Source organism: Phyllobates terribilis, unplaced genomic scaffold (assembly GCF_046119375.1).
Source record: "Phyllobates terribilis strain yellow unplaced genomic scaffold, ASM4611937v1 Scaffold_721__1_contigs__length_756350, whole genome shotgun sequence".
Lineage (NCBI taxonomy): Eukaryota > Metazoa > Chordata > Amphibia > Anura > Dendrobatidae > Phyllobates > Phyllobates terribilis.
Genome location: NW_027363481.1, coordinates 218,246 through 290,334, shown reverse-complemented (window position 1 = coordinate 290,334; position 72,089 = coordinate 218,246).

Sequence of the window (72,089 nt, the reverse complement as noted above, 5' to 3'; positions counted from 1 at the left end):
GAGGCCGGTGATAAGGCAGCTTAATGGTCTAGCTCCTCACAGGTGGAGCTAGGCCTCAGGGCAGCGTACGGAGAAGGGGATGCAGGACAGGCGAGACCCAGCCGGGTCAGAGCAAGAACAGGGACAGACACGATAGTCGCTTCAGTATCTATTACTGATGGAAATTCAGGCATGTCCCGGAGCACTGTAGGGTGAGGGGTGCACGTCCGGATTCTCCCCAGTGAGCGGGTGTAGGGCCTCCTGTCTCTTGCCTCTCTGTAGTAAGTTTCTGGCCTGCCTGGAGCTAGGCCTAACTTGGTTTCTGTTTCTGTTCTGCTCCCCCCCCCGGCCTTATCTAAATTAATCCCCTGTCCATACTTGATCGATCTCCCCCCTATCCATATTTAATACAACTCCCCCGGCCATCTTTAGTGATCCCCCAGTCCATATTTAATTGATCACCCCCCGTCCATATTTAAATTGATCCCCTGATCACCCCCCGTCCATATTTAACTGATCCCCCTGACCACATTTAAATTGGCCCCCCCGTCCTCATTTAATTGATCCCCCAACTACCCCCGTCCATATGAAATTGATCCCCCGACCACATTTAACTGATCGACCCCCCCATCCCATAATCAATTGATCCCCCTTGTCCATATTTAATAGATTCCCCCTGTCCACTTTTACTGATCCCCAGTCCCTATTTATTTGCCTTATCCCCATCCATATTTAATTAACCCCCTGTCCATAATTAATTGATTGATTCCCCTGTCCACAATTAATTATTTCCCCAGTCCATATTTATTGATCCCCAGTCCATAGTTAATTGACACACCGTCCATACTTAATTAATCCACCTGACCTACTTAGCTGATTCCCCCGTCCATACTTGATACTTAATTGATCCCCCGTCCATACTTAACTGATCCCGCGCCGATATCTAATCGATACACTTACACATACCTAATTGATCCCCGTCCATACACCTATATATAAATAATTGTGTTTTGGACTTGTATATATATACTGACTGTATCCCCATATTTAGAATGACGTCCATGTTGGCCAGAGCCGTGCAGTGTACATCTTGCGCAATGTATGCATTCCGTGAGCAACCGCTCGAGGATCCATACTGCTGCGAGAGATGTGAGCATATCGTGCACTTGGAAGCCCAAATTCTGGATCTAAGTGCTCAGATAGCGATACTGAGGAGCATCGACAACATGGAACGGAGTTTGCTGCTCACCGAGCAGACACTCAATGGGTCAATACTGGGGGTGGAGCATAGAGGGGAAGTGCAGGCTGAACAGGCAGGGAGCTGGATTACAGTTAGGAGGGATAGAGGGAAGAAGTATAGGAAGGCTGGTTCAGAACCGGCATTATTGGAGCACGACAGATCCTCTGACCGCCGGGGGAGTGTATGCTCCAGTAATGAGGGGGAGGGGTGAAGTGTAGGGCAGGCAAGACAGGTCCTGGTAGTGGGTGACTCTATTATTAGGGGGACAGACAGGGCAATCTGTCACAAAGACCGGGATCGCCGAACGGTGTGCTGCCTCCCTGGCGCTCGAGTCCGGCACATCGCGGATCGGGTTGACAGGTTACTGGGTGGGGCAAGCGAAGACCCAGTGGTCATGGTCCACATCGGCACCAATGACAAAGTGAGTGGTAGATGGAGGGTCCTTAAAAATGATTTCAGGGACCTAGGTAGGAAGCTTAGGGCAAGGACCTCCAAGGTAGTTTTCTCAGAAATACTACCAATCCCGCGAGCCACACAGGAGCGCCAACGGGAAGTTAGGGAGGTGAATAAGTGGCTAAAGAGTTTGTGCAAGGCAGAAGGGTTTGGGTTCATGGAGAACTGGGCCGACTTCGCTGTCGGCTACAGGCTCTACCGTAGGGACGGGCTGCACCTCAATGGGGAGGGTGCAGCGGTGCTGGGGAAGAAGATGGCTAATAGGTTGGAGGAGTTTTTAAACTAGAGACGGGGGGGAAACCAAGGAAATAGGTGGGATGTGAGGCAAGCAAGGGGGAAGGGGAGAAGTGAATATAATGAGGGTGGAGAGGGGGGTGGGGATAGTACAGTTAGATCGTTAGAGAAGAATAGGATGCTAAATAACCCCAAAGTTTTATCTTGCACGCTGACCAACGCAAGAAGCCTGACCAATAAGGCGGATGAGCTGCGGGCTCTTATATCGGAGGAGAGGTATGACATCGTAGGTATAACAGAGACTTGGCTAGACGATAGCTACGACTGGGCGGTAAATTTATTAGATTATAGTTTATTTAGAAGGGACCGGAAACAGGGGAAAGGCGGAGGAGTCTGCTTATATGTAAAGTCATGTCTAAAGCCCAGACTAAGGGAAGATATAGGAGAGGGAGAAGAGGGGGTCGAGTCCATGTGAGTAGAGATAGAGGGGGCAAAAAATAATACTAAAATATTTCTGGGGGTCTGCTATAAGCCACCAAATATTACAGAGGAGAATGAGAATCTCCTATTAGGACAAATAGACAAAGTAGCAAAACATAATGAAGTGATTGTAATGGGGGATTTCAACTACCCGGATATTGACTGGGAAACAGAAACCTGTAGATCTCAGAAAGGAAAAAGGTTCTTGACAAATATTAAGGATAATTATCTCTCCCAACTAGTGCAGGAACCAACGAGAGGGAAGGCCGTGTTTGACTTAATATTGAGTAATAGGCCTGATAGAATAACTGAGGTACAGATAGGGGGGCACCTAGGTAATAGCGATCATAATATTATCGACTTCAAAATGCCCTTCAGTAGGGTTATCAATAAGGGAACAACAAAAACTTTAAACTTTAGGAGGGCGAAGTTTGATCAGCTGATAGAAAACCTTCAACTTATTGACTGGGACAAAGTTCTTAATCAAAGGAATACGAATAGTAAATGGGAAACCTTCAAAAGAATTCTGAATACTCAGTGCGAGAGATATATACTGTATGGGAATAACCAATATGGTTGAACAAGAACGTAAAAGGGGCGTTAAATAGCAAAAAAGAGGCATTCAAGAGATTAAAACAGGAAAACAGTAAGGAGGCACTAATGTGTTACAAGGAAAAAACTAGAACCTGTAAAAAACAAATAAAAATAGCGAAGGAGGAAACAGAGAGACGTATTGCTAGGGAAAGTAGATCAAATCCCAAACTGTTCTTTACATATATAAATAGTAAAAGGATTAAATCGGATAATATTGGACCGATAAAAAGTGAGGAAGGCAAAATCATAGAGAAAGATGAGGATAAAGCTAATCTATTAAATAATTTTTTTTCGACAACTTTCACAAAGGAAATAGAACTAACAGGAGAAATGAGAAGTGACAAACTTAATCCTCCACTAAGTATGACAAATCTAACCCAAGCTGGGGTACAGAAACGCCTCAGTAACATTAAAATAAACAAATCACCAGGACCTGATGGCATACACCCACGGGTACTAAGGGAACTAAGTAATGTGATGGACAGACCGTTATATCTTATATTTAAGGACTCTGTTGAGACTGGGTCTGTACCACTCGATTGGCGACAGGCGAATGTAGTGCAAATATTCAAAAAGGGAGCGAAAAGTGACGCCGGAAACTATCGGCCGGTGAGTCTGACGTCCGTTGTGGGCAACATTTTTGAAAGCTTCATTAAAGAGGCAATTACGGAGCATCTTGATGCTAATAATCTTTTAATCCCGAACCAACATGGATTCATGAGGAATCGCTCCTGCCAAACAAACCTGATTGACTTCTACGAGGAGGTTAGCTCTCGAGTAGATCAGGGGGAACCAGTGGATGTCGTGTATTTCGACTTCTCAAAAGCGTTCGATAGCGTGCCACATAATAGGTTGGTATACAAAATGAGAATGATGGGGCTGGGGGAAAATGTTTGCAAGTGGGTAGCAAACTGGCTAAGGGATAGAAGGCAGAGGGTGGTTATAAATGGAATATACTCAGATTGGGTAAGCGTCACTAGTGGGGTACCACAGGGGGTCTGTACTAGGCCCAATGCTATTTAATATCTTTATTAACGACATAGTCAACGGGATAAATAGTAAAATATCAATATTTGCAGATGACACAAAGTTATGTAAAACAATTAATACAAAAGAGGACAGTGCAGACCTACAGAGGGATTTGGATAAGCTGGGTAGGTGGAGCATTAAATGGCAAATGAGGTTTAACGAGGAGAAATGTAAGGTCATAAATATGGGAAGGAAAAATGGAAGTCACCAGTACTCACTGAATGGGAAATCATTGGGGAATTCAGAGATGGAGAAGGATTTGGGCATCTTGATTGATAGCAAACTAAATTGGAGTGCCCAAAGTCAGGCCGCCGCTGTAAGGGCAAACAGGGTAATGGGATGTATCAGAAGAGGTATAGCTGCAAAGAATGAGAACATTGTTCTTCCACTGTACAAAGCACTGGTCAGACCACACTTGGAATACTGTGCTCAGTTATGGGCCCCAATATATAGAAAGGATATAAATGAGCTTGAAAAGGTACAAAGGAGGGCAGCAAAATTAATAAAGGGAATGGAGGGACTGCAATACCCAGAGAGGTTGGCAAAACTAGGACTATTCAGCCTGGAAAAGAGAAGGTTGAGGGGGGACATAATAAATGTGTACAAATATGTTAGGGGACAGTATAGAGATCTTGCCCGGGATTTGTTCAAAAGGAGGGATATTACGGTAACAAGAGGGCATTCACTAAGACTGGAAGAGAAAAGGTTTCAGCACCAGCATAGGAAGGGGTTCTTTACGGTAAGAGCAGTGAGAATATGGAATTCACTGAGTGAGGAGACGGTAATGTCAGATTCACTACACCAGTTCAAGCGGGGACTGGATGCATTTCTAGATACCAGGCAGATTTCAGCGTATACTTAAAAATAAAATAAAATAGTAGGTTGATACAGGGATTTATTCTGACTGCTGGTTTCAGAGTCGGGAGGGAATTTTTCCTCAGGTGAAGATTGGCTAAATCATTTGGGGTTTTTGCCCTCCTCTGGATCAACTATAGCAATTACAGAACTAACAGGTCGAACTTGATGGACGCAAGTCTTTATTCGGATTTACAAACTATGTTACTATGTTACTATGTTACACCTGCTGACTTGGTGATAGGGCCTTCTGTTGGAGATCACTCTCCCTATTCTTTGGGGTCTCCATGATTCCTGACCCTGGTACGTATCAGCTTTTGGTGATCCTGGGACATGTAGTTCGCCAGGGGTTCCGGTTGTTTTCTACTGGTCATGAAGATCCACGTAGACTCGGACCTGGTGTCCGGTATAGGCTTCGGGGTGAGCTGGTTCAGCTCCTCTGCCCCCTATGTTACTCACTTTCCACTCGCCTTAGGCCCCGCTCGGGCCCTCACTAGGCTACACACACTGCAGCCGGGACGCTGCTCTTCTTCGCCGCTCTCAGAGTGTCGGCACACTCCTAGCTCTCTATTATGAGCTCTGTGAGTTCTAGTCTGGACTCACTCTACAGACTATACTTAACTCTTCCTGCAGGAACTGCTAGGCTCTGGATCGACTGCACTGATTTCTTCTGTGTCTGAGCAGGAACTGCTGAATCACTGAGCTGCCTAGCTCCACCTTCCCTATTTATATCCCTATCGGGCTCCCTCTGGTGGTCTGAGGTGGAAGGTGGAGGTGTGTGTATGCTGTGGGGGCCTCTTGTGGAGAAATCCGGTAATGCACCCCTCTAGGATCTGTGGTACTAAGCGCAGCTGGGCGCCACAGTAGCAGGAAAACATCCAGCAATCCTCGGAGGAGGTAGGATATGCGCCAAAACGCTGACCACCTAAGGCGTAGCCGCTACTAAATACATGCGCTTGCATTCCAAGAAAGCAAAGCAGATGCTAACTTCTATCATCATCATGCTCCTCACCTTGGCACTCTCAACTCCCCTGATGGAGAAGCCAGGGCCCACCGGAGGAGTCGGGTTCTCTGGTGGGCTCGTCCAATGCTGCCCTAAAGCAGGCCAGTCTAAGAAAAGTGTGTGGGTCGGTAACAGGAGAAATCGGGGCGGCTGGGGACCGTTTATGGGCACCCAGCCGCCCCCAGGTGGCTGGGGACCGTGTGTGGACACCCGGCCGCGGGGCGGCTGGGGACCGAGTATGGACACCCAGCCGCTGGGCGGCTGGGGACTGAGTATGGATAAAAGGGCCGCTGACGCAGCCATGACATGGTGGCCAGCGTCTGCCTCCACATGCCTAAAAGGCCCAATTTCAAGTGCAAGCAAGCTAGCAGTATGGTATTGCAGCCTGGGGGTGGGTGGGTGGCAGGTTGCACACTTACGTTTGCATTCCAACAAAACAAAGCAGATGCAAACTTCTGTCATCATCATCAACATGCTCCTCACCTTGACACTCTCAACTCCCCTGATGGAGAAGCCAGGGCCCACCGGAGGAGTCTGGTGCTCTGGTGGGCTCGTCCAATGCTGACCTAAAGTAGGCCGGGCTAAGAAAAGTCTGTGGGGATGTTCCTCAGAGAAATCGGGGCGGCTGGGGACCGTTTATGGACACCCGGCCGCCCCCAGGCAGCTGGGGACCGTGTGTGGACACCCGGCCGCGGGGCGGCTGGGGACCAAGTGTGGACACCCAGCCGCCCCCTGGCAGCTGGGGACCGAGCGTGGACACCCGGCCACCGGGTGGCTGGGGACTGAGTATGGATACCTCGCTGCCGAAGCAGCCATGAAGTAGTGGCCAGCTTCGGCCTCCTCAAAACTAAAAGGCCCCATTTCAAGTGCAAGCTAGCAGTATGTTATTGCAGCCTGCGGGTGGGTGGGTGGTTAGCTGCATATTTGCACTTGCATTGCAAGGAATGGGGGAGGTACAATTGAACACTGCCCTGGGACAAGGACTTGCACGGGGATAGTTGCAAATCTGCATCTTCTGATGCGGCAAGGATCACTTCTGATGGGCACACTTTTAGGCAGTGACCTGGGAATCAGAGATGCTTCCAGGGGTCTTCCCCATGCTGTCCCCATGTCTTTTCAGCACTGTATGCATGTGTCACACAGCACATGGCCAGATAAGGTTGTAAAATGTTAAAAAGGACATTTCCCGGTGAATGCATTTGTCACAGTTGAAAGCAATACAAAAGTGCAAAAACACATAAAAATGCTACTTGTGAACATAGCCCAAGGTGTGGAGGAGTATTTTTGTTTTTGGTTATTTATTTTACCTTATTCACAAGTCTTTACCCTGGAAAAGAAATTCCTTAACATATTCCACAGGGAAAAAGTTTCACTTTAGTTTTTGAACGTTTTATTATGAGCATGTAAAAGTGGCTTATTACGTCTGACCACGTTGTTGACAACAGTGGGGGTCAGAAATGCTTCCTGGGGTGATCCCCATGCTGTCCCCATGTCATTTGAGCACTGTCACTATCGTTTTTGGCACTTGTTAGGCTTTTAAAAGACTGCCGGGGGTGCCGCCGCAAAAATGCTCGGGTCTCCCATAGACTAACATTGGGCTCGTTGCTCGGGTCGAGCACCCGAGTATCACGGCGAACTCGGCCCGAGCTTCGAGCACCCGAGCATTTTAGTGCTCGCTCAACACTAGTTTTTTTCTGCGCTTGAAGTCTTGCACATGAGTGCAATGTCTTTGTTTCCTAAGCACAGAACAGAAGATGTCAGGATGGTGTGAATTACGTCCAAGGGGCATGATTACAGGGTGTAAAGCCAGACTGCTCTCACTGAAGAAATGCCCCCTCGGGCTATGAAGGTACATTTGCATATACGAGAACGGCTTTAAATGTTTATTTTTCAGATAATAACAGCTATTGTCTCTGGAGGACCTGTCCTGTTCTCTATTACGCAGACAACACTTCATTGTCAATGAAAACTGTGTAATGCTTCATTTCCCCTGTGGAGGCACTGCAGAGAACTTGAACACTTACCGACAACCTCCCTAAAGATAACAGGTTATCGCTCGGGGTCCCAGCAGGCAGAGGGGACTTTGTGATCAGGTTTATTGTAAGGGGACCTTTCTAGCAAGTAGAGATTGTCCAAATTGGAGGACCACAAGAATAAAGAAGCAGAAAAGATTTCTAGGTGATAGGATGAGATAACCAATCAAAAATAGGAGTAAGGACCATTTTATAATAAGGAATCAGAATTATTCATCAATTTGCGTTTTTTTGTCACAATTTTATAATCTTAAGGATACGCCAATGTAGCTTACTTGTTTTAATATTTTGTTACCCATGATAAGGCTTTTTGTACAAGGGAGAAGTACCTTCTGACTTGGGACTTTTCCTTTTGTTCAAAAAAACTTTTGCATTTCTTTAATCCTACTCTGGGACTTGACCACTTGATTGATCACATCTCTAATAATATTTCTGTATTGCACTGTACTGTTCTTGTCATAGGCTGGTCCTAATGGAAGAGGAAAGATGTCAGACTGACTCGGGGGCACCTCACGGACACCAGTGCCGGATGACATCCTCTAACTCTATTTGACCGCTTAGATGCTTCAGCTATGATTTACTACATCATCTAAGGGGTTATACAGCTGAGATTGGAGCAAATTATGTGCCTGGCACTTACAGAATACTGTGAGTTTAAGGTTATCTATTGGTAGTGTATGCTCAACCAAGAAGGGGTTATGTTTCAACATTAATTTGTGCTGAGGATGCCTCAGTGGGTTGAGATGTTGTATTAATTATTTTCTTGTTTGGGGTTTTGCTTTTCTCCTTTTTTCCATTCTTGTCCTTGTCTGCAATAATTTGAGGGTTTTTTTTTTTTAGATGCGGCTGGTTTTGAGATTTTGAGATCTTTCACTTTTGAAATTTTTATTGGCTTGACTCTCTCAGGGGCCTTGGCGGGAAAAGACCCCTTAAATTCAGACCTCAGACTACATCCCTGAGTACAGAACCCGCACCCACAAATTAACACCAATCCCTAAAATAAATACAGGCCCAACACCAAGCCCCTTAAAGTCAAACCCCAGACTCTCTAAATGCAGATCCCAGATTAGACCCCCTGCAGTAATACTGACTCCGAAGACCCTAAATAAATACAGATCCCTTGCCCCAGGTTATGTGTGGGCCGTATGGTTCTGTGTGCGAGCAGTAGGGTTACATTATATACGTGTGCTATGGTGGGGCAGAGTTACGTGTGTGCGTTTTAGTGGTATCAGGTTATTATGTATATGTCCTGTATTGGGGACCCCGAAATTGACGTTTTCTGAGATTCCACACTGTCCCTTGAGATGAGCACTTATACTCAAGAACTTCTTCTTAGCAGAAATCAGATGTTTTTGTGGCAGATTTTGGTGTTTTTTCTTTATATATATTTTTTTTAGACAAACATGGGTGGATTGAGAAAGAGAGAATTATCTGTCTCTTATACTTTTTATCATTCCTGTAATTGAATCAACAACTGCATCAAACTCTTCCAAATAATATATGTGATTCCTTGTAAAGTAAATGTTGTGGAGAAGATGTCCCACGTTGTCTAGACCTTGAATCTCTGAATCTAATCCACCACTGATGTCATTACTATGTATATACATATGTGCATGTGTGGCGCCCCTGAGGGTTCAGTCGCCACAGAGGTACTGCATCTCACCCAGAGGTGTGGTATCTCACTCTCAGGTAAGGAAGGAGTACAGCCCGGGACCCACCCACCTGCATCCAACACTACACTACTCCAGACCAGCTGGAAGGGCAAGATGTGTCTCGCTTCCTGCTGAGCCCTGTCCCTGGCTGGAGTAGGGGGAACCAAGAGAGGGGGAACCATGTAGTGGGTGTGGGTGGAGGTAGTAAATCAGGGGAGCACTTGTTAGGAATGATATAAATAGAGAAGCCATCTTGAAAGAACAGTTCAGTCTGAGAGGAGAAGTAGAGGGAGCAGGAGCTCTGCAGGAGCTCTGCTCAGGAGGAGGGCCTGTAGAGAGGTCCAGGACAGACTGAGGAGGAGGGGAGCAGGAGAAAGGCTCCAGGAACGTGGAAGGGACCCCAGGGGTACGGGAAGTGCTGGAGGCCACCTGTACGCCCGAATCTGCCAGGCGGTGGAGGGGTCAGGTCGCACAGAGGGGACCGGTCCCTAAACTAGCAGAGTTCTTCAAGTCTCAATTAGGAAAGCGGAGGCTGTAGTATTTCAGGTACTGCAGCCACAATCCACATCAGTCTCACCAAGAAGGTAGCCATAGAGGACCCAGGAGACAGAGAAGACGTCGCCCGACAAGGTCCGCCGTCACTGGATTGGGACACTAGGTGTGAGGTGCAGGGAGACGGCCAGAAGGAACACACAGAAGGGAGTCCCGCTATGCACTCTGGAGGTACCTGAGGGTTGGCTGAACCCCTCCCTGAGTAAGCACAGGATGACGTGGGAGGTTACCCTGGCCCTGGTAACTTGGAGTCTGAAAATCGTGAGTAAAGCCCTGAAGACTGCACCCCACCATCTCTGTCAGTTATTGCTGCTGCGCCATCACTCCCTGCACTACACTGCACCACGAGTGCTACTTCATAACAACAACATCTACACTGCCCTGGAGCTAAGCTCTACCTGTGGAGAGCTAAACCAACTCTGCTGCATTCACACCAGCTCCAGAGGATCTGCTCCGCAGCGGCGGCTCCACATAGCCGTATACCACAGGAGGCGTCACAAACTATATATAAAAACTATAAATCCCCTGTAAATATCCCCTTTTATTGACCGCCCCGGGTCACCGCCACTGTGATATCTCCCGTAGCAACGACCGGCCGGGCACCGAGTACCCCACGGCCCAGGGGGCGCGTCACATGCCTGTGTGCAGTGAATGTTTCACTGTGTGCATATTGTGTAGTGATCCCATGAGCATGTATGTAATGATTATGTACGCATGCCTATATGTAGTGAATGTGAATGTGTGCGCGTATGCATAGCTCCAAACCGTCCCGGATGCTGTGGGACTGTCCCGATTCAAGGGAGCTGTCCCGCTGTCCAGGGAAGTCAGGGCTGTATCCCAACCTCCACTCACTCTATGTGATGTCTTCTCTCTTGCGTTTTCATTGCTCCATAGCTGCTCCTCTTTGGGGGACGGGGACTGCATCTCTGCTCTGCACTTACTTGCATTCAGTTAAAGGGAACCTGTCATGTCCCCAAACGCTATTATTCTGCAGACATGGGGTGATTCTGTAGATTATTAGCGTTCTAGAGCTGTGCATCCACTGCACTGGAAACCCAGCTTCCTGGAGGAAATTAACTTCATTCCTCCCAGCAGCCTCCGGCTTTCAGTCATGGAGGCGCAACCAGAACAGCTTCAATCACCACAGCTGTAACCGCACCCCGGCATTGACTGACAGGTGGCTCTGTATTGATGCACTGGGGAGCCCACTGTCAGTCAGTGATGGGATGTGGTTACAGTCGCTGCTCTCTATGTAGTGAGCGGTGACTGAAGCTGCACCTCTATGACTGAAAGCCGGAGACTGCCGGAGAAAAAAGTTAATTTCCTCCAGGTAGCCGGGCTTTCAGTGCGGTGGCCACACAGCTATAGAATGCTATTAACCTACAGATTAATCTCATATCTGCAGATTAATAACATTTGTCATGACAGGTTCCCTTTAAAGGGAATCTGTCAGTGGGATCAACCCTTCTAAGACATCTATATGGGCATGTAGGTCATAGAGAGTTCAAATGACAGTGGCATAAAAAATGGCATCATTTTGTACAGGTTTATCACGAACGTCAGAAGTCACTCTATGTCATGTGTCAGGCGACATGTAACATACAGGATGTTTCCTATAGTTACTTGTCTTATGCGCCCTCTTTCTATATATTATTCTTTCTACGTCTATAAAATAAATGACTCAATACTTTTACAGCTTTATGATTTTTATTAATCTGCTGTCATGATAAGAGAAAGTCCAGCCTTACTGTGGACACTGGTGGAGATGTCCTTTCTGATGGAATTGAGTGAGGTGGAGTAACTAGTGGATAGTCAGTGGATAGTTCAGGATGACTGGTATTCATCAAGTCCCCTTGTTATCGGTGAAACATTAGGGAGGTGATGTGCAGCTATAAGATCCTCTGGGTCAAAATCTGCTTCTTCTGTGGGTGGCACCTGAAAGCTCTGGTTGTGGTGGTGACGAGTGGTACGTGTGGACAACTCATGTGTAGCAGTTCATTTGCATGTTGCCGCCAGACGATTCCTTGACATACTGCAGGCTCTGGAGGAGGAAAATAAGCTATGGACGTCCCGGATTGCATAGACTAGGAACTACGGCTTTCGATCAGTATAGAAAGAAACATCACCTGCTCATTTTGGGAAACTAAGCTGGTTAGCCATCAGAGCAAGCCTCATGTTGTCCACCTAGTCCTTCTGCATGGTGGACCAGCCTTGTGGTGTAATGAAGAAGAGCAGTTCATAAGTTGGTCCGTCTTTAAAAGCCGCTGATGTCTGGATACAACTTATTTTAGCTAAGAGGAGACAGCATCCCTTTCACTCAGATGCTGCTGGAGCTGGTTCCCAGTCTGGAACTTCACCGCAAAGGCCCACTGGCACTTGCTGCTGTACGAGTGTCATTGCTTCTTCTATTCATCATGTCGTGTGACAAGTGCCCTCCTTTCCTGATTTTAGAGTATCACCATTGAGAATGGTCTCCGAAAAGGAGGTAAATTCTGCCTAATCCATCATCTTTCTTACCCTCGGGGCCTCAGTCAATGATTGCATTTCAAAGGAGGAGGCAAATCTTTTGATAGGGTAATTTTTCTGGCTAGTGGGTGCATTGTTAGTTAAATCCAATACAGAATCAGACTTTCATTATGAATGGTCAGGTATGAGACCGGCATTAGATACACATTGTGGAGATTTACTCACTTTCAGGCAGCTGGTAGCGTTCACATAGGCAAAAATTCTCATTGGGAAAAGAGGCTATTTTATTATAGTTCATAAAATGTCCAGGTTAAACGAAACACATAGCCTTTTCCCGAAGTAAAGGTGAAAATAAGCTAGAATATTCCACACTGCTGTATGGACTCACCCGTTTAACAGTAAATTCCAGTCTCAATCTCTCTTGTCTTTTCTGAGAGGCCAGCACTAAGAAGTGTTTCTACCCCTGACTAACAGATCACTATGAGCAGCTTAGCTCCTCTATTAAGTCAGCTGCATCTCCTGGATTGGAGGATGGGAGCGACTAGTCCCGCCCTGCTCTTCCAGTCGCTCCTAAAAACCTGGACCCATGCTGCCTCATTAAATAAACCTCTCAGCAATATCAGTGCTGGAGCTTTCTCTCCAGGTTTCATATCACCAAGGCCAGGCACCTCGGTGATACATACACTCCATCCAGGACTTGTCCAGCTGCCACCTTACAACACTATCTTGATGATTTTCATCATCATTGGTTTTCACTATATGGAGACATTGCTATTTTCAAGATAATAGTTAGCAAGCTCATATCAATACTCAAACAGTATACTAAACATTTTTATCAGATATTTCACTCTTGGTGAGGTTGAAGCTCACTGAGTGGGGACAGTCTGAGTGTATCGTAGGCATATGTTACCTCTTCTATGGCGGTGTTTGTCCATGCCTGTATGGAGTTTTATAGACCACATACCCCCAGTGTAACAGCATTAGGCATGGAAGGTCAATGTTGATGTGAACACTGGTGGAAGTGTCCTCCCCAATTGTATAGGGTGAGATGTATTAACTATATAGTCAGGGTATGTATGTTTCAGATGACTGGTATTCACTAGGGTCCCTGGTTATCAGTGAGGGACTTGGCTTAGTGCCATCAAACGTTCTTGACCTTCTGGCTGTATGCCATCAATAAGTAATGACCCTCCGGCTGTGGACCATCAATAGGTCATCACTCTCTGGCATACAGTCATTCATTGGTCTGAGCGTCAGGTTTCTTATCATCAGTAGGATGTGAACTTTAAGTTTGCTGATGGAAAAGTACATCCTAACTCAATGGTGTTGTCTAGAGGAGACAAAGAGGTGTTGAGATGTTGATTACATCAGGAGGAATTATTCAAACCCGTGATGGACTGGAAACAGAAGAGACGGGAACTATAGACAGTTATTTCCTCCTCAATCTTCCACGCCTCTTAAACACCTACAGAAAAATCTCTTTCTCCTGGGCTGTAGTGTTGTGGGCATTCTAGGCTCTGATGTTTTTGGCTCTGTTGGTCTCGGCTCTGGAGTTCTTGGCTCTGGAATTCTGGTTTGTTGTTTTCTTTGACGGATCAGAAACCTCTCTGGGTGATGATTAGACCTTTGAGCTTTTATACCACTGTTGTTATTAGGTATATAGCGGAACCAAACAATATTACTGAATGCCACATTATAGTTGCGTCTAGAAGACTCTTTTGCATCCTGAGATGCTGGAGGCATAGATGGACTAGGACAGTTATCTTTGGATAGGAAAGGTGTTCTCATTGACTCTTGCACCTGAATCTCAGGGACGCAGATTGGCTCCTTATGATTACTCAGTTTTCCCGGTTGTTCTAGTACACGGATCAGTAACCTCTCTGGGTGATGATCAGACCTTCGAGCTTTTTTACCGCTGTTGTTATTAGGTATATAACGGAACCAAACAATATTACTGAATGCCACATTATACTTGCATCTGGAAGACTCCTTTGCATCCTGAGAAGCTGGAGGCATAGGTGGACTAGGACAGTTGGACAGGATAGGTGTTCTCATTGACTCTTTCACCTGAATCTCAGGGATGCAGATTGGCTCCTTACAATTACTCAGTTCTTTCTGAATGCATTTGTTCACAGGAGTGGGTGTTTTAGTTCCGCCATCAGGTTCAGCTTTTTTGGTCAGATCTGATTTTGAGCCTGGTTCTTGATCTAAATCACAGGGATTTCTTTGCTTCGCCCTCAGGAGCTGGACAAGTTTGAAGGTGAAACACTCTATGAGCACAAGTACTGTCATCACCTTGACAAAGACAGCGCAGCGGAAGAGCCAAAGTGGATATCTGATGTTATCTTCATACGGCATTGTCGTGAGATTCGCAGATGGTAGGTCATCCTGTAATAAAAAAAAACATAATAAAGTACTGTGTATTTATACACAATCCATCTAATCAGAGAGCGACGGATACAATATACAGCAAGCTTCAGGTATATCCCATAGAGGAGGTCAGGAAGAAATTTGGAATTTACCTCCTGGGTCCATGGAATATTGTTTTTTCACATGATGGACGGTGAAGTGTCCAGTATGAAAAGTCTTGCAAGAGTTAATGTTATCATTAGCTGATCCGCATAGTGACCAACCACGGAAGAGCTTCAATTTAAATGTAAAAGTTTAGAAAATGTTAACTGCGCTGTGATTGGTCAGAACGGCTGTTTTTTCAGTTGACACACGAGACCCAACATCTTTAGGAAAGGTGTCATGAAAAATTTTTTTTTTCAACAATTGAAAAAATGTAAAGTATTAAGGATTTATTTTTACTTAAATATTTAAAAATGTTTTAATGTATAAAATATGAAAAATGATTGAAAAGTTTTTTCCACTTTTAAACACTAGAAGGAGCAGCTGCTGGCATTTGCTATGAAAACGTAGTGCACTGCGAGCTCGCATTACCACTGCTATAAATGTGCGCAGGATCTGCTCAAGATGTGTCTGATCTCTCCTCCCCCTTCTGGGCGTTTTCAAAAGGATAAGGGACGATGACGTTTAGGATCTCAGCGCAGAGGCATTTCATTACTAACGGCAATGTGATACCGAGATGTGGACAGTGGCACTATGGACGGGTGGCAGCGGGGATTATATTAGTTGGCGCTGCGCCATTCACTGGTCATTACAGAGATCACACATGATTCAATTAGATACACGGGTCAGCAGATGGTATCACACATGATAGGATTAGATATAAAGCTCAGTGCTATGTATCACACATGATAGGATTAGATACACAGCTCAGTGGATGGTATCACATATGATAGGATTAGCTACACAGCTCAGTGGATGGTATCACACATGATAGGATTAGATACACAGCGCAGTGGATGGTATCACACATGATAGGATTAGATACACAGCTCAGTGGATGGTATCACACATGATAGGATTAGATACACAGCTCAGTGGATGGTATCACACATGATAGGATTAGCTACACAGCTCAGTGGATGGTATCACACATGATAGGATTAGATACACCGCTCAGTGGATGGTATCACACATGATAGGATTAGATACACAGCTCAGTGGATGGTATCACACATGATAGGATTAGATACACAGCTCAGTGAATGGTATCACACATGATAGGATTAGATACACAGCTCAGTGGATGGTATCACACATGATAGGATTAGCTACACAGCTCAGTGGATGGTATCACACATGATAGGATTAGATACACCGCTCAGTGGATGGTATCACACATTATGCGCCGTGGGGGGGTGCAGTTCACATCTGATCCGGCCACAGTATAGGAGATGGGGTCAGACACCGACCGCAGTCTCCTATGGCCGGGGGCTGCCGTATTTGCAGTCTGTATGTGTTGTGCCCTGACATACAAAAGCAAATAAAAACAACTTAAAAATAATTAGCAATTAAAAAGTTATTTAAAAAAAATAACACTATTTAATTTTTATACATTTATAAATAATCTTTTTAACATAAAGTTTAAACATTTAAAAAAACAGTGACAAGTTCCCTTTAATCAAAATAAAACTCTAAATGACAGAATTGTCCTTTCAGTATGCGGGTACACTATGGAGGGGAACAGATCTATGAGATTAAAGACTAAAAACGGGGGGACATCTAACCCTATTTAAGCTTTTATAGGGGACAACAACATTCCAGGTATGTGGGAGACAGAGAGGTCACCCCACACTTATATCCCCTCTGACACCCCCTTCCTAAGCCACTTTCACTGCCATAAGCCCCTCTTACGCCGGATAAATTCTTACAGGACCCCTCCCCATCACCTTCCCCATTCTAAGCATCCGCCATTTGTAATAATACAAGGTACTCACCGACAGCCGATGGTCATTAACAGGGTAGAACAAGGTACAGCACAAAAACAATAAGGTTAACCTCATTATCTCTAGGGAATATCTCAGCACCAAGGTATGGCGAATGGGACACGAGCTCCAAGTGGGTGGAGCCTCCTTATATACCTTAATGGTGACATCACAAAGTCTTCTGTGACATCATCAACCTCAACATTCCGTCACATGACATCTCCCAGCACAAGCATCAGGTGACCCAGCGAAAATAAAAACTGTCATTCAGAGCTAATTTACATTTCCCAAACAGCTAATGGCGACTCTGCGACAACAGATTTTCATGTGGACGGTTGTGATAAATCTGCCCCGATGTGCGGAACATCATCATAATGCGACATGTAGATAATCCCGTCTTTTCTCATCTATTCTTCTTCTTGTGCTACAGAGACCGATAGAATGACCGTTTCCACACCTTACAGCAGGAGTGGGGACCTCGGTCCCACGTGATGTCATCTCTTCTTTCCCTTTAATTCTTCCTGAGACTGCGAGTGAGAATGCAGCATTCATTACTGAACGCTCAGCGCATGCAATGAAGGATTTCATTCCTTTTTGGGCAGAGTTATTGCTCTCTGTTTTCCAGTCTTGTTCCTTATGATGAATGCACCAGTCCCAGTGTCTCCTATGTGATGTATACAGCAGAATCTCAGTGTATCCTATATGATGTGTATACGACAGAGTCTTTGTGTATCCTATGGGATGGATATAAAGCAGTCCCAGTGTATTCTTTGTGATATATACTCCAGTCTTAGTGCCTTTTATGTGATATATATATATATATACTGCAGTCTCCTATGTTATAAACAGTATATATTGTATATACAGCAGTCTAAGTGTATTTTATGTCATGTTTAAACAGCAGTTTCAGTGTGGCCTATGTGACGTATATTCAGTAGTCTAGGTGTCTCCAATGTGATGTATAAAGAGCGGTCACAGTGTATTCTATGTGATGTACAGTATATACAGCAGTTCCATTATATCTACAGCAGTCTCAGTGTCTCCTATGTGATGTGTATATAGCAATCTCAGTGTCTCCTATTTGATGTATATACTGTAGTCTCAGTGTCTCCAATGTGATGTATTACACTGCAGTCTCGGTGTCTCCTTTTTGATGTATATACTGCAGACCTCCCACAGCTTGAGTCCTATAAATGTTACCTGAGCTGTGATGATTTTCCCACTCTAAGGAGACCTGCAGCATGAAATGCAAAGTATATGTGATTTCATTAAACTACCACCCACTCTGCATCTAAAGATGCTACTGAATTGGGCTGTTTTGGTGCTTTTTTTTCGATAGATGCTTTTATGTGGAGCCTGAAAAAAATGTATTTTTTTAATAAAACATAGTTACTTTTATGATTGTGGAATTAAAGATTTTCTGTACAATAAAAAGCACAATAAAAACGCTGCTAAAATAAGGAGGAAAATGCATAAATATTATTGTGTAGTTTGCTGCAGACTCCTAAATCCATAGGGGATTTAGCAGGAAAGTCCCGGAATTGGGTCTACATCCTGCAGTCCCGGATATCTACTAAATGTCCATCACTTCTACCATGACCCTACTGACATCTCCACCTACCAGGGTATAAGAAATGATAAATGGGTGTGGCTATGGGGTGTGACTAGGGTGTGGTTAAAATTTCAATACCACGTGTAGTGTGCCACATAGTGTGTCTCTCTTTCTATTCCCAAACCACACCATTGAAATTAATGACTTCAGAGTAGGCCTCTGGATGCAAAACCCAGGCAAGCCCCCAGTATAAAAACAGACCTCACACCAGGTCCCCTGATTATAGATCTCAGACCCCTAAATAAATACTGACACCCAAACCAGATCCTCTGATGTAAAAAAAAGTCTCAGACCAGACCCACTACAGTATTACGTACCCTAAAACCAAAACCAGAAACCCTAAATAATACACAACCCAGACATCCTAAATACAGACCCAAGACCTAACCCCCTAATAGACAACTGAAACCCAGAAATGTTCCACACAGACCTAACCCCCTTCAGCAATACAGACCTAGAGCACCCAAATGAATTCATAACCCAGATCAAACCACCTAAGTACAGACCCCAGACCAGACCTCTAAATACAAACCCTAGACCAGAGCTCCTGAATACTGTCCCCAGACCAGACCCCTAAATTAATACAAACCTCCTAAATACTGACCCCAGACCGGAGCCCCCCCTGATAAATACAGACCCCACACCAAATCCCCTAATTATAGACCTCAGACCCTGTCTCCTAGACAAACACGGACCCCCAGACCAGACATACAGATACTCATCTCTCCTCATTCTTCAGTCCTCTTCATTACTGAACACCAGCACAGACAACGCTCTGCCACTAGTCCTGCCGTCAGGGTGATACTTGAGCTATTGTGACCCTCGAATGGGCATTACATGTGTAACATGTTGACATGTCTTTCTAGCAATGAGCTCATATTTATGACAGTGTAAATTTCCCTGCAATGACTTAGTCCGGTCATTAGGGGTCAGCAAGAAACAAGTTAAAAAAAAGCCCGGGAAAAGAGAGATCCAGGAAGTCCAGAGAGAGAGAAGGCGACGTGCGTCTAATGCTGTTTGACGTTGGAGAGCTTATACAGACTGGAGCCAGACTTTGTCTTCAAGGAGAAGCTGTGCCTTGTGAGTAACTGAGATATGTGACCGGTCACCAACTGTGTAGTCAGTTAGGGAAAGCTAGTTAGTGATTCCAGTGTGCTGAGAACTGCCTGGTGTATATCACTGCTAATGGACTGAGCAGGCTTGATCCAGAGATTGTGAAGGATCTGGTATACTAAGACTGTGCACGTGGATACTACAAAGGAGCCCTGTTGTGAACTACACTTTGAAACCTGAGATTGATTCTAATTCCTGCTGACACCTGGATGTGCAGTAGAGCTGGGTGAGAAGGAGAAGCTGATCAAACCCTGTGGCCGGAGATCAGAGTTTAGTTAAAGGTTTAGTTTGTTAACTGTTTGTATATGCATTAAGTCTGAGAGATTTCTCTTTGCTCTTGTAAGAAGAGAAACTGTACACTGTATAGGTAACGCGTTGGTAAAATATATATGAGTGTTCTCTAAGGGGAAAACAAGGGTACAACAGATCTCATTGTATTAGTGTGGGAGGGGGGTGTAAGGTTATATTCCTGGGAGGACCACGTGCCACGTCCGCGGTAACATCCTGGGTAGGCCCTGTACTGAATAAGGGTGGGAGCGGCATAGCCCAGGGGTAGATTGGGTCATCCCCGCGAGATTGGCACTTGGGCTCTCTCGGGCTGCATAACTTGTATTTTGTGTTAGTGGCTGTTGTGTCCCATATTTTGTAGAATTGTTTAACCTTGTCATTTTTGTGACCAGTAAAAAGAAAGTTATTTGCCACTATACAAAGGTCAGAGTCATTCATAGCAGTGCCGTATTCCTCATACACATTCGACATTTGTTACATCTTGGCGTAGTCGGCAGGATACGGTGCTCGCCATGAATGGTGACAGTAGCGCGGAAGGTGCTGCCGCGTCCGCTGTAGTACTCCACCCCCCTTCTCCCGTAGAGACCGGTTAGTTGGTTGCTCTGCAACAGGCGTGCTACTTAACCACCTGGCCAAGTTTGATGGGTATAACTTGCTGTTCAGTGATTGGGTAGGCAGGTTGAAGAATGCCATTGCCTTGCACGGTGTCAGCTCTCAGCTGCAACCGGAAGTCGCGCTGGATGCTCTGGAGGGGGATGCCCGTGAAGTTGTCTTGTTAAAATCCGAGGATAGGCGAAAGACGGTCGACGACATCATCCGGATACTAGGGAAAGCATTTGATCACGTGGCGGGAGCAGGGCAACTACGAGTACAGTTTTTCCCGGACCCAGAGAGATGGGGAAAGCCTGATCCAGTATGCTATAGCGCTGGAGGAATTGCAACAAGAGATCAAAAAGAAGTCGCCTGTAACCGTGGGTACTGAAGCCGATGTCGACAGCATTCTTCAGGATCAGTTCATCGAGGGGATACGGAGTGAGGTGCTAAGGAGCGAATTGTTGCTGAAGGCGCGAAATACCCCTGGTGTCACCTATGCCGAAATACAGGAAGAGGCGGTAGCACGGACTTTGGAAGTGAAGCCTGCTCTGCAGTGGAGTAGCCTGCAAGTGGCTTACACAAGAGAGCCGAGACCAGATCCTGTTCAGAGATTGTGACGGATCTGGTATACTAAGACTGTGCACGTGGATACTACAAAGGAGCCCTGTTGTGAACTACACTTTGAGACCTGAGATTGATTCTAATTCCTGCTGACACCTGGATGTGCAGGAGAGCTTGGTGAGAAGGAGAAGCTGATCAAACCCTGTGGCCGGAGATCAGAGTTTAGTTAAAGGTTTAGTTTGTTACCTGTTTGTATATGCATTAAGTCTGAGAGATTTCTCTTTGCTCTTGTAAGAAGAGAAACTGTACACTGTATAGGTAATGCGTTGGTAAAATATATATGAGTGTTCTCTAAGGGGAAAACAAGGGTACCCAGATCTCATTGTATTAGTGTGGGAGGGGGGTGTAAGGTTATATTCCTGGGAGGACCACATGCCACGTCTGCGGTAACATCCTGGGTAGGCCCTGTACTGAATAAGGGTGGGAGCGTCATAGCCCAGGGGTAGTTTCACTCATCCCCGCGAGATTGGCACTTGGGCTCTCTCAGGCTGCATAACTTGTATTTTGTGTTAGTGGCTGTTGTGGCCCATATTTTGTAGAATTGTTTAACCTTGTCATTTTTGTGACCAGTAAAAAGAAAGTTATTTGCCACTATACAAAGGTCGGAGTCATTCATAGCAGCGCCGTATTCCTCATACACATTCGACCGGCGTTCCGGTCGTTACACATGCACTCTTGGTGCTGGCACACATGCTGCCCAGGCATCTTGGGAATTGTATTATCGCAACAAGTGGAGGTTGGAGACCATTGGTCGGTAGTCAACAGTCCGCACACTCGGGGGCAATGGAAATCTTCACCCAGGGGACATTTTATGTGGGCTAGAAACAATCGACTTCTTATTAATTGGTGCTCATTTGGGGCAGAAAAAGTTACAATTAACGCCATTGTATGTGACAGATAATCATTACTGCGATCTTATGAATATTTTTCTGTTAGATCAGTTGATATATTTACACACCAGCAGTCAGGAGCGATCACTCGTTGGCCCAATCATCGCCACTTGTAAAAGGATCTTTAAGATGCGAACTCCATTGGTATAATGATGCCCAGGGCAAATGGACGGGTACTCTTCTATCAGTAATGTAGCTACCAGGGGGCAGCGGGGGCGGTTGCCTCGGGCCCTGCGCTCTGAGGGACACACCCAGAGCTATGATACCCTTAACTGTCAATACAGCTACTGTAAGCTCTGTGGTAGAGCAGGGAGATATGATTTCCGTACACTACCGCTTTCCTTTCTGTAGACTATGGGTTGCTTTAAGCCTGCGATCTATAGAACGACCGAGGCGCTAATGCATGTACAGAGAAAAACCAAAAACAAGCAAGATACCCAAATAACTGGAAGTAAATGGATAGATCGCGCAGTGCAAAAATAATAATAAATAATAAAGGGTATTTGGTAAACATAATTTTGATAAAAATAATGTAAAAGCTATCCCGCCACATCAAGGCAACCCTTATGGGACAGTCCTAACTCTAATATTAAAACCTTTTGTGAACATGCATTTACAATTTGCATGCACATCAATTTACGTTTCAGTTCAGACTTTCAGTTTTTTCTTGCTAATGCATGTACAGTACGTCAGTCAAGACTCTAGCATCCTGTGCATGCGCCAGTGCAATTCCAGCTCGTTGTTCTGCCCGCGCCTTGCCGGTGAACTCGTCAGGATCCTGGATTAGGTGACTGTATGATGTTTTTACTTTCATTAAACATAAACAATTGGAGACCTTCATACGGTGTGGGGGTTACTGTGTGGGACCCTGAAACAGTGTGTGGGGCCCTCATACATTATAGAGATTACTGTAGGAGCCCTTAAAAAATATGGAGGGGCATTATATAGTGTGGAAGCTAATGTGGGAGCCATTATACAGTTTGGGGGCTAATACGGTGGCCATTTTATATTTTAAGGGCTAATATGGAGGCCATTATACAGTTTGGGGCTAATGCAGAGGTCATTATACAGTTCTGGGATAATGCGGTGGCCATTATACAGTTTGGGGGATAATGTGCACGCCATTATACAATTTGGGGGCTAATATTGGGTGCCATTATACAGTTTGGGGGATAATACGGTGGCCATTATACAGTTTGGTCGATAATTTGTGGGTCATTATACAGTTTGGGGCTAATGCAGGGGCCATTATATAGTTTTGGGCCTACTAAGGAAGCAATCATACAGTGTGGGGACTTCTATGGGGGGCCCTCATGCAGTGTGGGGGGCTCTCATAAATTGTAGGGACATCTGTGGAGGTCCTCATAAACTGTGGGGGCCATTATACAGTGAAGGCTACTGTGAGGGTTATTATACTGTGTTTTCGTTGAGCACTGGGGACATCATACTATTTATAGATGAGCTGTGAGCCCATCAAACTCTGTATAGCGGAGCTGTGACGACATCATACCAGGTATAGGGGAGCTGTGGGGACATCATTGTCACGGGTGTCAGACAGTCATTCTGGATCCAGCTGTAAACGGTCATTGAGCTTGGCTCTGCAGGCACCTTCTTGATTTTTCTGTCTCTGCAGTGCAGTGATGTCCTGCTCTCTCTAGGACCGGTGACAGCTCTATTTTCCTCTGTCCAGGCTTGAAGTACTAGTAGTCGACTAGTGTCTTCTTGGAGGATAGTTGGCGTGTTCTTTCTGTTGTCTTCTCAATTTTTTTTCATAGAAGTTAATGTGTCAGAGGTGGGGTTGGGGCTGTGTTGTCTCAGGATCCATCCCCTGGGATATGACATTCATGCGCTTTCTTTTCCAAAAAATTATCTTCGGCTGAGAGAAATTATGACGTGGGTAATAGGGAGCTTTTGGCGATTAAATTGGTGTTCGAAGAATGGCAACATTGGTTGAAAGGGGCAGTCCATCCTATTACTGTTATCATGGACCATAAGAACCTGTCATTTCTTCAGTCTGCTAAATGTCTCAACCCTAGGCAAGCTAGATGGTCCCTGTTTTTTACTAGATTCAATTTTGTTGTCACTTTTTGTCCAGGGGTTAAAAACATCAAGGTTGATGCTTTGTCTCGGAGCTTCCCTGGTGGTGGTGACCATGAAAACCCTGCCCCAATTTTGCAGAAGGGGTTAGTCATTTCGGCGTTGTACCTTGACCTGTAGGGTGAGGTGTTGGATGCACAGGTGGATGCCCCTGCCTCCTGCCCTTCGTTGAGGTTATTTGTTCCATCTAATTTGCACCGTAAAGTAATTAAGGAACATCATAACTTGGTGCTTGCTGGTCATCAAGGTGGTAAGACAACTGCTGACCTCCTCTCTCATCATTTTTGGTGGCCGGGGTTGCATAAGAATGTGGGTGAGCAGGTGTCTGCTTGCACTATTTGTGAGCATTCTAAAGTATCGCATACCCGGCTGCCTAGTCCTCTTCTTCCACTGCGTATTCCTAGTAGGCCATGGACATGTGGCTTTCTCAATCCCTGGGGGCCCGCTTCACCCGTGGGAAGTGTTTCCTCCCAGCTGCTATACCATCTATCCCCCAGGGTCCACACAGCAGCGCTGATCATCCCTGACCAGGCACCACAGGTGGCGTCACATAAAGACTACGAATCCCCTGTAAATACTACCTTCATCTGCTCGTCCAGGGCCACGGAGCTGGGCCACTGCCACCGTGACCTCCCTGGAAGACAGCCACATGGTTACCGAGTACTCTAGGCCCTTACGGCCACTGCAACCACACTTGTCCATGGATTATATTACTGAACTACCGGTATCTGCAGGCAAGACTGTTGTTCTGGTGGTTCCCTCCGAATGCCACTTCTGAATGCCAAGACTCTTGCTCAGGTTTTTATTAATGAGATCGTGAAGCTTCACGGGGTTCCCTCCGATGTGGTGTCAGGTCGGGGGACCCAGTTTGTTTCTAAGCTTTGAAAAGCTTTCTGTTCTCGACTGAGGGTGCATCTGTCCATTTATTCGGCCTTCCATCCTCAGTCGAATGGACAGACCGAGAGCATTAATCAGAATTTAGAGACTTACCTCAGGTGTTTTGTCTCTGAAAACCAGAAGGATTGGGCATCCTACTTACCGTTGGCCGAGTTTGCTATTAATAATCATCGTCAAGAATCTATCGGCAGGTCACCGTTCTTTGGTGCATACAGTTTCCATCCACAGTTTGGTACACAGTATGGGGGGGGACGTTTTGTTTCGTCGCTCTTTTCTGTGTGGCGGGGTCCAGACCTAAGTGTGAATGACTTTGTGTGGTTGTCTAACAGGAATATCAAGTTGAAGATTCCTTACTGGAAGCTGGGACCTAGATTTATTGGTCCCTATAAAATAATGGCCATCATTAACCCTGCAGTGTTTCGTCTTGAGCTACCTCTCCCCTGCCGCCACCGCCAATCATAGTTGATGGCAATTTGGAGCTCCAAATTTCGAGGATTGTTGATTCCCATCTCTTGCGTCGTTCCCTACTTGGTGCACTGGAAGGGTTATGGTCCAGAGGAAAGGATGTGGTTTTCAGCGTCAGGAGGTCAATGCCCCTAGGCTGGTTCGTTCGTTTCTTGCCTCTCATCCTGAGAAACCTGGTCCTGAGTGTCCGGAGGCTACTCGTAGAAGGGATGATACTATCATGGGTGTCAGATAGCAGTGAAGTATGCCGGCACCAGTTCCCAAATCTTGCCTGTTTAGTCAAAAAAACCTTTATGACTGTTTTCCTAGCTCTCAGCTATCCACATCAGGAGGTGCCATGTCTAAATAAGCAGTGCTAATCAAATGTCCAAGGAAGTATGAAAAAGACAGCACTCACCAATGGATGCCAATAAAAGATCCTTTTATTTCAGATCCAGCATACAGATGTTGCGGCTGGTTCAGGGGTGTGCACTCCTGAACCAACCTCATTGTCTGTATGCTAGATCTGAAATTAAAGGATCTTTTATTCGCATCCATTGGTGAGTGATGTCTTTTTCATACTTCCTTGGAAATTTGATTGTCACGGGTGTGTCAGGTGTGACAGACAATCATTCTGGATCCAGCTGTAGAAGGTCATTGCGCTTGACTCTGCAGACACCTTCTTGATCTTTCTATCTCTGCAGTGCAGTGATATCCTGCTCTCTCTAGGACCTAGCAGTTACCTTCATCTTCTGTTGCTAATTGACACACCCTTGCTGGATGTTTAAATACCCTCAGTCTCTACAGAGAGTCACCGGTGATAGCTCTATTTTCCTCTGTCAAAGCTTAAAGTACTAGTAGTTGACTAGTGTTTTCTTGGAGTTCCCTTGGAGGATAGGTGTTCTCTCTGGTGTCTTCTCAAGCTAAGTGTATTCCCTTGTCTGTCTACCTGTTTGTCTTTAGCTGCAGTGGGGACTGACTAGTGCTCACCCCGTCCCCTCCCTATCTAGGGCCTATCGCTAGGGGCAGTCAGGGATAAGGTTTCCTGCTCAGCGATAGGTGCTGAACCTACTTAGAGACATTAGGGGAGTAAAGGTGTTGTCAGATCTGCCTAGGGGTCTCCACACCCCGTTCCCTAGTGTTTGGGCTTCCTCCCCCTCTTCCCGTCGTTGTGCACTTAGTCTTTCTCTCACCTTGCGTGACAATCATGCAGTGTATAGAGGAGCTGTGGAGACATCATACTTTATATAGTGGAGCTGTAGGCCCATCATAATGTATATAGAGAAGCTGTGGGGACATCATACTGTGTATAGGGGAGTTGTGGGCCCACCATACTGTGTATATGGTAGCTGTGGGACTATCGTTCTGTTTATAGGAGAGTTATACAGTATATTGAGGGACTCAGGACATTATTAAATGTTAAGTAGACACTTAAGCATTATTGTTACAGGGGGACTTAGAGTATTGTGGCCATCAAAGGGGCAAAATATGGACACTGTTTTCTAAGGCATTTGCACAGGGCATTAAAATTTTCTAGGGTGCAATTTTGCCATCTAGAGAGCACAAAGGAGGCATTATTACTATGTAAGGGGCACAGTTGTGGGCATTATGTGGACTGTAAGAATAGAACGGTTTTTGTACCAAACAACATGTTCAGTAATAGAGACACATATGGCACCAGTGGCTCAATATTGGGGTATCAGCAGGATGAAGAGTTTGTGCAGATTGGGATTAGATGGGGACGGGGCCTGAAATGTAAGGATTCAAATGTGTCTTTGTTGTGATCTCTGCAGATAAGTCCTGGCTGGAGAAGTTGTCATGTCGGTCTGGGCCAGATGGGAAAAGTGAACGATTCCATCAGAAAGAACATTAGCTGTAAGTTACTATATATAACTGTACTGTAATCTCTTGTATGTTCTGCAGGACTGGTACAGTATCTAACACTATATGTCACCATATGGCAGTAATATCAGTGTTGTCTTTGTGTAGAGATTTATTTTCAGTAACACCATGGTCATCTGCTGATGTTCCCTTAAACCCGCGTTGAAGGAGCGTCAGCATAGTTGTAATCCAGTGACTGTCTGGCTGCAGTTTCTAACATCATGTCCGCTCTCTACCTGAAACACAACCTTTCCAAAACTGAACTTCTTCTGCTCCCGCCATCTACTCACCTCTCTAAATCTGACATCTCTCTCTCCCTGTGTGGCACCACAATAATGCCGAGCCAGCAGGCGCTGTCTGGGCGTTGTGTTTTGACACCAATCTCTCCTTCACCTTCCATATACAATCTCTTGCCCACTCTTGTCGTTTGCACCTGAAGAACATCTCTAGAATCCTCCCCTTTCTCACCTTGGAAACAACAAAAACCCTCACTGTTGCCCTGATCCACTCCTGCCTTGACTACTGTAACTCTCTATTAATTGGCCTCCCCCTCACTCGACTTTCCCCCCTCCAGTCCATCCTTAAAGCAGCAGCCAGGGTCATCTATTTGGCTAACCGTTACTCAGACTCCTCCGCTCTGTGCCAGTCATAGGACTGGCTATCCATGAATTATAGGATACAATTTAAATTGCTTGTTCTCACCCACAAAGCTCTCCACAGTGTGGCACCCCCCTACATCTCTTCCCTCATTTCTGTTTATCGGCCTACCCGTTCTCTACGCTCCGCAAGCGACTTTCGACTAACATCTGCACTAATCCGTACCTCCCACTCCCTGCTTCAAGACTTCTCCCGAGCTGCACCTATTCTTTGGAATGCTCTACCCCAAGAAATTAGGATGAACCACAACTTACACAGTTTTAGGCGCTCCCTAAAAACACACCTGTTTAGGGCAGCCTATCACCTTCCCTAATCGAAGTCCTTTTATATTCTTATAGGCCATCCCTTATTTCTCTAAATATAACTCTCCACCGAACCAAAAAGCACTACAGATACTGGCTAGTGATGAGCTCATGCAGCCTTTATCTATCCCTCATCCCCTCAAGATGGCTGGACCATCCTTGTAAATAATCCATTGTACTTTGTGTCACCCCCACCTCATTGTAGATTGTAAGCTCTTACGAGCAGGGTCGTCATTAATTTTTCTGTAATTATTGTATTATATTTAGCTATGTTACTTATGACTGTTGTATGTGAACCTGTGAATTGTTAAGCGCTGCGGAATATGTTGGCGCTATATAAATAAAGATTATTATCTATCTATATAATTGTCTTATCCCGTCTGTCTGTCTTTCTGTCTGTCTTTCTGTCTGCCTGTCTGTCCTGGAAATCCCGGGTCGCTGATTGGTCCGGCCATGGCCAATCAGCGACGCGGCATTTCAGAAAAAGATGGCGGCCGTTAGCGGCTCATGTGAGGCACGGAGGTCAGTGGCGATGCAGCCGGGAGATGCCGCCGGCTGCTCCTAGCTTAAGTCCCCCACCGCAGGCGCCGCTGACCTACATGCGGCTATCGTCGGAAGATCAGCGGCTATAGCTGGTTATCTCCACAGGACAAGTGTGACGCCCCTCCACTCCTCTCCCCTCCCTTCCTTTCCCCTCCTCTCCCCTCCCCTCTCCTCTCCTCCCGTCCCTCCCCCCGCTCGATCAGGACCCCGGCGTCATACTTACCCTTCCCCTTCCCTCCTCTCCCCTCCCCTCTCCTCTCCTCCCGTCCCTCCCCCCGCTCGATCAGGACCCTGGCACCCGGCGTCATACTTACCCCTCCCCGTGCCTGCACAGCAGCTCCTGTGTCTTCCGCTGATGCTCTGTGACGTTTCAGGTCAGAGGGCGCGGTGACGTCTTTACACCGCGCTCTCTCCTGACCGATCACAGCGCACAGCGTGAAGATGCCGGCTACGCTGGAGTCCAGAGCAGCAGCTGAGAAGTGAGGTGAGTATTGGATTTTTTTTTTTTTTGTATGTGGCCATAGGGGACCTGCATGGGGCACTATGGGGTGGATGGGACATCCTGCATGGGGTATTATATAGGGGGGATGTGACAGCCTGCATGGGGCATTATATGGGGGGTCAGGTGACATCCTACATGGGGCATTATATGGGGGGAGAGGTAACATCCTACATGGGGCATTATATGGGGGAGAGGTGACATCCTGCATGGGCCATTATATGGGGGGAGACGTGACATCCTACATGGGGCATTATATGGGGGAGAGGTGACATCCTACATGGGGCATTATATGGGGGAGAGGTGACATCCTGCATGGGCCATTATATGCTGGGAGAGGTGACATCCTACATGGGGCATTATATGGGGGGAGAGGTGACATCCTACATGGGGCATTATATGGGGGGAGAGGTGACATCCTGCATGGGGTATTATATAGGGGGGATGTGACAGCCTGCATGGGGCATTATATGGGGGGAGAGGTGACATCCTGCATGGGGCATTATATGGGGGGAGAGGTGACATCCTACTTGGGGCATTATATGGGGGGAGAGGTGACATCCATCATGGGGCATTATATGGGGGGAGAGGTGACATCCTACATGGGGCATTATATGGGGGGAGAGGTGACATCCTACATGGGGCAATATATGGGGGAGAGGTGACATCCTGCATGGGCCATTATATGGGGGGAGAGGTGACATCCTACATGGGGCATTATATGGGGGAGAGGTGACATCCTGCATGGGGTATTATATAGGGGGGATGTGACATCCTGCATGGGGTATTATATACGGGGGATGTGACATCCTGCATGGGGTATTATATGCATGGGGTATTATATACGGGGGATGTGACTTCCTGCATGGGGCATTATAAAGGAGGGTCGGGAGACATATGCTGAAATACCCGATGCTTTAGAATCGGGCCACCATCTAGTTATTTATATTATTATAATCAGGGTTACCTGGTTAGGGGCCCACTCAGATGTTTTGCCCCCCTGAGCTGAACCCCTACCTACGTCTCTGGTTTCTTTTCCTTTCAGTGCAGATCAGACGCAATGATGAAAATTCCAAACGTACAGTTATAAATTACACATTTATAACCCAAAATATGAATGCAGACAAGAAATGATTTATCTATACAAACAGGTTACTAATATATACAGATCATTACATTCATACTAATATAGTTGGGAAAACAAACCTGTGTACAAAAAGATCATGCTGTACATTTAAAGGGGACCTGTCGCATGCCATGGATATGTAATTCTTTTAACCTGGTGTAAATGCCACTGTTCTCCTGAATCTGGTGCTGCTTTTCGTTTTTGACTGCGCCACTCCGTTCTATCTTTTCCCTGTATGTTAATTTAGTCTTTAACGCCAATTGGGCGTGGTTGTCAATTCATCTATTTGGGACAATGCCCAGTTTACTAAGACCAGACTTATATACAAGGAAGAGATGACCTTATCTCAGGAAGGGAGAGGCGCAGAAAGAAAAGAAAAAAAAAACGCCAGGTTCAGGAGAAAGTGACATTTACACCATTTAAAGAAATTACATATTTATGCAATTGTCAGGTCGTCTTTAAAGACCAATTCCTGTCATTGGTCGACCACTAATCAAGCAATAAAGTCTAATTAAAACACTTCCTCCTATGGATAAAAATATAGGTAATATAATACTTTACCCCATGACTAGAATGGCTCTTTGATAGATACAGCGGGTGAAATAAGTATTGAACACGTCACCAATTTTCTAAGTAAATATATTTCTAAAGGTGCTATTGACATGAAATTCACCAGATGTCGGTAACAACTCATCCAATCCACACAGGCAAAGAAATCACCATAGATGTTCATAAATTATGTGTAATAATGAGAAATGACACAGAGAAAAAATATTGAACACTCTTACTGAAATTGAATTAATTTTTATGAAAAAACCTTTGTTGGTGATGACAGCTTCAAGACGCCTCCTGTATGGAGAAACCAGTCACAGGCATTGCTCAGGGGTGATTTTGTCTCATTCCTTCACACAAGCACTCTTCACATCCTGAAGGTCTCAAGGGCTCCTTCTATGAATTCTGAGCTTTAGTTCCTTCCATAAATTTTCTGTTGGATTCAGGTCAGAGGATTGGCTGAGCCATTCTAGCAGCTTTATTTTCTTTTTCTAAAACCAATTGACAGTTTCCTTGGCTGTGTGTTTGGGATCATTGTCTTGCTCAACTGTGCACCCTTGTTTCACCCTTATCATCCTGGTAGATAGCAGCAGTTTTTATGCAGAATGTTTCAGTACATTTGTCCATTCATCCTTCCTTCAATCATATGAAGTTTGCAAGTGCTGTATGCTGAAAAACAGCCCCACACCATGATGTTCCCACCTCAAAACTTCACTGTTAGTATGGTGTTTGGGGTGATATGCAGTGCAATTTGGCCTCCAAACATGGTGTGTATTATGGCATCCAAACAGTTCAACTTTGGTCTCATCTAACCAGAACATTCTCCCAGTATTTCACAAGTTTGTCTAAATGTTTAAATGTTGTTGAACAAACTTTAAAACGTGCTTGTACATGCTTTTGGAGTCTTGCGTGGTGAGTGTGCATTGTGCTGTGGAGGTTGAGTGCATTACTTATTGTTTTCTTTGAAACCATTGTATCTGCTGATTCCAGGTCTTTCTGTAGCTCTCCACAGGTGGTCCTTGGCTCCTGGACAACTCTTTGGATAATTCTTTTCACTCCTCTGTCTGAAATCTTGTGAGGAGCACCTGGTCGTGACCAGTTTATGGTGAAATTATGTTCTTTCCACTTCCAGATTATGTCCCCAACAGTTCTCACTGGAGCGTTCAGTAGTCTAAATATTCTTCTGAAACCAATGCCATCAGTATGCTTTCCAACAATAAGGTTGCGAAGGTCTTGAGACAGCTCACTGGTTTTACCCATCATGAGATGTTTCTTGTGTGGCACCTTGGTAATGAGACACCTTTTTATAGGGCATCAGTTGAACCAGCTGATATTATTTGTCACTAAGTAGCAGGATTGCTTTCTAATTACTGATAGATCTCAGCTGGTGTCATGACTTTCCATAGCTTTTTGCTCCTCTCTTTCTTCATGTGTTCAATACTTTTTTCTCTGTGTCATTTCTCATTATTACTCATAACTTAATTTATGGACATCTATGGTTTGATTTCTTTGCCTGTGTGGATTGGATGGGTTGTTACCGACATTTGGTGAGAATTTCATGTCAATAGCACCTTTAGAAATATATTTACTTAGAAATTTGGTGACGTGTTCAATACTTATTTCACCTGCTGTATAATATCAGTGGTCTTACTCATCATCTTCTTCAAATTTCCATCAATAGGTGCTTCTCCTTTGGATGTAATACCAGATGTTTCCAAAAAGAAAGGCATTCAACATTCTAGTACTGTATCTCAAGATAAGAATGTTTGTTTCATTTTGTCTGTTTTAATAGAATTTCAGAATTTTGACTCACTGTGCGTTATTTTTAGTGTTGAGCGAGCATGTTCGACACTGCTCGGTACTCACCCGAGCATCACGCTACTCAGGATGTTCGGCGAGCACCGAGCATTTCCGGGTTACTCGGGCGGGAGCTCGGGTCTCCGCCCTGCATGTTTGGCGCTCTTTACAGAGCCAATGAACATACAGGGATTGCCAGCTAGTCACTGTAATGCCGCAACCATGTTGTTTGTGGGCATTCCAGTGATTGGCTGGCCGCACAGCGTCATCTCGAGTATTTTTTAAACCGGGCGCCGCCATCTTGGACACAGTCGCTCCGGATTAGACAGTGTACGGACAGCGCTGCTGAGCTATGGAGAGATTTATCCTGCGAAATAGTTAGTGTAGGGTCTGTAAAGCCTGCCAGATCAAACAAACAGTCTTTCTCAGGACTAATATCCATCCCAGATATCAGGCAGACAGGCAGGCTGTATAGGAGACGCAGTGGGGTTATACCAGCAAACGCTGCATTACAGTCCTGTGTGCTCCTGTTTCTGAAATTGCTGGACTTAGCTCCAGGTCTCCGAGCTAAATCCTTTTTTTTTCATCTAAATCCTCTTTTTTTTTCCTCCTTCACACTGTACAAATACCCGTCTTATTAACCTATTGGTGTCCCCCCCCCCCAAAAAAAAGTGTGTCTCTGATTTTTCAGACACAAATATATCTGTTGAAAAGAGTCTGGTATAGGCCACAGAAACAGAAGTGTGGTTTTGCAGTTCCACGGGTGAAATCTCTGTATTATCCAGTTTTGTGCCTTTTGTATCTAAAAAAAAACAGTTTGAGTGTGTCGCTCACTGTTCAGCCGCAAATATATATATATTTAAAATAAGTCTGGTATACACCAGTAAATTATAACTGTGGTTTTGCTGTTCCACGGTAAAAAATCTCTATTATCCTGCTTTTGGCATTTTTTGCCGTAAAAATAAATAATAGTGTCTCCTGATTGTTCAGACACAAATATATCTGTTGAAAATAGTCTGGTATACACCAGTAAATTATAACTGTGGTTTTGCTGTTCCACGGTAAAAAAATCTCTATTATCCTGCTTTTGGCATTTTTTGCCGAAAAAAATAAATAATAGTGTCTCCTGATTGTTCAGACACAAATATATCTGTTGAAAATAGTCTGGTATACACCAGTAAATTTTAACTGTGGTTTTACTGTTCCACGGTAAAAAATCTCTACTATCCTGCTTTTGGCATTTTTTGCCGTAAAAAATAAATAATAGTGTCTCCTGATTGTTCAGACACAAATATATCTGTTGAAAATAGTCTGGTGTAGGCTCGAGAAATACAAGTGTGGTTTTGCAGTTCCCCGGGTCAAATCTCTGTATTATCCTGCTTTTCGCAATTTTTGTCCGGAAAAAATAAATAATACTGTCTCCTGATTGTTCAGACACAAATATATCTGTTGAAAATAGTCTGGTGTAGGCCCGAGAAATACAAGTGTGGTTTTGCTGTTCCACGGTAAGAAATCTCTATTATTCAGCTTTTGGTATTTTTTCCGTAAAGAAAAACAGTAATATTTTCTCCCTGATTGTTCAGATTGTTTAAAAGAGTCGGGTGTAGGCCAGAGAAATAGAACTGTGGTTTTCCTCTTCCACGGTTCTAATCTACTTTTTGCTACCCTTTTTCCATTGATAGTGCGAGTGTAAGCTATTTTACTTACTTTACAATGGGCAAGGTGCGTGGCAAGGGACGTGGAAGTGGACGTTCTGGTGATGGTGCGTGCAGAGGATGGGGCCGTGGCCAAGGTGAAAATGTGCCACAACCAACAGCCACATCTTCTCGCTCCCACTTCTTGTTCTGTGCTTCCCTAGTAATTCGGTCAACACCAGTATTGCGAACTGATCAGTGTGAACAGGTTATTAATTGGATAGCAGATAATACTTCCAGTTACCTGGGCACCACCACCTCCGGCCTGTCTTCCAAACGGTTGACTCTTAGTAGCCGTGAGTCTCGACCGCATACTCCTCCTCACCCTGATGCTCCTTCCTCCCACCATGCCGAGTGTCGTCAGACAGCAACTGATCCCACACTTGGACATTCTGAAGAGCTGTTCACTGGTCCATTTCCAGATTTGTGCCCCTCGCCTGCTCCGCTTGAAGTGGTGGAAGAGGAGATCCCATGTAGCGATGCACAAATATTTGAACAGCCACGGCCACAGGAAGTCGACGCTGGCAATTTGTCACAAGAGGTGGACGATGACGAGACACAATTGCCAGGAAGTGAGGAGGAGGATCGTGGTGCGCAAGTGGAAGAGGAGGAGGTGGTGGATGATCTAGTAACTGACCCAACGTGGCAGGAGGACATGCAGAGTGAGGCCAGCAGCACATAGGGGGAGGGAGGCAGAGTACCCCAACAGGCAGGAAGAAGCAGTGTGGTGGCCGCAGACAGAAGGCGGCCAACCGTTCCCCGTAACACCAACACGAGGGACGTTGCCAGTACAAGCGGTAGGTCTTCCAGAGTCTGGAATTTTTTTAAAGACTCTGCTGATAACCCCAAAAAGGCCATTTGTACCACCTGCCATGCCAGCATCAGCAGGGGTGACAAAGCTACCAGCCTGACCACCACCAGCATGATCAGGCACATGGCAGCAAAGCACCCGACTTTGTGGGGCGAACCCCAGGGTCCACGACCAGTGTCAGCGGGTGTCACCACTGCTTCTTCCGCTGTTGTGCGGGCAATAGAAGCCCCTGTTGTGTGTGCAAGGCAATCCCCTGTCCATACTGCATGCAAAGATGCCCCCTCCTCTCAGACTTCACTTGTTATGGCAGTTTCTCAAGAAACAGCATCAACGTCCACGTCCATGTCCCACCGCAGCGTTCAATTGTCCATATCCCAGACCTTTGAACGAAAGTGGAAATTCTCAGCTAACGCCCAACAGGCCACAGTCCTAAATTCGCACATTTCACGACTACTTGCATTGGAAATGCTGCCTTTTAGGCTGGTGGAGACGGAATCCTTCCGCAACTTTATGGCGGTGGTCGGTACTTGGTCCCCAGCCGACACTATTTTGCCTGGTGTGCCATCCCCGCACTACACAAGCACGTGTCCCAAAACATCTGCCGTACCCTCAACAACGCAGTTACTGGGAGAGTCCACCTGACAATGGAAACGTGGACAAGTGCTTGTGGCCAGGGACGGTACATCTCCCTGACGGCACACTGGGTAAACATAGTGGAAGCCGGGACCGAGTGGGACCTTGGGACGGAACACATCCTCCCCACACTGAGGATTGTGGGCCCTATGTCAGTCAGAGTTGCCCCCACAGTGTACAGATGCTGCGCATCATCCTCCTCCTCCTCATGTTCAGCCTCCATCTCAGATATCAACACATCAGTTACAAGCTGGAAGCACTGCAGTACTGCCTCTGCCAAGCGGCAACAGGCTGTGCTGAAACTCATAAGCTTAGGTGAGAAACCTCACACTGCTTGTGAGTTGTGGACAGCTGTGAAAGAGCAGGCAGATCTGTGGCTGAGACCGCTGAACCTACATCCAGGCATGGTCGTGTGTGACAATGGCCGTAACCTGGTGGCGGCTCTGAGGCGAGATCACACACGTACCATGCCTGGCTCATGTGCTTAAACTCGTGGTTCAGCGGTTTATTAAATCGTACCCCGAGTTGCCAGATCTGCTTTTCAAAGTATGCCGCCTGTCAGCTCATTTTCGTGAGTCGGCTACAGCTTCTGCCGCCCTTGCTGTGTTGCAGCAGCGTTTGCAGCTTCCGTCACACCGACTGGTGTGTGATGTCCCCACACGTTGGAACTCAACCCTCCACATGTTGCAAAGGATTTGTGAGCAGAAGAGAGCAGTTGTGGAGTACCAGCTGCAACAAGGCCGTCGATATTCAGGTCAGACTCCACACATAAGACCTCAGGAGTGGACCTGGATGTCTGACATCTGTACCATCTTGACAAACTTTGAGGAGTCCACCCAGATGGTGAGTGGCGATGATGCCATCATTAACGTCAGCATTCCACTTGTCTGTCTTTTGCAACGCTCTCTGCAGAGAATTAAAGAAGAGGCATTGCAGCCAGAGTATGATGCGATGGATCAAGAAGCCGTAGCGGTCGATTACTCACAGCCCAGCCTCATCTCATCCCAACGTACATTGGGGGACAATGAGGGAGAGGAGGAGGAGTAGGAAGAAGAACAGGAGCTTGTGTCATGCGCTGTAGACGGTGGTACCTGTACAACTGTCATACCATCGGTTCAGCGTGGGTGGCCTGAGGACAGGGGGGAGGAGGAGGAGAGCATGGTCAGTCGTCATCTTGGTGAGGACACGGAAGTCTTGCCCGTTACCTGTCTGGCACGCATGGCTGACTTTATGTTACACTGCCTTAACCGTGACCCTCGCGTTGTCAAAATGTTGGGTGACAGTCATTACTGGTTGGTGACACTTTTAGACCCCCGCTACAAGGAGAACTTTCACTCTCTTATTCCTGAGGTGGAGAGGTCTACAAAAATGGGGCAGTACCAGAAGGCCCTTGCTGCAGAACTGCTAAAAAACTTCCCATCTGAACACGCTAGCGGCAGAGGTCACATTTCGTTGACCAACCAAGGCGTACAAGCAAGAGAGAGGCAACTCCAATCCAGCAGAGGCAGGGGAACACTGTCAACGTTCTGGAACAGTTTTATGAGACCCGCCCAGTTTACAGGCCCTGAGGCGCGGGATACTCTCAAAAGGAGTGGAAAGTTTCAAAAGATGGTCAGGGAGTACCTTGCCGACCGAACCAGCGTCCTCCGTGATTCCTCTGTGCCTTTTAATTATTGGGTATCCAAGCTAGACACTTAGAATGAACTCACTCTGTACGCCTTGGAGGTCCTGGCCTGCCCTGCCGCTAGCGTGTTATCGGAGCGTGTTTTTAGTGCCGCTGGGGGAATTATAACTGATAAGCGCACTCGCCTGTCAACTGACAATGCTGACAAGCTGATCCTTATCAAAATGAACAAGGGCTGGATTGGGCCAGACTTCTCATCACCAAAAAATGACAGCAGAGTAACATAAAGTCAAATCCATTGTGTTTTTTCGGGAGGTGTATTCACATGCACCGCTTCACACCCACACATTGGTATATGCTTCCTCATTTCGGCTGTTTTATGTTCTTCTCCTTATCCTCAGCCTCCACCACCACTATACCACCAGGGTGACCGTGATCCGTGTGGCCATTATTGAAAGTTCCTCCGTCCTTAATTTTGTCAGCTTTTGCTTGGAAGGCATAAACAAAGACTGTGGGAGACCCACTCCCCAATAATGGGAATAATATTTTTAAGATGCTGTACTGTATGGCTCTTGTAAGGGGCATTGCAAGTTCCTCCATCCTAATTTTTGGCAGCTTTTGCTTGGAAGGTATAAGCAAATACTATGGGAGACCCACTCCCCAATAATGGGAATAATGTTTTTAAGATACTGTACTGTATGGCTCTTGTAAGGGGCATTAAAAGTGTCTTGTTAAGCTACTGCGACCTCCACCAATTTTCCGAGGGGCATTAAAAGCGTCTTGTTAAGCTACTGGGACCTCCACGTCTCTTTTGAGCGGCATTAAAAGCGTCTTGTTAAGCTACTGGGACCTCCATCACTTTTCCGAGGGGCATTAAAAGCGTCTTGTTAAGCTACTGGGACCTCCACGTCTCTTCTGAGGGGCATTAAAAGCGTGTTGTTATACCACTCAGACCTCCACGTCTCTTCCAAGGGGCATTAAAAGCGTTTTGTTATACCACTCTGTACCCCACGTCTCTTCTGAGGGGCATTAAAATCGTGTTGTTATACCACTCTGACTTCCACGTCTCTTCCAAGGGGCATTAAAAGCGTGTTGTTATACCACTCTGACCTCCACGTCTCTTCTGAAGGGCATTAAAAGCGTCTTGTTATACCACTCTAACCTCCACGTCTCTTCTGAGAGGCATTAAAAGCATCTTGTTAAGCTACTGCGACCTCCACGTCTCTTCTGAGGGGCATTAAAAGAGTGTTGTTATACCACTCTGACCTCCACGTCTCTTCTGAGGGGCATTAAAAGTGTGTTGTTATACCACTCTGACCTCCACGTCTCTTCTGAGGGGCTTTAAAAGCGTCTTGTTATACCACTCTGACCTCCACGTCTCTTCTGAGGGGCATTAAAGCCGTCTTATTATACCACTCTGACCTCCACGTCTCTTCTGAGGGGCATTAAAAGCATGTTGTAGTACCACTCTGACCTCCACGTCTCTTCTGAGGGGCATTAAAACGGTCTTGTTAAGCTACTGCAACCTCCACGTCTCTTCTGAGGGGCATTAAAGCTGTCTTGTTATGCCACTCTGACCTCCACGTCTCTTCTGAGGGGCATTAAAAGCATGTTGTTATACCACTCTGACCCCCACGTCTCTTCTGAGGGGCATTAAAAGCGTGTTGTTGTACCACTCTGACCTCCACGTCTCTTCCAAGGGGCATTAAAAGCGTCTTGTTATACCACTCTGACCTCCACGTCTCTTCTGAGGGGCATTAAAAGCGTCTTGTTATACCACTCTGACCTCCACGTCTCTTCTGAGGGGCATTAAAAGCATCTTGTTATACCACTCTGACCTCCACGTCTCTTCTGAGGGGCATTAAAAGCATGTTGTTATACCACTCTGACCTTCACGTCTTCTCTGAGAGGCATTGAAACGGTCTTGTTAAGCTACTGTGACCTCCACGACTCTTCGAATGGGAATTGCATTTCCCCATAATTTTTGGCAGCTTTTGCTTGGAAGGGAAAAGCAAATACTATGGGAGACTCACTCCCCAATAATGGGAATAATGTTTGTAATATGCTGTACTGTATGGCTCTTGTAAGGGGCATTGCAAGTTCCTCCATCCTAATTTTTGGCAGCTTTTGCTTGGAAGCCATAAGCAAATACTATGGGAGACCCACTCCCCAATTATGGAAATAATGTTTGTAATATGCTGTACTGCATGGCTCTTGTAAGGGGCATTGCAAGTTCCTCCGTCCTAATTTTTGGCAGCTTTTGCTTGGATGGCATAAGCAAATACTATGGGAGACCCACTCCCCAATAATGGGAATAATGTTTTTAAGATGCTGTACTGTATGGCTCTTGTAAGGGGCATTAAAAGCGTCTTATTAAGCTACTACGACCTCCACCACTTTTACGGGGGGCATTAAAAGCGTCTTGTTAAGCTACTGGGACCTCCACGTCTCTTCTGAGGGGCATTAAAAGCGTTTGTTAAGCTACTGGGACCTCCACCACTTTTCCGAGGGGCATTAAAAGTGTCTTGTTAAGCTACTGGGACCTCCACCACTTTTCCGAGGGGCATTAAAAGCGTCTTGTTAAGCTACTGGGACCTCCACGTCTCTTCTGAGGGGCATTAAAAGCATCTTGTTATACCACTCTGACCTCCACGTCTCTTCTGAGGGGCATTAAAAGCATCTTGTTATACCACTCTGACCTCCACGCCTTTTCTGAGGGGCATTAAAAGCGTCTTGTTAACCTACTGCGACCTCCACGTCTCTTCTGAGGTGCATCAAAAGCGTGTTGTTGTGTTGTTATACCACTCTGACCTCCACGTCTCTTCTCAGGGGCATTAAAAGCGTGTTGTTATACCACTCTGACCTCCACGTCTCTTCTGAGGGGCATTAAAAGCATCTTGTTATGCCACTCTGACCTCCACGTCTCTTCTGAGGGGCATTAAAAGCGTCTTGTTATACCACTCTGACCTCCCCGTCTCTTCTGAGGGGCATTAAAACCGTCTTGTTATTTTTAGAACCCTCCTGTTAGTTTTTTCTATTTTGCTGGTCACATGACTTTTTGCCTATTTAATCCAGCTCCGCCCTCCTGGACTTGCTGGACTTCAGTGTTACATTTACTCTTAAGCTGGCCAGGTGCCTTGTACCTTACTCTGTAGTTTGCTTGGTCTTTTGACCACTAGTACTTCTGTTTGTTTGTTTGTCTTTGCTCTGCTACAAATTCTGCTAGGAGGTGTCCAACTATATCCCAGTCCTTAGTTCTTGTAGGGACCCCTTCCTTATATTTATAGGTCTGTGTTCAGACTAGCCGAGGACTTAGGCGGGTCCGTTCACAAGGAACAGGTCCCTCGCTGCATCGTAGGGAATCAGCTTAGTCCTATTGTAGGGACAGTTTTCCTTTCTTTCCTTAGTGCTTGTAGCAGTTCATAACAGTAAGTCCAGCCCAAAGATAAAACACTCTAAGGAAAAAAAAAAAAAAAATCCTGATTTCATCATGGTGTCGGTTCAGGAATTGGCTCAACCCCTGCAGGGACAGTCTTTGGAGGTGGCCGAGCTCCAGCAACACGTGAGTAGCTGTCCTGGAGCGCATTTTGTCGAACCGAAGGTAGGACTTCCAGATTTTTTTTATGGTAAACGGCAAGATTTTTTTTCCTTTAAAAACGCTTGTTTATTATATTTTCGTTTAAGACCCAGATCCTCGGGGAATGAATCACAGCGCATTGGGTTTATAATGTCACTTTTGCGCAAAGAACCACAGGGATGGGCCTTTTCTCTACAACCTAATGATCCGTGTTTAAGATCTCTGGAAGATTTTTTTTCTGCTATGGGGTTGTTGTATGATGATCCTGATCGAGTCTCATCTGCTGAAACTGAATTAAGACGTTTGAAGCAGGGATCAGGTGATGTGGAAAATTATTGTACATACTTCAGAAGATGGTCGGCTGAAGTGGAATGGAATGACTCAGCATTAAAGTGTTTGTTTCTTGAGGGTCTAGGTGAAAGGGTTAAGGATCTGCTGATTGCCTTCCCAAAACCTGGAACCTTGCAGGAGGCAATGCAATTAACCATACGTGTGGACAGGAGACTGCGTGCTAGGAGTAATGAAGAGAAATCTACTACTATTACAGCTCCTATTTTTCAGAGGGTCTGTTCGGAGGGTGGAGAACTGATGGAAATTGGGGCGATGTCACCCCACTCTCCGGAAAAAGACCGCAGGTATGCTAAAGGATTGTGCTTTTATTGCGGCAAATCTGACCACTTTATTAAGAACTGTGTGCTTCGTTTGAACAAAGAAAAAAAAAAGAGGTCAGTTACGCCCGCATAGCGTGTTGAAACTCAAAAGGAGTATTTCTTTCTGGAAGCACCTCATTCCAGGAGGAGTTGATTGAATTTCGGGTTTTTGTGGATTGTGGTTCTACACTCAATGTGATTGATGAGGGTTTTTTGGAAAAATTTAAATTAGAATCCAAACTTTTGTCATCTCCTATTTCTGTGGTTGCTGTTGATGGCTCTCCCTTGAAAGGTATTACTCACAAGGTTTTTGAATTTCCCCTCACCATTAATGGTATCCACCAAGAGAATTTGGATTTGGTGGTATTAAATAATTTGCCTGCTCCAGTGGTTTTGGGGTTACCTTGGTTAAAATTGCACAATCCTGTACTGGACTTGTCTACCAATGAAATTAAGTCTTGGAGTCCTAAGTGTTATGATAGATGTTGTAACGGTCGCATTGCTGCTGTGGAAAGAGGGGAATTACCTGTACCTATTCAGGATTTCTGGAAGGTTTTTTCTGAGGAGCAGTCGCAAGTTTTGCCTCCTCATAGGGACTATGATTGTACTATTGAGTTTGTCCCTGGAGCAACTCTTCCCAAGAGTCGCTTATTTAATTTTACTATCCCTGAGAGAAAGGCCTTGGAGGAATACATACAGACAAGCTTGGCCGCCGGTCACATTAGACCTTCTAAGTCACCTGTGGCTGTTGGATTTTTTTTTTGTAAAAAAAATGGACGGCGGTTTACGTCCATGTCTGGACTTTCGCGAAATTAATAAAATTACAGTACGCAATTCCTACCCACTGCCATTAATTCCTGACTTGTTCAACCAGTTAGTGGGGGCCAAGTGGTTCTCTAAGATTGATCTCCGGGGGGCATACAATTTGTTACGTATGAAGGAAGGTGATGAGTGGAAAACTGCTTTTAACACTCCAGTGGGTCATTTTGAGAATCTGGTTATGCCCTTTGGTCTTACCAACGCACCAGCGTTTTTTCAGAACCTTATTAATGACATCCTAATGACGCGCCCCTGGGCCTGAGTCGCGCAGCGTTGCGCACGCGGGAGCCTACCCGGAGCCGGATCAGATGGGGGTAGTAGTCTCGTGGCGGTGACCCGGTCCGTGCCCAGGGAGTCAGACTAAGTGGCAGTCTATTAGCAGTAGATGGTGGATGACTACGCCACCCGTTGAATGCAGCTATGGAGCTGCCGCTGCAGGGCAGACCGCTGAGGCCGGTGGAAGGATGGTGCAGCGTGATAGTATAACCCCCAACGGGAGGGGTATGGCCTCAGGGCAGCCGACGTAGACGATGGGGGTAGCAGGAACCACTCGGAGACGGTACGGTGTAGTTCAGGGTCTTTACTGGTGACAAAGATAGACCCTCCCGGAGTACTGGCTAGCGATTGGGGCCTGATCAGTCCTTGAGCAGATGGGATCTCCCCTGGCCAGGCGGAGTTGTAGGCCTCCCAAACTGACTGTACTCTTCTGGCTACCTTGCTAGAGGCGGGTATAAGTAGCCCACGTCCCTGAGTGTACCGTGTGGTGCTCACCCGTATGGCCGGTGACTCGGGGCCTTCTAATGGCTTCCGCTCCACGATGGCGGTGCTGGTCCCACGCGTGTGACCGTGCCTTCGGGTTTCTGGGCCAGAGGACCTGCAATCCCCTGCCGGTCGGTTTCTGCTGCTGGGTAGAGATTAGTCCCCACAGCCTCGGACTCCGGGTCCGGTGATACTTCTCAGTCAGGGCGAGCTCTGCAGCTGCCAGCCCCTGACTCCTTGTAACACTGCTCCCACAGAGCTCCTGATGTTCTGTTCCTATATTTGCTTCTTTTCTCTGTCTCTACTTCTCTACTCACTAACCCTGCCTCAGCCCTAGGTTTATATAGGGGAAGTTCTTCCCCTCCCAGGACTGGGCAGGAGGTGTGGCATGCATAGGATCCCTGACCAAGAGACCTCCCACCTGCTCTCAGACGTAATATCTCTATCACTGTGGCAACCAGACCCCTGGGGTGTCACATTCCCCCCTAGTGAAATTTAGTACTCCGGGACTAAACATATTTTAGAAAAACATAACAAGATATAACAATAACAATACAATAAAGAAACACATAAAGGTGGTCACGGCATGTCCGTAACCGGGTGCAGTCTTTGAAGAAAGCAAGGTGTCCATTTCACCAAAACAGGGAGACGTAACCAGGTAGGGGTCTGTCCTGCCCCGAGTCCTTAACAGTCTTTAGTCCGTCCTGGGTTACGCTCCAACTATGTACACAGGATTCCCGGTAAATCCACCAAAGACTCCTATAAACAACTAGAAACACATAATTATACACAAGCAACAAGAAAAACAGGTAACCACAAATAAAACAATTTATACACTTCAAATCCTCCAACGTGCGGGTAACTGGCCTCTAGTGGCCCTAGTGGACCTACGGAGCTGACTGTCTAGCCCTGAACTACAGGGTGTAGGAGCTGTCAAGGGTAAACTGGGCAGCTGTCTACCGGCTCTTTGGCTCACTAGGGGTACGGCAGGCTCACTATAAGCAGAGGGTTGATCCTCCTGTTCTGCTTGTGTGGAGTCTTCTGCCTCCTGGACCGGCTGTTCTTCCAGCTCTACCTGTCGCTCCGTAGGTGCTTGGGATGCTGGTTGGAGGAAGGTGAGTACGGGTACCACAACTGCGCCATTGACTTGAGTCCAAGACCGAGGGAAGTCTCCGAGCACAGTACTAACCATGTCTTCCCTTTCCTCTACGGGTCGAGGGTCTTCTTGTTCCTCTTCAGGGTTCCGTAGCTGTTCGGGACACTTCTTCAGGTGATCCCGGGATACAATGGTTGTGGTTTCCCCTCCGTCTTTACTGATGGTACAGACCTTTGGGTTGTCGTGGCTTGAGGGCAGTACGGTGTACGGGTCCTTCTCCCACTGGTCGTCCAACTTGTGGAGCCGTCTTTTTCTCTTCAAGACCTGCTCTCCGGGTACCAGGGGAACAGCGGGAGCACACTGGTTGTAAGTTTTCTCTTGTCTTTCCCTAGCCTGACAGAGACTTCGCTCCACGCTCTCCTGTACTCTCCGGTACTGCTGCTGCCTCTCTGTGTCCCAGTCTGCTTCTGGTGAAGTGCCCTCGGGTGACAGGACTCCCATTTCCAGGTCAACAGGTAACTTACCAGGTCTCGCCCTCATTAGGTAAGCCGGGGTACAGTTGGTGGAACCTACCGGGATGTGGTTGTATAGGTCCACCAGATCGGGCAGCTTCTCAGGCCACAGACCGCGTTCTTCCAGGGGCAACGTTTTCAGAAGATCCATTACCACCTGGTTCATTTTCTCACAAAGTCCATTAGTTTGCGGATGATAGGGTGTCGTCCTTATCTTCCGGCAGCCATACAGAGTGCAGAATTCTTGGAAGACCTCCGCTTCAAAGGCAGGTCCCTGGTCTGTCAACACTTGGTCCGGGTACCCGTGTGGACGGCAGAAATGCTGCTGGAAGGCTCTAGCTGCTGTTCGAGCTGTTAAGTCCTTGACGGGGACGACAACCAAGAACCGGGAGTAGTGATCCACGATGGTTAGCGCGTAGACGTAGCCACTTCTGCTTGGGGTCAGTTTTACATGATCCAAGGCTACCAGTTCTAACGGCTGCCGGGTGACGATGGACTGCAGGGGAGTCTTCTGGCTGGCACGGTCCTTCCTTCTTAGGTTGCACGGGCCACAGTCTCTGCACCACCTCTCGATGGTTCCCCTCATGCCTACCCAGTGGAACCGCTCGCGCAGCAGGAACTCCAGCTTCTTCCATCCGAAGTGTCCAGCCCCGTCGTGGTATGCCTCCATCACCATGGCTGCGTCTCTTCGTGGCACCACTACTTGCCAGATTAGTTCATGCGTCCGGGAGTTAACCATTCTGCGGCACAACTTCCCCTTGTAAAGGAACAGTCTACTCTTTTCTGCCCACAGTTGCTTAGCTTCCTCCGGAGCGTCTGGGTCAAGGCGAGCCTCTGGCCGAGTCAGCATCTCCTTCACCAGCCGGACGGCAGGGTCACTGTCCTGCGTTTCCGCCCAGTTGTAGTGAGGTAAGGGGTTAAGCGTAGCGCCTTGCTCACTCCTTACCCGATGGGAATACTGGATAGTCCCATGACGGTGAAACGCGGGGAGTTCGACTTCTTCCAGTCCCTCTGGATCTTCTCCTACGTCCGGTAGGTTTGGCATCCTGGACAGGGCGTCCGCGTTGGTATTGGAGCGTCCTGCCCGGTATTTGATGGTGAACTCGTAGTTGGACAGGCGGGCCATCCATCTCTGCTCTAGGGCACCGAGTCTTGCCGTGTCCAGGTGTGTCAACGGGTTGTTATCCGTGTACACGACGAACCGGGAAGAAGCGAGGTAGTGCTTAAAGCGTTTGGTAACTGCCCACACCACTGCCAGGAACTCTAGCTTAAATGAGCTGTAATTCTCAGGGTTTCTTTCGGTGGGTCGCAGTTTTCGGCTGGCGTAAGCGATTACTCGCTCTTTCCCCTGCTGGATCTGGGACAGCACGGCTCCTAGCCCGATGTTACTTGCGTCGGTGTAGAGGATAAAGGGCTGGCTGTAATCCGGGTACGCCAGGATTTCATCCCCCGTGAGGGCCATCTTCAGCTGGCGGAAGGACTCTTCTTCCAACTTCTCCCATCTGAAGGGCGGCTTCTGGTTCTTGGCCTTCCGGGACTGGCCTATCAGGAGGTCTTGCATAGGAGCTGCCTTTTTGGTGAAACCGGGGATGAACCTGCGGTAGTAGCCTACCAACCCGAGGAACTGCCGCACTTCCTTTACACTGGAGGGACTTGGCCATTCCTTAATTGCGGTGATCTTATCAGGGTCGGGAGCCACTCCGTCAGCGCTCACCACGTGTCCCAGGTACTGCACCTTTGGTTTCAGGAGGTGACACTTGGAGGGTTTCACCTTTAGGCCGTAGCTTGCCAGAGCTTCGAACACTTCCGCCAGGTGTTTCAGGTGGTCCTCATAAGTCTTAGAATATACGATGACATCGTCCAGGTACAACAGGACCGTCTCGAAGTTTCTGTGGCCCAGACAGCACTCCATTAATCGTTGGAAGGTTCCTGGTGCGTTGCAGAGTCCGAACGGCATACAGGTAAACTCGCTAAGTCCCATCGGGGTGGTGAATGCGGTCTTCTCCCGGTCCGCCTCTGCTACAGGAACCTGCCAGTACCCACTAGTGAGATCCAAGGTAGAGAAGAAGTTAGCAGATCTTAAAACAGCCAAAGACTCCTCTATCCTTGGTAAGGGGTACGCATCCTTGTGTGTGATACGGTTGATTTTCCGGTAATCTACACACATCCTCATGGTGTTGTCTTTCTTTTTGACTAAGACTAGTGGAGCTGCCCAGGGGCTACAGCTATCCCTGATCACCCCAGCCTCCTTCATGTCTCTAAGCATCCCCTTGGCGTGTTGGTAGTGTGCAGGGGGTACGGGTCGATACCTCTCTTTTATGGGAGGATGGTCTCCCGTGGGGATGTGGTGTTCTACCCCCTTGACTCGCCCGAAGTCTAACGGGTGTTTACTAAACACTCTCTCGTACTCTTGAACCACCCGATAGACTCCCTGTTTCTGGTGTGAGGGAGTGGAGTCAGTACCCAAATGTAGTTGCTGACACCAGTCCTCCATTGTTTTCTTAGAGCCGTTACCTTCCTCCGGGTGAGATGGAGGCAAGGGTTCCACAGATTGTATAGCATTTTGGTTGATGGTATATAATTTGGCTAGCGTGGCATACCGGGGCAGGTACACTTCCCTCTTCCCGATATTGATTATGCGAACGGGCACCCTCCCATGGCGTACATTAACCACCCCCCGTGCTGTCAAGATGGTGGGCCTACTGTCTGAGTAAACTGGTTCTACCATTGCCTGGTAATCTCTACCTCTCAGACCAATAGCTGCCCGGCACCAAATCATCATTTCACTTTTTGGGGGCATGGCAATAGGGAAAGGGTCACACATTCTCACGCTACCAATCTCACCGCCGGAGAGTTCCACCTGTTGCCGTCGCATCAGTGCCCGGATCTCTTTTTGGAGCACTCGCTGCTCGCCGGAGCTGGCGTTCTTGGCAACCTGCTGTAAAAGGAAAATCACCTCTGCAAGACAATTTTCAATTACATTAGTTCCTAGAGTTATCTTTGGGTGACTCTCGTGTTTGTCAATGTCTACAATGATCAGTCCCTGTGCTGCCAGTTCAACTCTACCAATTTTAATGGTCACCTCTTTAAATCCGATCTGTGGCACGGGCTGACCATTGCTGGCGATGATACTCAAATCGTCGTCAGGGTAGCGGGTAATATCCGAGTCATTCCAGTACTGCTTGAAGAGCACGTACGGGATGGTGGTGACCTGTGATCCGGTGTCCAGTAGGGCACTCATAGGAATGCCATCCAGTACCACAGGCAAGACTGGACGTCCGCCCACATATTTGTCGCGCCAGTTCGATGGGCCTGATGATCTTTTTCCTAGGGGTTGGCCCTCTACCCTAGGTTGTGCCCGTTTAAAGGACAGTACCTTGCCATATGTCCGGGTTGATTGCAGCGGCGGCAGATGGGTTGTCCGTCCTCGTTGTATCGGTCGCTGGGTCTTCCTCTGGCCGGTGGGGTCCTCCTTGGTCGACGCCACGGGATGTCCTCCGGTCCGGATGCCAGCTGGATCTTCCCTGGAGTGGAAACCTGTAAAGACTGCACAGTTCGGGTTAGCGCAGCAACGCTTTTAGCTAGCTCTTGGACCTGATGGTGCAGGTCTGGAGCCAAGTCATTGTTCAAAGCCTGCGCATCAGCTCCCACAGGCCCTGCCGACAAGGGCGCCGCCTCCTGGTGGTAAGTGGTAGTGGGGCGTCTGTGGGTCACAACGCCACCTGGTGCCGGTTCTCGGAGCACCCGGATGGCTCTGTCCTTGAACTGTGCAAATCCCAGATGAGGGTCCTGTAAGGCCATTGCCCGCAACTGGGTTCGGTGGGCATTGCAATATAAACCCTCTATAAATTGTTCAGTTAACAGCCTGTCCTCGTCTCCCACGCCATCAGGGTCGGTCTGCTTAATGGCCCTCAGGGCCTCTTGTAGGTTCAGGGCATAGTCCCTTATACTCTCATGTGCCCGCTGTTTGCACCCGTAGAATCTAAGCTTGATCTCGGCTGAGGTGCGGGTATCAAAGGTGTCCCTCAGCCGGGTTAGTATCCCTGCGACAGTCCTCCCCCCAGGTGGCCAGGACTTTACCTCCCTTTGGGCTGCCCCGGTTAATTGGGCCACCAGGATGCTCACTTTTTGCTCTTCTGTGAGGGGGTACACCTGGAAGAGGCTATCCAGTTTTTCTCTAAAGTCCTGCAGGGTATGTGACTCCCCTGAGTACTGGGGTAGCCAGGCTGCCCCAGGGATATAGGGCATGGTGAAAGGCATGACCACCACAGCGGTGGCGCTGGCGGGAGTTGGAGCGGTGAAGCTCTCCTCCGTATCCGACATCCTTCTCCCCCCTAGTGGACCGTGGCCTACCTTGCGATGATCCTCTTCCGTAGGCCGCGGCTCCGCAGTGGATCGTCAGGGTTGAGGACCTTCCGTCGCGCTCCTGTGACGTCGGCGTCTGCTGGGCTCCTTCCAGGACCTTACGCAACGTCCGGACGTGAGGCGGGGCTTCAGTTCTCGCGCGCTTTCGGAGTCCACGCCCCTCTTCTTCCCGCGCGGCGTCTTCAAGATGGCGGCCAACGGCGGGAAAACTCCACGGATGGCGGGAAGAAGGCTGAAGATGGCGCCGGATGGCGGGAATCTTCACGGATGGTAAGTTTTAAAAGTCTCTTTTTCAGGCACGCAGTACCCGGTGGTTGCGGGCACGAAATCCTGCCGACTACGCCAAAAGTTGACGCGCCCCTGGGCCTGAGTCGCGCAGCGTTGCGCACGCGGGAGCCTACCCGGAGCCGGATCAGATGGGGGTAGTAGTCTCGTGGCGGTGACCCGGTCCGTGCCCAGGGAGTCAGACTAAGTGGCAGTCTATTAGCAGTAGATGGTGGATGACTACGCCACCCGTTGAATGCAGCTATGGAGCTGCCGCTGCAGGGCAGACCGCTGAGGCCGGTGGAAGGATGGTGCAGCGTGATAGTATAACCCCCAACGGGAGGGGTATGGCCTCAGGGCAGCCGACGTAGACAATGGGGGTAGCAGGAACCACTCGGAGACGGTACGGTGTAGTTCAGGGTCTTTACTGGTGACAAAGATAGACCCTCCCGGAGTACTGGCTAGCGATTGGGGCCTGGTCAGTCCTTGAGCAGATGGGATCTCCCCTGGCCAGGCGGAGTTGTAGGCCTCCCAAACTGACTGTACTCTTCTGGCTACCTTGCTAGAGGCGGGTATAAGTAGCCCACGTCCCTGAGTGTACCGTGTGGTGCTCACCCGTATGGCCGGTGACTCGGGGCCTTCTAATGGCTTCCGCTCCACGATGGCGGTGCTGGTCCCACGCGTGTGACCGTGCCTTCGGGTTTCTGGGCCAGAGGACCTGCAATCCCCTGCCGGTCGGTTTCTGCTGCTGGGTAGAGATTAGTCCCCACAGCCTCGGACTCCGGGTCCGGTGATACTTCTCAGTCAGGGCGAGCTCTGCAGCTGCCAGCCCCTGACTCCTTGTAACACTGCTCCCACAGAGCTCCTGATGTTCTGTTCCTATATTTGCTTCTTTTCTCTGTCTCTACTTCTTCTCTACTCACTAACCCTGCCTCAGCCCTAGGTTTATATAGGGGAAGTTCTTCCCCTCCCAGGACTGGGCAGGAGGTGTGGCATGCATAGGATCCCTGACCAAGAGACCTCCCACCTGCTCTCAGACGTAATATCTCTATCACTGTGGCAACCAGACCCCTGGGGTGTCACACTAAGACCGTTGATCGGTAAGAATGTGGTGGTGTATTTGGATGACATTTTGATTTTTGCGGCGGATCTGGAGTCTCATTGGCAGAGCGTTCGTGAGGTATTGCAGTTGTTAAGCGACAATTCACTTTTTGCTAAGCTGGAGAAATGTGAGTTCGCTGTGCAGAGAATTAGTTTTTTGGGCTACATTATCTCCAGCGAGGGCTTTGAGATGGACCCGGTGAAGGTTCAGGAGGTGCAGGAATGGCCTAGGCCTATTGGTTTGAAATCGATACAGAGATTTTTGGGTTTTGCCAATTATTACAGAAAATTCATTAAGAATTTTTCTATAATTGTTAAGCCGCTGACCGATCTCACCAGGAAAGGTGCGAATACGGTCCAGTGGACTACTGAGGCCATTGAAGCTTTTGTGTATCTCAAGGAGAGGTTCAGTTCTGCCCCCATCCTTATGCAGCCTGATGAGACCAAGCCTTTTTTTGTCGAGATTGATGCTTCTTCGGTGGGGGTCGGTGCTGTTTTGTCTCAGGAAAACAAGGATGGAGTACATCCCTGTGCTTTTTTTTCAAAAAAATTTTTTGAGACCGAACTTAATTACGATGTCGGTAATCGGGAATTGCTGGCAATTAAACTCGCATTTGAACATTGGCGTCATCTCTTGGAAGGTGCTAAATTTCCCATTCAGGTTTTTACTGATCATAAGAATCTGATCTATCTTGATGCTGCCAAGCGCTTGAATGCCCGTCAAGCTAGGTGGGCACTTTTTTTTCCGCGGTTTAATTTTTCTGTTACTTACATCCTGGGTACCAAGAATGTTAAAGCCGATGCTTTATCTCTCAGTTTTTCTCCCATGGTTGGTACCGAGGAGGAGGAGAGCATTTTACAGGAAGGTGTTGTGATAGCAGCATTGGACTCCGTTTTGGAAGATGGGATTCTGAAAGCCCAGGAGGATGCCCCATCTAACACTCCCCATGGGAGGTTGTTTGTGCCTAGGAACTTTAGGAGAGATTTGTTTGTGGAGTCTCATGAGTCTCGGTTGGCAGGTCATCCAGGAATTTCGGAGACTAAGAGACTTGTAGGTCGCAGTTTTTGGTGGCCTGGGTGGCAGAAGGAAGTCATTAAGTGGGTGCATCAATGTACTGTGTGTGCTAGATCTAAGTCTTCACATGCTCCTGCTGCAGGGTTGCTTTGCCCTCTGGAGGTTCATAGTGCTCCTTGGACGCATCTTGCTATGGATTTTATTACTGACCTTCCTGCCTCTGAGGGTTTCACTGTTATCTGGGTGGTCGTGGACCGTTTTAGCAAGATGTGTCACTTGGTTCCCTTCATCAAACTGCCCTGCGCCAGGACACTCGCTAAAGCTTTCGTTAAAGAAATTGTCAGGCTCCATGGCGTTCCTACCGACATTGTTTCCGATAGGGGACCTCAGTTCGTGGCTCGTTTTTGGCGTGCCTTTTGTGACAGGTTGGGAGTCCATTTGTCATTTTCGTCTGGTTATCATCCTGAGTCTAATGGACAGACAGAAAGAAAGAACCAGGATGTTGAACAGTTTTTTCGTTGTTTTGTGGCGGACAATCAAGAGGGGTGGTCTGAGTTTCTGCCACTGGCTGAATTTGCTCTTAACAACCATACAACCATACATCCTCTTCTGCTGGGTGTTCTCCTTTTTTTTGTTGTACTGGGAGACATCCGTCGTTTGGGTCATTCTCCAAATTGGTATCGGCTGTGCCGGAGGAGGAGAATTTTTCCGGTGAATTGGAAAAAGTTTGGACTGATGTACGTCGTAACCTTCAAGAGGCTAACAAAAAATCCAAGAGGTACTTTGACAGGAAACGTCAAGAGGTTTTGTTTACTGTTGGTGACATGGTTTGGTTGTCCTCTAGGAATCTGCGGTTGAGGATTCCTTCTAAGAAATTGGGCCCGAAGTTTGTAGGTCCATTTAAGGTGCTTCAGGTAGTTAACCAATCTGCTGTTAGGTTGGAGGTTCCTACCTCCTTGAAGATTAATCCGTTGTTTCATGTTTCCTTATTGAAAAATGCGGATGTTTCTGATAGGGACCCCACTGTCTCTGTTCCTCCGGTGGAGGAAGACGGTGAATATGAAATTTCTCACATTCTTAATTCTAGATGGCATAGAGGGAGATTGCAGTATCTCGTCGCTTGGAAAGGTTTCGGTCCCGAGGATAACTCCTGGGTAAGGGCGGATGATGTCTCTCCTCCTAGACTTGTCGGAGCTTTTCACAGGAGGTTTCCTGATAGACCTGGGCCTGGAGGATCCGGAGGATCCTCATAGAAGAGGGTGTACTGTTAGAACCCTCCTGTTAGTTTTTTCTATTTTGCTGGTCACATGACTTTTTGCCTATTTAATCCAGCTCCACCCTCCTGGCCTTGCTGGACTTCAGTGTTACATTTACTCTTAAGCTAGCCAGGTGCCTTGTACCTTACTCTGTAGTTTGCTTGGTCTTTTGACCACTAGTACTTCTGTTTGTTTGTTTGTCTTTGCTCTGCTACAATTTCTGCTAGGAGGTGTCCAACTATATCCCAGTCCTTAGTTCTTGCAGGGACCCCTTCCTTATAGCTATAGGTCTGCGTTCAGACTAGCCGAGGAGTTAGGCGGGTCTGTTCACAAGGAACAGGTCCCCCGCAGCATCGTAGGGAATCAGCTTAGTCCTATTGTAGGGACAGTTTTCCTTTCTTTCCTTAGTGCTTGTAGCAGTTCATAACAGTTATACCACTCTGACCTCCACGTCTCTTCTGAGGGGCTTTAAAAGCATGTTGTTATACCACTCTGACCTCCACGTCTCTTCTGAGGGGCATTAAAATGGTCTTGTTAAGCTACTGGGACCTCCACGACTCTTCGAACGGACATTGCATTTCCTCATAATTTTTGTCAGCTTTTGCTTGGAAGGCATAAGCAAATACTATGGGAGACCCACTCCCCAATCATGAGAATAATGTTTGTAATATGCTGTATTGCATGGCTCTTGTAAGGGGCGTTGCAAGTTCCTCTATCCTAATTTTTTGCAGCTTTTGCTTGGAAGGCATAAGCAAATACTATGGGAGACCCACTCCCCAATAATGGGACTTATGTTTGTAATATGCTGTACTGCGTGGCTCTTGTAAGGGGCATTGCAAGTTCCTCCGTCCTAATTTTTGGCAGCTTTTGCTTGGAAGGCATAAGGTAATACTATGGGAGACCCACTCCCCAATAATGGGAATAATGTTTTTAACATGCTGTACTGTATGGCTCTTGTAATGGGCATTAAAAGCATCTTGTTAAGCTACTGTGACCTCCACCACTTTTTCAAGGGGCATTAAAACCGTCATGTTAAGCTACTGTGACCTCCACATCTCTTCCGAGGGGCATTGAAATGTTGTTTTTAATTACCTCTAACCTCCACGACTCTTCCAACGGGCATTGCATTTCCTCCTAATTTTAGTCAGCTTTTGCTTTTCAATGCAAAGGCGAAAACTAACGGAGACCCACTCCCCAATAATGGGTAGAAGGTTTTTAGTACGCTGTAATCCACGTCTGTTTCAAGGGGCATTGCAGTTCCTCATAATTTTTGGAAAGCCTTCCATTCACTGCTTAGGCCAACAGTGTACAGGAGACCCAGTTGCTATAAATGGAAAAAAACGGTTTAGTTAAGGCCCTCTGACCTCCATGTTACTTCCAAGGGGCATTGGAGTGCCTCGAAATGTTTGGTAGGCATTGCACTCACTGTATGCCCTATAACTGTATAGCAGAAGCGCTCCTTTTGTTACAGAAACATATCCTACAAGGGACAGGCACGATAGTCGCTTCAGTACCTATTACTGATGGAAATTCAGGCACGTCCCGGAGCACTGTAGGGTGAGGGGTGCACGTCAGGATTCTCCCCAGTGAGCGGGTGTAGGGCCTCCTGTCTCTTGCCTCTCTGTAGTAAGTTTCTGGCCTGCCTGGAGCTAGGCCTAACTTGGTTTCTGTTCTGCACCTGCTGACTTGGTGATAGGGCCTTCTGTTGGAGATCACTCTCCCTATTCTTTGGGGTCTCCATGATTCCTGACCTTGGTACGTATCAGCTTTTGGTGATCCTGGGACATGTAGTTCGCCAGGGGTTCCGGTTGTTTTCTACTGGTCATGAAGATCCACGTAGACTCGGACCCGGTGTCCGGTATAGGCTTCGGGGTGAGCTGGTTCAGCTCCTCTGCCCCCTATGTTACTCACTTTCCACTCGCCTTCGGCCCCGCTCGGGCCCTCATTAGGCTACACACACTGCAGCCGGGACGCTGCTCTTCTTCGCCGCTCTCAGAGTGTCGGCACACTCCTAGCTCTCTATTATGAGCTCTGTGAGTTCTAGTCTGGACTCACTCTACAGACTATACTGAACTCTTCCTGCAGGAACTGCTAGGCTCTGGATCGACTGCACTGATTTCTTCTGTGTCTGAGCAGGAACTGCTGAATCACTGAGCTGCCTAGCTCCACCTTCCCTATTTATATCCCTATCGGTCTCCCTCTGGTGGTCTGAGGTGGAAGGTGGAGGTGTGTGTATGCTGTGGGGGCCTTTTGTGGAGAAATCCGGTAATGCACTCCTCTAGGATCTGTGGTACCAAGCGCAGCTGGGCGCCACAGTAGCAGGAAAACATCCAGCAATCCTCGGAGGAGGTAGGATATGCGCCAAAACGCTGACCACCTAAGGCGTAGCCGCTACTACATACATGCGCTTGCATTCCAAGAAAGCAAAGTGGATGCTAACTTCTATCATCATCATGCTCCTCACCTTGGCACTCTCAACTCCCCTGATGGAGAAGCCAGGGCCCACCGGAGGAGTCGGGTTCTCTGCTGGGCTCGTCCAATGCTGCCCTAAAGCAGGCCAGTCTAAGAAAAGTGTGTGGGTCGGTAACAGGAGAAATCGGGGTGGCTGGGGACCGTTTATGGGCACCCAGCCGCCCCCTGGTGGCTGGGGACCGTGTGTGGACACCCGTCCGCGCCCTGGCGGCTGTGGACCGAGCTTGGACACGGGGCCGCTGGGCGGCTGGGGACTGAGTATGGATAAAAGGGCCGCTGACGCAGCCATGACATGGTGGCCGGCGTCTGCCTCCACATGCCTGAAAGGCCCAATTTCAAGTGCAAGCAAGCTAGCAGTATGGTATTGCAGCCTGGGGGTGGGTGGGTGGCAGGTTGCACACTTACGCTTGCATTCCAACAAAACAAAGCAGATGCAAACTTCTGTCATCATCATCATCATGCTCCTCACCTTGGCACTCTCAACTCCCCTGATGGAGAAGCCAGGGCCCACCGGAGGAGTCTGGTGCTCTGGTGGGCTCGTCCAATGCTGACCTAAAGTAGGCCGGGCTAAGAAAAGTCTGTGGGGATGTTCCTCAGAGAAATCGGGACGGCTGGGGACCGTATATGGACACCCGGCCGCCCCCAGGCAGCTGGGTACCGTGTGTGGACACCCGATCGTGGGGCGGCTGGGGACCAAGTGTGGACACCCAGCCGCCCCCTGGCAGCTGGGGACCAAGCGTGGACACCCGGCCACCGGGTGGCGCGGACTGAGTATGGATACCTCGCTGCCGAAGCACCATGAAGTAGTGGCCAGCTTCGGCCTCCTCAAAACTAAAAGGCCCCATTTCAAGTGCAAGCTAGCAGTATGGTATTGCAGCCTGCGGGTGGGTGGGTGGTTAGCTGCATATTTGCGCTTGCATTGCAAGGAATGGGGGAGGTACAATTGAACACTGCCCTGGGACAAGGACTTGCACGGGGATAGTTGCAAATCTGCATCTTCTGATGCGGCAAGGATCACTTCTGATGGGCACACTTTTAGGCAGTGACCTGGGAATCAGATATGCTTCCAGGGGTATTCCCATGCTGTCCCCATGTCTTTTCAGCACTGTATGCATGTGTCACACAGCACATGGCCAGATAAGGTTGTAAAATGTTAAAAATGACATTTCCTTGTGAATGCATTTGTCACAGTTGAAAGCAATACAAAAGTGCAAAAACACATAAAAAATGCTACTTGTGAACATAGCCCAAGGTGTGGAGGAGTATTTTTGTTTTTGGTTATTTATTTTACCTTATACACATGTCTTTACCCTGGAAAAGAAATTTCTTAACATATTCCACAGGAAAAAAGTTTCACTTTCGTTTTTGAACGTTTTATTATGAGCCTGTAAAAGTGGCTTATTACCTCTGACCACGTTGTTGACAACAGTGGGGGTCAGAAATGCTTCCTGGGGTGATCCCCATGCTGTCCCCGTGTCATTTGAGCACTGTCACTATCGTTTTGGGCACTTGTTAGGCTTTTAAAAGACTGCCGGGGGTGCCGCCGCAAAAATGCTCTGGTCTCCCATAGACTAACATTGGGCTCGTTGCTCGTGTTGAGCACTCGAGTATCACGGCGAGCTCGGCCCGAGCTTCGAGCACCCCAGCATTTTAGTGCTCGCTCAACACTAGTTTTTTTCTGCGCTTGAAGTCTCGCACATGAGTACAATGTCCTTGTTTCCTAAGCACAGAACAGAAGATGTCAGGATGGTGTGAATTACGTCCAAGGGGCATGATTACAGGGTGTAAAGCCAGACTGCTCTCACTAAAGAAATGCCCCCTCGGGCTATGAAGGTACATTTGCATATACGAGAACGGCTTTAAATGTTTATTTTTCAGATAATAACAGCTATTGTCTCTGGAGGACCTGTCCTGTTCTCTATTACGCAGACAACACTTCAATGTCAATGATAACTGTGTAGTGCTTCATTTCTCCTGTGGAGGCACTGCAGAGAACTTGAACACTTACCGACAACCTCCCTAAAGATAACAGGTTAACGCTCGGGGTCCCAGGTCTAGGTGATAGGATGAGATAACCAATCAAAAATAGGAGTAAGGACCATTTTATGATAAGGAATCAGCATTATTCATCAATTTGGGTTTTTTTGTCACAATTTTATAATCTTAAGGATACGCCAATGTAGCTTAGTTGTTTTAATATTTTGTTACCCATGATAAGGCTTTTTGTACAAGGGAGAAGTACCTTCTGACTTGGGACTTTTCCTTTTGTTCAAAAAAACTTTTGCATTTCTTTAATCCTACTCTGGGACTTGACCACTTGATTGATCACATCTCTAATAATATTTCTGTATTGCACTGTACTGTTCTTGTCATAGGCTGGTCCTAATGGAAGAGGAAAGATGTCAGACTGACTCGGGGGTACCTCACGGACACCAGTGCCGGATGACATCCTCTAACTCTATTTGACCGCTTAGATGCTTCAGCTATGATTTACTACATCATCTAAGGGGTTATACAGCTGAGATTGGAGCAAATTCTGTGCCTGGCACTTACAGAATACTGTGAGTTTAAGGTTATCTATTGGTAGTGTATGCTCAACCAGGAAGGGGTTACGTTTCAACATTAATTTGTGCTGAGGATGCCTCAGTGGATTGAGGTGTTGTATTAATTATTTTCTTGTTTGGGGTTTTGCTTTTCTCCTTTTTTCCATTCTTGTCCTTGTCTGCAACAATTTGAGGGGTTTTTTTTTGAGATGCGGCTGGTTTTGAGATTTTGAGATCTTTCGCTTTTGAAATTTTATTGGCTTGACTCTTTCGGGGGCCTTGGCGGGAAAAGATCCCTTAAATTCAGACCTCAGACTACATCCCTGAGTACAGAACCTGCACCCACAAATTAACACCAATCCCTAAAATAAATACAGACCCAACACCAAACCCCTTAAAGTCAAACCCCAGACTCTCTAAATGCAGATCCCAGATTAGACCCCCTGCAGTAATACTGACTCAGAAGACCCTAAATAAATACAGATCCCTTGCCCCAGGTTATGTGTGGGCCGTATGGTTCTGTGTGCGAGCAGTAGGGTTAGATTATATACGTGTGCTATGGTGGGACAGAGTTACGTGTGTGCGTTTTAGTGGTATCAGGTTATTATGTATATGTCCTGTATTGGGGACCCCAAAATTGACGTTTTCTGAGATTCCACACTGTCCCTTGTGATGAGCACTTATACTCAAGAACTTCTTCTTAGCAGAAATCAGATGTTTTTGGTGTTTTTTCTTTATATATATTTTTTTAGACAAACATGGGAGGATTGAGAAAGAGAGAATTATCCGTCTCATACTTTTTATCATTCCTGTAATTGAATCAACAACTGCATCAAACTCTTCCAAATAACATATGTGATTACTTGTAAAGTAAATGTTGTGGAGAAGATGTCCCACATTATCTAGACCTTGAATCTCTGAATCTAATCCACCCCTGATGTCATTACTATGTAAATACATATGTGCATGTGTGGCGCCCCTGAGGGTTCAGTCGCCAAAGAGGTACTGCATCTCACCCAGAGGTGTGGTATCTCACTCTCAGGTAAGGAAGGAGTACAGCCCGGGACCCTAACACCTGCATCCAACACTACACTACTCCAGACCAGCTGGAAGGGCAAGATGTGTCGCGCTTCCTGCTGAGCCCTGTCCCTGGCTGGAGTGGGGGGAACCAAGAGAGGGGGAACCATGTAGTGGGTGTAGGAAGTAAATCAGGGGAGCACTTGTTAGGAATGATATAAATAGAGAAGCCATCTTGAAAGAACAGTTCAGTCTGAGAGGAGAAGTAGAGGGAGCAGGAGCTCTGCAGGAGCTCTGCTCAGGAGGAGGGCCTGGAGAGAGGTCCAGGACAGACTGAGGAGGAGGGGAGCGGGAGAAAGGCTCCAGGAACGTGGAAGGGACCCCAGGGGTACGAGAAGTGCTGGAGGCCACCTGTACGCCCGAATCTGCCAGGCGGTGGAGGGGTCAGGTCGCACAGAGGGGACCGGTCCCTAAACTAGCAGAGTTCTTCAAGTCTCAACTAGGAAACCCGGAGGTTGTAGTATTTCAGGTACTGCAGCCACAATCCACATCAGTCTCACCAAGAAGGTAGCCATAGAGGACCCAGGGGACTGAGAAGACGTCGCCCGACAAGGTCCGTGGTCACTGGATTGGGACACTAGGTGTGAGGCGCAGGGAGACAGCCAGAAGGAACACACAGAAGGGAGTCCCGCTATGTACTCTGGAGGTACCTGAGGGTTGGCTGAACCCCTCCCTGAGTAAGCACAGGACAACATGGGAGGTTACCCTGGCCCTGGTAACTTGGAGTCTGAAAATCATGAGTAAAACCCTGAAGACTGCACCCCACCGTCTCTGTCAGTTATTGCTGCTGCGCCATCACTCCCTGCACTACACTGCACCATGAGTACTACTTCATAACAACAACATCTACACTGCCTTGGAGCTAAGCTCTACCTGTGGAGAGCTAAACCAACTCTGCTGCACTCACACCAGCTCCAGAGGATCTGCTTCGCAGCAGCGGCTCCACATAGCCGCGTACCACAGACGGCATCACAAACTGTATATAAAAACTATAAATCCCCTGTAAATATCCCCTTTTATTGACCGCCCTGGGTCACGGACCGGGTCACCGCCACTGTGACATCTCAACTAGCAATGACCGGCCCGGCACCGAGTACCCACGGCCCAAGGGGCGCGTCATCTTTGGTGTCACGAACAGGATATGAACCCACCCGTTATCACCGGGTATTGTGCGCCTAGAGACTGTATTGTATACTGAATGTGGCGCCCGCCCCAGAAGAACAGGCGCCATTATGTGCGAGATAAAAGACAACAAGAATCCGCCTCCCATCGTGGGCCGGGTTCCAGAATGGTGCCAAAAGCAGGGCTCGCCCCGAGCATCAGTGACCATGTATGTAGATGTGTCCATCAAGCTGGGGGGGCCGCCCCAAGGTGTGTCCGACAGCAAGTTGCCATGGAACCACCCCCGAAAGGGGAGAGGAAAGAAGAAACCTAGGAGACAGGGCGGAGTCTCCAGCAGTCTAGACAGACCGCACCCGGCAGGCAACATGGAGGAGAGTCAGGAGCAAACTCCCGTCCATGGCCTGCAGCGATCAGCAACGCCTCTCACCCTGGAGCAGGCAATGGCAGAATTATCCCTGGAGGATACCAAGTTCCTCCAAGCTGAAATCCAGGAGCTAGGCTGGAGGATGGAAAGCGCCCAGCAGGATGCCATCGCCGGCTGGAAGAAGGAGCTGCTGGAGAAGCTTGTGATCTGGCAGCAGCCAGTGCTGCACTCCACCAGCTGCGCCCCAGCCCCGGAGGAGCCTGAACAGAGCCAGGAGGCAGAGGACGGCACAGGCGCGGCCGCAGGAGCAGGTAAGAGGAGACTCCCTGTCCCGGGCACTGAGAGTCCTGACCTGCTCCTAGGCCCCCTGCCGGAACCTCCGATCCCGGGTGCCTGCTCCATTGACATGCTCCTAGGCCCCCTGGCGGAACATCCGATCCCTGGCGCCTACTCCACTGACCTGCTCCTATTCCCCCTGGTGGAACCTTCGATCCCAGGCGCCTGCTCCGCCGACCTGCTCCTAGGCCCCCTGGCGGAACCTCCGATATCGGGCGCCTTCTCCGCCGACCTGCTCTTAGGCCCCCTACCAGAGCCACCTGTCCCTGCACCTGAGTGGGTGTACGGAAGCCCCGCCTACGACTTGTCTGCCAAATATGAAGACCAGCAAGGACCCCCTCTGACACCTGCACCTGCACCCCCAGTTACCTGCCAAGGAGGAGAGGAGTTCCAGTGGGACAACTGGGAGGGGGACCTCATGGGGTTCCCATGGGAGACCCAGAGCCAGGCCCTCAGGAGGGAGGAGTACTGTAGACTGGAGCTCCTGCAGTTGGAGAAGGAACGTCATGACCGGCAGGCGCGGTGGGAGCAAATGTAGGCCCGGAACATGGCGGCCAAAACCCGGGCCCGAAAAGCAAGGTCCACCACATCCAGTCCCCGTCTGGAGGGGATATTAGTAATGTTTGATCTGGACCCCGGGTGGGGCTTTGTCAGAGAGCCGCAGATGGAGCGGGACATCTTTGTTAATCGGCGGGACTTCAAGCCCCATCTTCAACAGGGGCATCCTGGCCGAGACCTCTACCCCGGTGACCGTGTCACCTTTACCCGCCACAAGGGCGAGCGCGGGTGGTATGCCTTCCAGGTATACAGAGTGGCGAAGGAGACATGCCCCCGCAGTACGAGGCTGATGACCCGGCTGGGTCAGCCTGCAGAAACCAGGAGTTCCCACAGAGGGAGCCCTACTGTTAAACTGTTTTAGTTAATTGAACTGTATATAGTTACCCGGAAAGGTACAGCAGAGACACTGCAAGTTGAAAAGTGTTGTGTGTGTTTACTTAGTTACCCGGTAAGGGTACCAAAAACTTGTAGGCTGAGGACTGTGAGCAGCCCAAAACTTTCCATTGTAAATAGTTGCACTTCTTAAAGTGCCCCTTATTGGTTTTATATGACAAGACTGACCTCAGAACAAAAACCCGTTTGGAATGGCCGAAGAATTGGTCCAATGCCTGGATCATCTATGCCCTGCAGCCACTCCCAGGGCCTACGTTGAGGGTTTTCGGACAGGTCCCTCATGTTGCTTAAGTTGCACCTTACCCAGTGAGATGGACACCTGGTTACAGATCTCACTGCAGTTTGCTGAACTTACTTGAAAAGTGATAAAAATGTTTTATATGTGAAGAAGAATGTTATTAAAAATGCTTTTATAATGTCTGATATGCTAATAGAAACCAGTAACGTTTAAGAAGTGTGCCTCCCATAAAGGGAAGAAAAAGTTTGTTTATGATCTTATATGCGAATGCATTCTAAAAAAATTGTATGTCTAAAACCGTGTTTTACCCTTTTCCAGCCCGTGGACATGCTGTGTTTTACCAGGGGGATATGTGACGCCCCTGAGGGTTCAGTCGCCACAGAGGTACTGCATCTCACCCAGAGGTGTGGTATCTCACTCTCAGGTAAAGAAGGAGTACAGCCCAGGACCCTAACACCTGCATCCAACACTACACTACTCCAGACCAGCTGGAAGTGCAAGATGTGTCGCGTTTCCTACTGAGACCTGTCGCTGGCTGGAGTAGGGGGAACCAAGAGAGGGGGAACCATGTAGTGGGTGTGGGTAGAGGAAGTAAATCAAGGGAGCACTTGTTAGGAATGATATAAATAGAGAAGCCATCTTGAAAGGACAGTTCAGTCTGAGAGGAGAAGTAGAGGGAGCAGGAGCTCTGCAGGAGCTCTGCTCTGGAGAAGGGTCCTGGATAGAGGTCCAGGACAGACTGAGGAGGAGGGGAGCGGGAGAAAGGCTCCAGGAACGTGGAAGGGACCCCAGGGGTACGGGAAGTGCTTGAGGCCACTCGTACGCCTGAATCTGCCAGGCGGTGGAAGGGTCAGGTCGCATAGAGGGGACCGGTCCCTAAACTAGCAGAGTTCTTCAAGTCTCAACTAGGAAAGCGGAGGCTGTAGTATTTCAGGTACTGCATCCACAATCCACATCAGTCTCACCAAGAAGGTAGCCATAGAGGACCCAGGGGACAGAGAAGACGTCGCCCGACAAGGTCCACAGTCACTGGATTGGGACAATAGGTGTGAGGTGCAGGGAGACGGCCAGAAGGAACACACAGAAGGGGGTTCCGATATGTACTCTGGAGGTACCTGAGGGTTGGCTGAACCCCTCCCTGAGTAAGCACAGGATGACGTGGGAGGTTACCCTGGCCCTGGTAACTTGGAGTCTGAAAATCGTGAGTAAAACCCTGAAGACTGCACCCCACCGTCTCTGTCAGTTATTGCTTCTGCGCCATCACTCCCTGCACTACACTGCACCACGAGTGCTACTTCATAACAACAACATCTACACTGCCCTGGAGCTAAGCTCTACCTGTGGAGAGCTAAACCAACTCTGCTGCATTCACACCAGCTCCAGAGGATCTGCTCCGCAGCGGCGGCTCCACATAGCCGCATACCACAGGAGGCGTCACGAACTGTATATAAAAACTATAAATCCCCTGTAAATATCCCCTTTTATTGACCGCCCTGGGTCACGGACCGGGTCACCGCCACTGTGACATCTCCCCTAGCAACGACCTGCCCGGCACCGAGTACCCCACAGCTCAGGGGGTGCGTCACATGCCTGTGTGCAGTGAATGTTCCACTGTGTGCATATTGTGTAGTGATCCTATGAGCATGTATGTAATGATTATGTACACATGTCTATATGTAGTGAATGTGAATGTGTGCGCGTATGCATAGCTCCAAACCGTCCGGATGCTGTGGGACTGTCCCGATTTAAGGGAGCTGTCCCGCTGTCCAGGGAAGTCAGGGCTGTATCCCAACCTCCACTCACTCTACGTGATGTCTTCTCTCTTGCGTTTTCATTGCTCCATAGCTGCTCCTCTTTGGGGGACGGGGACTGCATCTCTGCTCTGCACTTACTTGCATTCAGTTAAAGGGAACCTGTCATGTCCCCAAACGCTATTATTCTGCAGACATGGGGTGATTCTGTAGATTATTAGCGTTCTAGAGCTGTGCATCCACTGCACTGGAAACCCAGCTACCTGGAGGAAATTAACTTCATTCCTCCCAGCAGCCTCCGGCTTTCAGTCATGGAGGCGCAACCAGAACAGCTTCAATCACCACAGCTGTAACCGCACCCCGGCATTGACTGACAGGTGGCTCTGTATTGATGCACTGGGGAGCCCACTGTCAGTCAGTGATGGGATGTTGTTACAGTCGCTGCTCTCTTATGTAGTGAGTAGTGTTGAGCGATACCTTCCGATATCAGGAAATATCGTATCGGATTGGATCGGGCCGATACCCAAAAAGTATCGGATATCGCCGATTCCGATACCGGAAACCAATGCAAGTCAATGGGACACAAATATCGGAATGAAAATAAACCCTTTCTTTCCTTGTAGGTTAATTCTACATGAAGTAAAACAACTAAGAATAATGTAGAATGACATGAAAAGCCGGCAATTCATCAGCGGCATACACCGGTACCCGACAATTTACAACAGAAAGAATAGAGCATCACACATAGATTAGATAGATAGAAACATGTCAGTCACATATATATGAAGTACAGTGACAGTGTTGCTTACTGTACTTGTCATTTAGTGTAAAGGATTTATTAAAAAAAATATTAGTGTTTTCATGCACCGTCTCTTTAAAAAAGCCGGCCGGCAATTCAGCAGCGGTATCCGACAATTTATAACAGACAGAATAGAGCTTCACACATAGATTAGATAGATAGAAACATGTCAGCCACATATATAAGAAGTACAGTGACAGTGTTGCTTACTGTACTTGTCATTTAGTGTAAAGGATTTATTTAAAAAAATAATAGTGTTTTCATGCACCGTCTCTTTAAGAAAGCCGGCCGGCAATTCAGCATCTGTACCCGACAATTTATAACAGACAGAATAGAGCTTCACACATAGATTAGATAGATAGAAACATGTCAGTCACATATATATGAAGTACAGTGACAGTGTTGATTACTATACTTGTCATTTAGTGTTAAAATAAAGGATTTATTTTAAAAAAAATTGGCGTGGGGTTCCCCTTAATTTTAGGCTCTAGCGGAGGTTAAGCAGACAGCTGGGGCAAATGTTTGAAGCCTGGGAAGGGGGTAATACCCACGGAGCTTCCCAGGCTACTAATATCAGCCCCCAGCTGAATACCTAGCCTTTACTAGCTATTAAAATGGGGGAACCCCCCCAAAAAAATAACGTGGGGTCCCCCCTAATTTAATAGCTAGCACAGGCTAGGCAGACAGCTGGGGCTGATATTAATAGCCCAGGAAGGGTGCCATGAATATTGGCCCCCTCCCAGGCTAGAAACACCAGCCGTCAGCCGCCCCAGAAATGGCGCATCCATAGGATGCGCCAATTCTGGCACTTAGCCTCGCTCTTCCACGCTGCCCTGGTGCGGTGGCAGGGGGTAATAGGGTTGGGGTTGATGTCAGCTTATAATGCCAGCTGACATCAAGCCCAGGTTAGTAATGGAGAGGCGTCTATAAGACACCCCCATTACTAACCCCATAGTCAAAGTTAAAAGAAAACACAAACACCCAGAATAAAGTCCTTTAATTGAAATAAAGACACAATTCTTTATTGTTCTAAATTAAACCATACTTACCATCACGCCCATTCCAGCTGAAGCCAACGATCTCCTGCAATAAAAGTAAAATAATAAAGCAACCTCATCCTTACCTTTCCATGGTTCCCACGACAGCTTCAGCTCTGCTACATCGAGATGACAGGCTGGACCGCAGCAGAACGCTGCCATCCAGCCTGTCATCCCGCAGACACTGAGAAGCGCAGGCATGCTTGCGCTCCTCAGTGTCTCTCTGTGACGTCATCCAGATGAGCCGAGTTCATGTCCAATGAACTCAGCTCACCTCATGCACGTCACTGACAGCGTGGGAAAATTCTCACGCTGAAGTGCTGAGTGCAGGAGAATTTTCCCACGCTGTCAGTGACGTACATGAGGTGAGCTGAGTTCATTGGACATGACCTCGGCTCATCTGGATGCCGTCACAGCCAGACACTGAGGAGTGGAAGTATGCCTGCGCTTCTCAGTGTCTGCGGGATGACAGGATGGATGGCAGCGTTCTGCTGCGGTCCAGCCTGTCATCTCGATGTAGCAGAGCTGAAGCTGTCGTGGGAGCCATGGAAAGGTAAGGATGATGTTGCTTTATTATTTTACTTTTATTGCAGGAGATCGTTGGCTTCAGCTGGAATGGGCGTGATGGTAAGTATGGTTTAATTTAGAACAATAAAGAATTGTGTGTTTATTTCAATTAAAAGACTTTTTCTGGGTGTTGTGTTTTTTTAAATACTTTACTAGAAATTCATGGTGGTCATGTCTAATATTGGCGTGACCCCATGAATTTCGGGCTTAGGGCCAACTGATAATGCCAAGCTGGCCTTAACCCCTTTATTACCCAGTGAGCCACCGCACCAGGGCCCTGGATGAGTTGGGTACAGCGCCAGAAGATGGCGCTTCTATGAACGCGCCATTTTCTGGGGCGGCTGCGGACTGCAATTTGCAGCGGGGGTGGCCCAGAAAGCTTGGGTCTCCCTGCGCTGCGGATTCCAGCCCCCAGCTGCCTAGTTGTATCTGGCTGGGCACAAAAATAGGGCGAAGCCCCACGCATTTTTTTTTTAAATTATTTCATGAAATTCATGGAATAATTAAGAAAAAAAGGGCTTCCCTATATTGTTGTGTCCAACCAGGTACAAATAGGCAGCTGGAGGTTGGGGGCAGCCCATTCCTGCCTGCTGTACCTGGCTGGACACAAATATAGTGCGAAGCCCCACGTCAATTTTTTTTTAATTATTTCATGAAATAATTTTTTTAAAAAAGGGCTTCCCTATATTGTTGTGTCCGGCCAGGTACAAATAGGCAGCTGGTGGTTGGGGGCAGCCTGTTCCTGCCTGCTGTACCTGGCTGGACACAAATATAGGGCGAAGCCCCACGTCAATTTTTTTTAAAATAAATCCTTTATTTTAACACTAAATGACATTTGAGGAGTTAATAAAGATGCAGTCCCTAAATTATTATTTATTTTTGAATTAATTTTTCCCAAAACTTTTGACGTGGGCTTCGCCATATTTTTGTATGCCAGCCAGGTACAGCATCCAGCTTCTATGAACGCGCCATTTTCCGGGGTGGCTACGGACTGCAATTTTCAGCGGGGGGGGGGGGGCAGAAAGCTTGGGCCTCCCTGCGCTGCAGATTCCATCCCCCAGCTGCCTAGTTGTACCTGGCTGGACACAAAAATAGGGAGAAGCTCCACGTATTTTTTTTTTTTAATTATTTCATGAAATTCATGAAATAATTAAGAAAAAAAGGGCTTCCCTATATTGTTGTGTCCAACCAGGTACAAATAGGCAGCTGGTGGTTGGGGGCAGCCCGTTCCTGCCTGCTGTACCTGGCTGGACACAAATATAGTGCGAAGCCCCACGTCAATTTTTTTTAAATCATTTCAGGAAATTCATGAAATAATTAAAAAAAATTGATGTGGGGCTTCGCCCTATATTTGTGTCCAGTCAGGTACAGCAGGCAGGAACGGGCTGCCCCCAACCACCAGCTGCCTATTTGTACCTAGCCGGACACAACAATATAGGGAAGCCCTTTTTTTCTTAATTATTCCATGAATTTCATGAATTTAAAAAAAAAAACGTGGAGCTTCGCCCTATTTTTGTGTCCAGCCAGGTACAACTAGGCAGCTGGGGGCTGGAATCTGCAGCGCAGGGAGGCCCAAGCTTTCTGGGCCCCACCCGCTGCAAATTGCAGTCCGCAGCCGCCCCGGAAAATGGCGCGTTCATAGAAGCGCCATCTTCTGGCGCTGTACCCAACTCATCCAGGGCCCTGGTGCGGTGGCTCACTGGGTAATAAAGGAGTTAAGGCCAGCTTGGCATTATCAGCTGGCCCTAAGCCCGAAATTCATGGGGTCACGCCAATATTAGACATGACCACCATGAATTTCTAGTAAAGTATTTAAAAAAAACACAAACACCCAGAAAAAAGTCCTTTAATTGAAATAAACACACAATTCTTTATTGTTCTAAATTAAACCATACTTACCATCACGCCCATTCCAGCTGAAGCCAACGATCTCCTGCAATAAAAGAAAAATAATAAAGCAACCTCATCCTTACCTTTCCATGGCTCCCACGACGGCTCCAGCTCTGCTACATCGAGATGACAGGCTGGACCGCAGCAGAACGCTGCCATCCAGCCTGTCATCCCGCAGACACTGAGAAGCGCAGGCATACTTCCACTCCTCAGTGTCTGGCTGTGACGGCATCCAGATGAGCCGACAATGAACTCGGCTCACCTCATGTACGTCACTGACAGCGTGGGAGAATTCTCCTGCACTCAGCGCTTCAGCGTGAGAATTTTCCCACGCTGTCAGTGACGTGCATGAGGTGAGGTCATGTCCAATGAACTCGGCGCACCTCATGCACGTCACTGACAGCGTGGGAAAATTCTCACGCTGAAGCGCTGAGTGCAGGAGAATTTTCCCACGCTGTCAGTGACGTGCATGAGGTGAGCTGAGTTCATTGGACATGACCTCCGCTCATCTGGATGCCGTCACAGCGAGACACTGAGGAGCGCAAGCATGCCTGCGCTTCTCAGTGTCTGCGGGATGACAGGCTGGATGGCAGCGTTCTGCTGCGGTCCAGCCTGTCATCTCGATGTAGCAGAGCTGAAGCTGTCCTGGGAACCATGGAAAGGTAAGGATGAGGTTGCTTTATTATTTTACTTTTATTGCAGGAGATCGTTGGCTTCAGCTGGAATGGGCGTGTCTGTAAGTATGGTTTAATTTAGAACAATAAAGAATTGTGTCTTTATTTCAATTAAAGGACTTTTTTCTGGGTGTTTGTGTTTTTTTTAAATACTTTACTAGAAATTCATGGTGGTCATGTCTAATATTGGCGTGACCCCATGAATTTCGGGCTTAGGGCCAGCTGATAATGCCAAGCTGGCCTTAACCCCTTTATTACCCAGTGAGCCACCGCACCAGGGCCCTGGATGAGTTGGGTACAGCGCCAGAAGATGGCGCTTCTATGAACGCGCCATTTTCCGGGGCGGCTGCGGACTGCAATTTGCAGCGGGTGGGGCCCAGAAAGCTTGGGCCTCCCTGCGCTGCGGATTCCAGCCCCCAGCTGACTTGTTGTACCTGGCTGGACACAAAAATAGGGCGAAGCCCCACGTATTTTTTTTTTTAATTATTTCATGAAATTCATGGAATAATTAAGAAAAAAAGGGCTTCCCTATATTGTTGTGTCCGGCTAGGTACAAATAGGCAGCTGGTGGTTGGGGGCAGCCCGTTCCTGCCTGCTGTACCTGACTGGACACAAATATAGGGCGAAGCCCCACATAATTTTTTTTTAATTATTTCATGAATTTCCTGAAATAATTAAAAAAAAATTGACGTGGGGCTTTGCACTATATTTGGGTCCAGCCAGGTACAGCAGGCAGGAACGGGCTGCCCCCAACCACCAGCTGCCTATTTGTACCTGGTTGGACACAACAATATAGGGAAGCCCTTTTTTTCTTAATTATTCCATGAATTTCATGAAATAATTAAAAAAAAAAAACGTGGAGCTTCTCCCTATTTTTGTGTCCAGCCAGGTACAACTAGGCAGCTGGGGGATGGAATCTGCAGCGCAGGGAGGCCCAAGCTTTCTGCCCCCCGCTGAAAATTGCAGTCCGCAGCCGCCCCGGAAAATGGCGCGTTCATAGAAGCTGGATGCTGTACCTGGCTGGCATACAAAAATATGGCGAAGCCCACGTCAAAAGTTTTGGGAAAAATTAATTAAAAAATAAATAATAATTTAGGGACTACATCTTTATTAACTCCTCAAATGTCATTTAGTGTTAAAATAATGGATTTATTTAAAAAAAAAATGGCGTGGGATCCCCCATAATTTTAGTCTCTAGCGGAGGTTAAGCAGACGGCTGGGGCAGATGTTTGAAGCCTGGGAAGGGGGTAAAACCCACGGATCTTCCCAGGCTACTAATATCAGCCCCCAGCTGAATACCTAGCCTTTACTAGCTATTAAAATGGGTGACCCCCCCAAAAAAAATGACGTGGGGTCCCCCCTATTTTAATAGCTAGCAAAGGCTAGGCAGACAGCTGGGGGCTGATATTAATAGCCCAGGAAGGGTGCCATGAATATTGGCCCCCTCCCAGGCTAGAAACACCAGTCGTCAGCCGCCCCAGAAATGGCGCATCCATAGGATGCGCCAACTCTGGCCCTTAGCCTCGCTCTTCCACACTGCCCTGGTGCGGTGGCAGGGGGTAATAGTGGTGGGGTTCATGTCAGCGCCAGCTGCCATGAAGCCCAGGTTAGTAATGATGGGTGTCTATAAGACACCCCCATTACTAACCTACAAAGTGTTAAAAAGAAAAAACACACTACACCCAGAAAAAAATAATTTATTTGAAATAAAACACACAATTTTATTTAATTCTTAGTTTACTAAAAATAATAGTTACCTGTCCACGTTCCTGCGCTGATCTCCCATGCACAGCTGTCACATCTGGAGATGGTGACAGCTGTGCATGGCTGCTGTAAGCTCACGCTGCCGGGAACACGTCCGCTCCCGGCAGCGGGAGCCACTGACTGAGGTCACCGGAGTGCATTCAGGCAGCGCAGCTCCGGAGACCTCCTTTACGGCACTGCTGTACCGTGGGAATTTCTCATGATACAGCAGGGCCGTAAAGGAGCTAACCGGAGCAGCGCTGCCTGAACTCCGGTGAACCCTTACGGCCCCGTCATTCTAGCGGCGGCAGCGGTTCAGAGCGGTCACATTCTATGTGGCTGCTCTGAACTGGAGATCTTCGTGGGACACTCGTGGACTGCTACGGAGGGGTAAGGATAAGGTTGTGGTTTATTATTTTATATTTTATTACAGGAGATCGATGGCTTCGGGGAATTAGGTGTCTTGGTGAGTATAGGTGTAGTTTTTTATTTTTTACTTTATTTTAGGTGGCGATCGGCGGGGACAGGTAATGTATGAACTAATTTCTTTTAGGTAACCACTGGCCACCAATGACATGTATTTAACATTTATTGGGGACACAGTAGGGCAATTTAAATAGCAGGATCAGTCTGATGGGAACTACTGCTCCCATCGAGCTGATCCTGCTGGCAGGAGTGGACGGGGGACAGACATAGGCCGATGGGAGTAGTAGTGTCACATCGGCCTATGTCTGCCTGCACGCACACACACCGCACACACCCGCACACATCGCACAGACACCGCGCACACCCGCACAAACATCGCGCACACACCCCGCACACACACCCCGCACACACACTAATCATGACGGGTCTGGGAGGTGAGGCTGACCTGTGCGGCCGTGGGAAAGTTCATGTGAGTTCATGCAGTCAAGCATGAACTCACATGAACCCTCTGAGGGCAACGCGGCGACTTCAAATGAACAGCTGATCGGCATCACCTGATACCTCAGCTGTTCATTTGAAATAACCGGCGGGAAAGAGCAGCACAGAACGGGAAAGCCGGCGGTGAAGTCTTTTCACTGCCGGCTTCCCCGCCCGGGTCCTTCACTCCCCGCTCCTTGGAGCTGCGCTCCCCGCCCGGTCCTAACTTACGATCGGGATGGGAGGTGGCGAGGGGAGCGGAGGATCGGGGTGGGAGGCTGCGGGGAAGCAGTATGGGGCTGTGTGATTGTTTAAAAGCCGGCGGCTTTTTACCGCCCGCCGGCTTTTAAACAATCAGGAGAATTCTCCCCCGCTGGGATGGCATTCTGATGACAGGCTGGATCGCGCTGCCATCCAACTTGTCATCCTTCACAGACACTACAGAGCGCAGGCATTATGGGAACTTCCGATTCCGGTATCCGATATTGTAAAAGTATCGGAATTAAGTATCGGAATTCCGATACCGCGAATATCGGCCGATACCCGATATTACAGTATCGGAATGCTCAACACTAGTAGTGAGCGGTGACTGAAACTGCACCTCTATGACTGAAAGCCGGAGACTGCCG